Genomic DNA, 72,089 nt, shown 5'->3' with positions numbered 1-72,089 from the left:
TTTGTTATTTTATTTTATTTTATTTTATTTTTTTGATCGGGGGCTTCACCCTGAATTTTCAATAAAATGAGTTTCATTGTTTGCACATCATGGCGTGAATGGCACAACACTTGAGCTTGAAAATATTTTATTTTGGAGTTGAATCTGAGAATGATTGAATCTTAATGAATTATGAATTGGACATCAACCCCTCAACTGACCAGAAATCAAAAAATGATGACTCAATTAAAAATCAAATCAAAACAATCCAAATACACCTATTTACACTCACTGGAATGAAAGACACTTAAAACACTATTCGAAAGGACAAATCATTGAGGCATATGCAACTTCTGTAGTTTTTCTTATTCTGGGTGCATAAATCGGCCAGCCGGTAGATTCATTGGCCAGCCAACTGATTAATTATCTAACTAGCTGAAAAATTGACGGTCTGACTTATTTATGAATTGCCCAGTTGAATGAACTGATGAACTAGCTGAAAAATTGGCCGGCTGGTAAACAAGTGGACGAAAATAAAAAATGACTCAAACAAAGCAAAAGCAACACAAAAAAAAGTATTGACGCTTGTCAGAATGAAAGATACAAAACTTCAATGTGGGCGCAATCAGAAACACGACGGGCACGACGATCATGGGCGTGGTTTAGAACATCGCGAGCATGACGAATGCAGGCATGGTTTAGAATATCACGGGTGCGATATAGTGCCGGAGACAACTATTATGTTCCTTTTGGTGAGTGAGTTGACAATGGTGACTTCAAAAATATGGAAAAAAACACAGAAAACCTACCTCGACTATGCCCCCAGTTTGTTGTTTTGATTGTTGTTGTTGTTGTTGTTTTTTTTTTTTTTTTGGAGGGGGGTTTCTGCTAAAATCATTTTGACCAACATTAGAGTTAGATTACCATGCTTGTTCCACTTTTTATTTTGAAATCATGTAAGTCAAGTTTTGAGCATTGAAAGTTTTTCTTTTTTAGGTCCAAGAAATGGTCCGATTTTGGAAAAAATGAAATAATTTTCAAGGAAATTAGTATACTTCACTAAAAGTCCTCAAAAACTATTTTCACAAATAGCCACTACCCGACCAACATGGTATCAACCCTTGAGATGAACAAACTCAAATTAGATAACCCGAATAGGATCTGTCTTGCAACTGGATTTTTTATGAAGAAGAAATAGGACAACCGAATTGAACAGAGATCACCCAATTGAACATGGGCAAGACAACCAAATCCAGTAAACATATACCAATCAAACATGGACGGGATGAGTGAATTGAAAATGGTTGGGGTCGAACTTCAAGATGAAGCTGCCTATGTATCCCAAAGATAGGAATCATGCCTTACGTAGTTCCAGGGGGTAAGGCTCACTCAGGTATTAATACTCTCCTTTTGTGCTATAACTTTTGCCGGCCCCTTCCGGGTTTTCGACGTTGCGAGTTTTTTTTTTTCAATTTTTAATTTTTCTTTTCTTTTCATGTTTTATTTTTTTCATTTTCTACTTTTTTGTTTTTATGCTCTAACTTTTACCTAGGTTGCCCTTCTGGATTTTCAGCCCTGCAAGCCTCTCAAGAATAGTATTTTTGTAGCTTGTCCATGTTGATTGATTGTGAGAATTCTAAGCCATCCAAATCCATGAGAATGGCTATTATTTTTGACCAAAGAGAGTTGACGATGTAGGGACCCGTCTAATTGGGTCTAAATTTGCCCTTAGGGTTATGGATAGGAGTTCGATTGTCTTTCAGCAATAAATCTTTTTCTCTCAAATTCTGGGATTTGATTTTCTTGCTGGTTTCCATTGGCTTGTGAAACTATCCAGTTTGACTCTTTGATCACATTTGAATTTTTTGCCCCTAGTTCAAGGGTTGCTTCTAATCTGGCTGTTTCCAATCCGGCTATGTAAGCTTTACACTTTGGTTGATCATTGAACATTCTAACTCAAGGTTTAAAAGTTGGAGAGGGTGGGTCTCAAAGTTGAGAGTGATCCTATGTTGTACAATCTCAAGATCAATTCTGGACATGTCTTTGTAGGACCACACAAAAATATTTTTTTTAACTCTTTTAATAAAGAGAGTAGTTGCTTGTGCTCTTCTGAAGACAATGTAGAACTAATCTAGACTGAGCCAAGATCGTTCTCAATACCCACATTAACTGAAATGATCTTATCTATTAAGGGATAAGCACACCTCCCTTCCTATCAATTTATCAAATTCTTTTCAAATCCCAAGGAATTCCTTTATCTTCGTTTTTATTAAAGTTTTGGAAAACGTTTTGAAACTTTTGGTCAATACAATGATTTAAAGGCACAAAGAAGTAGGTGAAAATTACTACATTTTCATTAAGAACTTCTAGCTCAATGGCTGAAAAAAACTCTAAAAGAAGAATGAAAAGACAGACACAGAAAGGACAGTGATGTCTGGGTTTGCACCACCAAAAATCACTAGATTTAGACTCACGAGACTGACTCGAGCCTAATCCCAACTCCACAAATTTGGTGGAATCAAACTTAGACTCAATACTTAATTTAGAACTCAGAATAAAACCATTCTCAATTTGTTAGTTAAAGTGCTAGCCATCCATCGCATTCAGAATAAAGCTTGTGCAATCAACAGGTGGTCACTCCCCAATCACAGAAATGGTTAGATATCCCACAAATTTTATTTATTTACACTGGTAGACTTTGTGGGATATCAGACTTTTTTGAAGCTATGGTACTATAATAACTTAGCAAAAACAAAACAGAACTTCCAATCAAAATTTCGACAGCACTTCGACTCAATGCGCATAACTGATCAATGTATGCCCCACCGAAAAAACTAAACCCCACAAACTGACATGCATGATCTATTCATCTAAATTTAAGAACCCCTATATAGATTTCCATTCATTGCACATAGCAGGAAAGAGAACAAACACCCCTATAGAGGGTAGGGTTATCTTGTCCTAGCTTTGAAATGATCTAGAGTTTCACTATTCAAACAAATGGTATCATACATTCTAGTACCGGGTAGCATCCTGCCCTGGTTTTGGAAGTTGCTAGAGCTTGCTATATGCACTAGGTTAGTCTGGTCGAAAGGGATACCTTAGCAGGATACCGATATACCTATCCAATCCGGTGGATCAAGTTATACGTGGTGATCCTTATTCCAAGGCTTATGTTTCCACCATATTAGAGCCCACATCCGTTTATCCGCCTAAACCTGAATAGTCGTCCAAGATAACAGGTGATGAACATGGGATTTAAGTGCACGATGCATACAATGCAATGAACATATAATTGAAAATAAAAACAATATCTTGGAGTTTGAGTCAAGGTTTCTTATAATATCTCCAGCAGAGTCGCCAGTAACTGTAACACGCCCGGGAGGGTACTCATGCACGTTAACAGATCGGACCCTCAGTCTCTTGGATCTAGTCTTACAAGTGCAATGTGAAACATAGATGAGAGTCCAAATTTGGTACCTTTTAGAAAATCCATTTTATTGCAAAAATATTTGCCAAAAATGGACTGCGTAATTAGATCTCAGAGTCGCCACCTAACAATTATTTTGAGCAAATTAGGAAACTTGTGACTCATGCCAAGGCCACTATTTGTCGTAACAAAGGATACTTGGCTTAGAACCTTAGGTATAAGGGGGGAAGGTCATTAATTGAGCACCCCACTCACCCGATCAAAAGATCGACGTTCACTAAACATGATATGATTTTTATTAGCTTTATGTGTTCATATTCTAATTATTTAGTAAATCCTAAAATTACTATGTGAAACAAAACAACTATAGACTTTGTAATTTGCAGCAATTTGATTTCATTGTTTTGAAAGTGATTTTAAATAATGTAATCATGAAAATCAATTTTATTCCAAATTAAATAACCCAACCTTCATCCACTGGTATGCAAAGAGTTATATCAAATAAGCGCATAACCACGTGGTAGGATGTAAACATAGTAGAAAAACACATATAGACGAGATGCTAAAGCACAAAAACTTACATATTTACCGACGGCCGCAAAAACGTACAAAACAAAGTTAGTAAAAATATGCATGCTTCTATATACAAGATCTTAATACAATTCACTCATGAAATGCAACTACAGATCCGACTTCTAGTATATGACATGTGAATCAACTCAAAACATGAGGTAGCGCACAAAATCACATAATTAATTATTAAACCCATAGACGCAAATTAGTCGGATCTTAAGGTATACGAGAAATATGCAAGTGGCTCAACTAACCACTTCCAGTTAGCCCATAACGGGGTTTATAATATGAAATCAAAGCAAGAAAAGTAATACAAAAAAAAAAATTAAAGAAAATGCAAGAAAACTAAAACTGTGCACAATTTACCTTCCAAAAAAAGGATTTGATTTCTAAATTTCCTCTTGATTACCCTCAAGCTTATGGAAGTGTGTTCTCAATTCTCAATTTGAAATCTCGAAATTCTAGTTAGAATAGTGTTTTTGGGTGGGGTATAATAGTGTTTGTGAGGGGAGTTGTTCCAACTCTCTGTTTTTCTCTCATATTCAAGAACACTTACTCTCTTTTGGATTGTGGCTCATGAATTAGGCTATACCGAAATTTATGAGATGGTTTTGGTGTATTGAAAGATGAAATTTCGGTGTATATTTGAAAGATTGAAAGTTTTGGTTCAAAGCTTTCTTTTCTCTCTAACTCTTTCTTTTTCCTTTCAATTCAATTCTCTTATTCTTCTTTATACAATCTGAACCTCTCTATCTCTATAAGTAATCAGAGAGGATAGCTAAGTCAAAGAGGTGGGAAACAAGGTTGATGGGTGGTTGAACGGAATTCAACCTCATGGAAGAGGACAAACCTCCTTTTAACAATGGAGGCCAAAGAGAGATAATGGAGGGTAAGAGAGGGTGTATCTCGTGTAGGTATGTACCAAAAAATATCTGAAATGGAATGACCTACATGCTTTGATCAAGAATTTTGCCGAAACTACCTTGCTTCTGGGCAAAGTAGTTGGCTAACCACTTTCTTGGCTGGCCAGCTAAAACATGAACTACCGGCCACAAAACTTGCATGCCGACTACTTTTCCTGCCAGCCGGCCAGCCATTTTTCAGCCAGCCAGCCTGATTGTTTTGCACGAAACAGGATTTTTCGACCGAATTCTCGTCCTTTCCTCATATTTCTACACTATTCTTTGCTTAATTTCCTCAAAAAAAGTTTCAATTTGAAATTTCAAAATGAGCCTCGGAACACTACAGAAATATTCAGAACAAAGTAAGGAAAGAATGTTTCAAAAGAGAGATTTAAACGGGATTTAAGCATTTGGCCAAAACAAGCTTAGGTTTGGAAGTGAAGCACAAATTCCATCTTTCTTTCTGAGAATTATGCGAGAAACACATTCTTATTTTCATTATTGGGCAATCAAAAGGAAGCACCCAAGTCTTAGGGCCGGTCAAAATGGGGTGTCTACAACTGCCCACTAAGTTTAATGATACATTGCAAGGGGGTGATGAGGTAAATCGCGCAATAGCGAGTGCGATTTACAATGACGTCCCTAAAAGGGAAATAGTAGGGCAACTAAGCAAAGAGATTGGCAAACAAACAATAGCACCTTGGTCAGACAACATGGTGGAAGAAATAATTGAAATACCAAATCACAAGACATCTTTAGACCCATCTATCTGCTGAAAGTTATTCGAGGGAGAGATGTGGAAGCTTTTTGTGGATGGAGCTTCTAATAGGCATGAAGCTGGACTACGAATTGTGCTTATCTTGCTAGATGGCCTAACTATTGAACATGCGATCAAACTTGGGTTCCCAACGTCCAATAATGAAGCAGAGTATGAAGTGCTCTTAGTGATCTGAAATCTACGTTTCGAATAAAGGTTACCGAGCTAATGGTTTACAACGACTCCTAATTGATGGTTAACCAAATATCTGGCGAGTTTAAAGCGAAAGACAAAAAGATGGCCAAGTATTAGGAGCTAGTTAGAACTAAGAGTTTGAAGTTCTTAGGATAAAATAAATCGGCCAAGATGAAAATAGCAAGGTGGATGAGTTCGCTGATTTTGCATCAATGTCAGACACTTCCATCATTGCTAATTCACTCTCTTCCAAGCCCAATCATTGAAGAACCTAAAGCAGCGGAGGTACTGTGCGTTGAGCTAGGACCCTTTTGAATGGACTCCATCATCACCTTCTTGAAACACAGGATTTTTCCAGATGAAAAGAATGAAGCGAACAAAACTCAAGCAAAGTCACAACGGTTTTAGCTTTTCCCATCCCTGGCATTGTATAAAAAGTGTTTCACAGGGTCATACTTGAAGTGTGTCCACGCTAGCAAGGTTGAGATCTTTCTATTTGAAATTCATGAAGGAATATGTGAAAGTCATCAAGGAGGGAGGTCACTAGCTTACCGAGCTATTATGCAAGGATATTGGTGGCCATACATGTAGGTAGACGTAGAGAAGTATGTCAAGAAATGCGAAAAGTGCTAGAAATTCACACATCAAATCCACCAACTAGCTAGAGAACTTTTACCTTCGATTAGTCCTTAGCCTTTCGCGATGTGGGGTTTAGACATAGTGGGACCACTCCCAACCATGCTGGGAAACAAAAAGTTCTTCTTTGCAGTGACAGATTACTTCACTAAGTGAGTTGAAGTAGAAGCACTGGCATCCATCAAAGAGAAAGATGTGAAGAAATTTTTCTGAAAAAACATCATTACTAGGTTTAGAATTCCTAATGCTTTGATATCAGACAATGGCACTCAGTTTGATGGGAGGATCTTCAGGGGTTTTTGTGAAGAGCACAAGATAGAGTTCTACAACTCTACACTGGGCTAATGGTCAGACTGAAGCTTCGAACAAGGTTATCTTGGACGGCTTGAAGAAACGGTTGGACAAATCAAAGGGAAAGTAGGTTAAGGAACTACCCCACGTTTTATGAGCTTAACAAACAATCCCAAGACGATCAACTGGGGAAACGCCATTTGCCCTGGCTTATGGCATGGAAGCGGTTACCCTTTTACAAGTTGGCCTTCCTACTATTAGAAGTGAGAACTTTGATCCAGATCTAAATAGAGAAGCAATAACCTTGGAACTCGATCTTGTAGATAAAAGAAGAGAGAGAGCTCTGATCCACATAACGTTATATCAGCAAGAGTTATCTAGGAAGTATAACAAAATCATGCACCCAAGACAGCTTAAGATAGAAGATTGGGTTTTATGCAAGGCCATGGGCAACACCGTCGTGTGTAACGATGGCAAGTTGGGACCTAATTGGGAAGGACCTTACAAAATTGTGGGGTTGGCAGGAAAGAGGCGTACAACTTAGAAGACGTGGATAACTAAACTGTGCCAAGACCGTTTCAATCTAAAGTTGTTTTATTTTTTGCTTTTTAACACTTGTAATTTTCTTCTTTTAGTTCAACATTAATAAAAAGAAGTAGACCATTTCCTTTACAAACATTGCTTTGTTGTAGTTTTATTATGAGATTATAATAGACTTCCCTAAGTAGGCTAACTGAGCAACGTTAGAACGGCCCAGGGGCAACTACTTCGGTCTGAACTTGGGAAAATCTTTGCCCAGCTAGTTAGCCCAGCAAGTAGATTGGCAAGATTATCCAATTTTGGAAAAATCTTTGTCCGGCTGGGTAGCCCAATAAAGTAGGTTGGGTGGATTGTCCAACTTTGGAAAAATATTTGCCCGACTAGTTAGCTTGCAAAATAGGTTCAAAGGATTGTCAAACATTGGGAAAATCTTTGCCCAACTAGTGAGCTCGGCAAAGTAGGTTGGCAGGTTTGTCCAACTTAGAAAAATCCTTACCCAGCTGGTCAACTCGACAAAATAGGTTGGCAAGATTGTCTAATTTTGGAAAATCTTTGCTCGGTTGGTTGGCTCCTCAAAGTCTGTTGGCAGGGTTGTCTAACTTTGAAAAATCTTTATCTGGCTAGTTAGCTCAACAAAGTAGATTGGAAGGATCCAACTTTTGGAAATCTACCACCGAGTTGGTTAGCTTAGCTAAGTAGGCATTTAGGTCTAAATGGAACATAACGATAAACACGGCAAGCAAAAAGTCATAAAAATGCTCATTATGTTAGGAAACCATTACAAAAGAAGGTAACTAGCCTGGTTACATTGCAAAAACAAAGAACAAACGAAAACAAAAAAGAAATAAAAGAAAAAATAATTGTGCGATTAGATGTTCAGGGTTTCTTGTCCGGCTAAGGCATCTGCGCTTCCAAAGTTCTCTCGGTACCAACATTATCCCTAATTGGCAAATTGGTGTTGGCCTCATCAGCAGCAGATTGAGTTTGACCAACTTTTAGGAGCCAAGCAGTCGCATTACCACCTTGCTCCACCGGGCTATCTCATTCTTCCTTCTCAAGCATTTTTTGTTCCATGACATTGACATACACCGTTATGTAGTCTGGAATAAAGTGAGGAGGGGGGTTCATGAAGACCTCAAAGTTCGCAGCTTAACCTAGCTTCTCGGCCATTGCTTTCTAGCCACACTTAAAGAAGATGTCTTTGGCGGCCTCACACTAGCAAGCGTAGGCCTTTTTACTATTCGAGTAGCCACGATCCTCAGCTCCCTCAATCTGTTTTTCAAACACCGTAACTTGAGCCTCATAAGTGTCTTTGAGCTTCTTCAGTTAGTGCAAGTATAAATTTTTCTTGTCCGCTAAGGCTTTTTGCTTGCTTTCATCAGTTGTGCGAATTTTCTTGGCCAGTTGGTCTCGCTCGATGCTGAGGTCAGCTAGATACGTCTTTAGATTTTCAGCTCGGTCTTTTTTCCATTGATGTCAGCGATGGCGCCTTCAAGTTCTTCCTAAAGTCCAGTACGCATTGGCATGCAATGTGACTTTTTTACACGGCCTACAAAACATGATGGATGTTAGAAAACTGTGCAAACAATTGAATACGAAAAGAAAGAGGGACTAAGGACTTATCATGACCATGGACTTGGTGGCCGACTTGATGGCTTTCAAGTCAGTTAGTTGCTCGTGCCTTTCCATGACAACAAGCAAGCACAACCCCTTAGCCAAATTGAAGGCCAGTTGGTTGTCCTTATCAACGTAAATGGAGTTAGCCGCAGTCACAGCTCGGCCCTTGTAGATTAGCGTTGGTGCCCACACCAAAAGGGTAAGGGGGTAAGCCTGCTCGGTTTCATCTCTCTTGAGCTACACATCAAAGTTAAATTGCTCGGTGCCCTGTAGCTCTGTGTCTTCTTCATTCAGTAGATGTTGCTTAGTGGATATGGTTCAACCCCTCTTGCTAGGCTAAGATGATGCAGCATTGGCCATTGGGAGGGCAACGAAAATCGCCCTCCTTTCCTTAGTTAGTTGCTATTCAACCTATACGTTCATAGGCGGAGAAAAAGTTTGTCTAGTAGTAAGAGACCTAAGTGCTCTCCTCTTGGCCATTTCTTCTTCTTTGGTTAGGGGGATTAGGTTGATTTAAGGCAAAGAAGGATCAGGTTCTTGCGATGGCTCTAGAAGGAAATCTGTGACCTTACTTTTTCGTTTACCGATGTATCGTTAGGTTGGTTCGAAGTTTAGCAAGTCAGTCCAATCTCTGTTTTTATATCTCAACATAGTGCCGAGAACATCTTGGTTTGGATAGGCATAAGTTTCCTTTAGCAAGTTTAAATTTACTAAAAAAGAAGCAAGTGTTAGCTTGGTGAAAGATGAACAAGTGCTTAGCAAAAGAAAAGAACACCGTGCTACTCTTACTAACTGATCACTTTTTGTGGTTTATGTACCAGTCCGGTATTAGGGCCTCAACGTTATAGTTGCCAAAGATCCATAAGAAGACTTCATCATACATGTTTTTGTCAGGTGTCCTCTTGACGATCTTTTCACTGCCTTTTTTTTATTTTTAAACAATAACACCAGTCATCGTCTATTTGGCCAAGGGAATATTGATGAAATATCTTGGCTAAGCCTAAGTTGAGTTTTAGTCGGCAGTTCATCTCAGTTAGAACATTTATAATCTGATAATTGTTTATGGAGAGTTTAGTTAGGCAAAGTCTGGTTCTCCTAAGGAATTCGCACATTAGAGGTTGGACTGGGAAACACAGTTCTCCCTCGACTATAAATATTGTGGTGAAGGGGCAAAACCCTATTCGGTCCTAAGGCAGTATATCCTTTTTGGCCAGTTCAAAGTGTACGTCATTTGGGATATTGTAGTCTTTGCAGAATTTGACGATGGCACCAGGAGAGCTCACCATGAAGCGATACTTGCCCGTGAGATTTAGTTTTAAGTTAATAAATTATAAGGGTTTGTTTGGCTTCTCAGCTCGACCTCAATTTGGAGTATGCTTGCTCAGCCGGTAGGCGTCACCAGGGGACAATTTTGAAGGTGTGTTTAACTAGTCCTAGTATAAGTCTACACGGTCAAAAATGAATTGTTTTATGCTTAAGTGTTGATTGAGCTAAAACAATAGTGTAATTTGACTCAGTAAGTATAGAGTGTACTGAAGCCCTAAGTGGGTTGCTCGGTTAAAATGAGCGCACAAGTATTATTTTTCACTCAGTCATTAAGTTAGGTGTATCGAGCTGTGATAGGTCAGTCTTATAAGCAAGCAAGGTTTTAGCTCAGTTGAAGTTTTGAGCAAGGATTTAGCTTGGTTCAAGGTTTGACCAAGCACTACAACAAAAATGGGTTTTTACAGCTTCACATCAATGACATACAGTAAATGCAAGCTGTCACGACCCATACCCATCCTTATAGGTTTAGCGCCGTAACCAACCAGTAATCGTGGGATTACCGAAGGCCTCTGAATAGATTAAGCAAAAGTAAAGGGGTTAGCTGAAGCAATTACAAACATACAGTGTCCATAGAGCTGTGCAGACATATATGAAACAGAAAATTTAAAACTTTATACACATATAAGTGACGTCATATTTACGTTAGTCTTACGTCACCAAATCCCACATATACATAACATACAAAAACTTGTTCAGGCAAAACATAAGAAATACAAAAGTCTCCAACATTTATCACAAACACTTGACCATTTCAAAATGGGAACCTTCTCAGGAAGCACAGTGGTTGGTTGACAGAACAGATCTAACGCAATCATCTCAAGGCCTGGTCATGTGCCTGATCACCTACATAATAATAATAATACAATGAGTTGGTGCCTGGTGAATAATAACATAGTAAATGGTTTAGTGAATGATGTCCAAGACAAATTCAGAAGTTAGAAACAGAATCTTATACATATTCAGATTCAGAGTTCACAGATAATCATACGTGGTATATCCATTAGCGCTAATAGACAGATAACTCATGATTACATGAGACGGTCATAAAGACCCATATACAAAGCAGATATAGGTAGATAATGGTTATGCTTTACCAGTTCCATAATGGAACCTGTGGTACCAGGTAACAGACAGATATCACATGATGCTAAGAATGCTATGATACATTTCAGAAAACTGGACAATCATTCATTTATACAGAATAACATTTTAGAAAACTAGTCACATCATTTAAGTTAGAAAATACTTATAATCAAACATAGCTTTGCAGAGTTATTACTCACATATAGCTTCAGTAGCAAAACAAACAGAGCAGATAGATCAAACGAATTACGGAGCGTGACCTACACAAACACATAATGGATAGACATTGAAACACAGGCTCAGAAAATACATAACTTATTTCTTTTCTATCTTGGTGTGTTTCTAATCCTTACCCTCATTATTATGTCTTAATTAGGGCTTAGGAATGCCTAAGAGGCAAAGGGGATGCGAAAAGATAATTTAAAACACTCAGTAAAATTTGCTGAAAACAGGGCCTTCGTTCGAGGGCAACTTTGGTCACTCGACTGATCTATAAAACTCTGCAAAACTTCTAGGAGCTCTTATTTTACGCTCGAGTGCAACTTTCTATGCTCGAGCAGAGGATCAAAAATAAGGGTGGTCACTCGAGTTCAGATTCTATCGCTCGAGCCAAGACCTATGTCTACAAAAGTACTGGGAGTTCGAATTTTATGCTCGAGCCAACTCTTGGTTGCTCGAGCCAAGGTGCAAAACAAAGAGTGGTCGCTCGAGTGCAGCTTTGGTCGCTCGAGCGAATATGTAGAATCTAGAATTTCCATATTTGCTCTCCAAGGTCGAAACTCAAATTCAAAGCTATAAAACACTCCCTTTTGGGCCAAAACTTGAGAAAACATGTCTAAACTGATATAACACCATGAATTAAAAATCATTTCGCAAAATCAAAGCCCAAAATCAAGTGAATTGTTCAAAAACAAAATTTAGAACTTTGTTTAAATTACATGTATGAATTGACATGAACTCAAACCTTCCAAAATATGATCACGTGAGATGTTTAGCACAAAACCAAGTTGAATTCTTAAAACATAGCAGAAATAAGAACTTGCATGTGAGAATCCTCGAAGCGAAGCTCAAATTGTGATGAAAATGGACTTGAAATGGACATGCATGCATGATATGACTCAAATTCTTCAATTCTAGCTTGATTCTTATACTTGATCACAAAGTCTCGTTAGATTCTCTTCATTAATGACTTAGATACAAAGATTAGGAGTCAAATACTCACCTAAGGTCTCTAATTGAGTTTTAACCAACCAATTCTTAAGCTCCTACGAGCTAAACCTTCAATTCTCTACAATTCCAAGCTTGAGTTCATCCTTCCTAAGCTTATCTCTCTCTCTCTCTCTCTCTCTCTCTCTCTCTCTCTCTCTCATGTTTATGAGTTCAAGAAGAGGATGAAATGCTAGTGTCTAACATATTCTAATGTCACTTGTGCCTTATATAGGCTTAATTAGGTTGCCTTAATTAATTTGGAGTTAAGGGTAGTTAATTAGGATTATTTTATTCTAATTAATGGGGTCCGAATCGAATTTCAATTAAACCTAGCATAAAACTCTAAAAATTCTAAATGACACATAAACAAAGTCAATTTCATGTTTGGACGCCAATAAGGCTTTCAATTTGCATACCAAAATAGAAATTCAGATAGATCTTCCTACGACAAACATATATAAACGCAAATAACATATATAACACACAATTAACACATGATTTCATCTTAATTACTTATTAAGCATCCTTAATTATGGATCATAAGCTAATTATAGGTCGGGGTTATTACAGTCTTCGCCCCTAAAGAGTTTGGTCCTCCAAACTCGAATTACCTTCATTTTGGAAGAATATCGGGTCCAGTGGGAACAAATCAGAGTATCTCTTCATCATATCCTCTTTGGTTTCCCAAGTTGCGTATATCCCTCTATGATTTTGCCAATCTGCTTTCACCAATGGAATTTCTTTGGTCCTCAGTCATTTGATTGGGCGATTCACAATTTGAATTGGCCCCTCTTCATACGTATAATCATCCTTCAGAAGTACATGTGTGGCTCAATAACATGATATAGATCTTGTAAATATTCCTGAAGCATCAAAACATGAAAAACATTATGAATGTTCTCCATAACCGGAGGTAAAGACACTTGGTTTCTCACAAGATTAATTTTCTCAATGATTTCATACGGCCCAATGTATCATGGTGCCAACTTTCCTTTAACCCTAAATCGAGGTTGCCTTTTCATTGGAGTCACTTTGATAAACACATGGTCACCGACTTCATATTCTCTATCCTTCTTTCGAACATCTGCATAACTCTTTTTCCGACTTTGAGTGGTTTCCAACCGTTATTGAATTAACTTGACTTTGTCGATTGTCTCTTGTACAAGTTACAGTCCCAAAAAAAGTCTATTGCCTACTTCGGCCTAACAAATTGGAGATCAGCACTTCCTACCGTACAGAGCTTCATAAGGAGCCATTCCAATACTTGAATGATAAATGTTCTTGTACACAAACTCAGCCAAAGGCGGGTTAGTTTCCCAATTTCTTGGGAAATCCAGCACACACATTCGTAACATGCCTTCCAACGTCTGAATAGTTCATTCTGATTGACCATCTGCATGTGGATGATATGCACTACTAACTCTTAGTTCAGTTCCCAAAGCTTGTTGTAGACTTTGCCAGAATCTTGAAGTAAACTTGGGATCTCTGTCAGACACGATAGATGCTGGGACTCCGTGTAGTCTCACAATCTTATTCACCTAAATGTTAGCCTACTACAACAAAAAGAATTTTTTTGCGACTTTTTTAGCAACCAAATTGAAATTGTATATTTTTGGTGACAATATACTTGTTGGTTGCTAAAAAATAAACTATTGGCGACCAATTGATATTGGTCGCCAAAAACGTTTGGGGCCAACTTAAATTTTTGCGCGGGAGTGCTAAAAATGTTTTCGCGACCAAATTAATATATAGAGACAAAAATTTTGGTCTCCAATTGTAACTTTTTGGCGACAGAATTAAAATAGTCACGGAAAGGTGAACGATATTTGTGGCAACCTAATGATTTTCGTCACCAAAAAATTAGGGGTTTAAACGACGTCTTTGTTTATTTGTTTGTTTGTTTGTTTGTTTTTTTTTTATCTTCAGTAGTTGACTGACCCTTTTAGGTGAATAAACAAGGATTGACCTAATATTCATCTCATTCTCTCACTCCACAACCTCAAGCGGCACAGCAGAAGACACATAGATGTATATCTTCTCTTCTTCTTTTTCATCTCTCTCTCATTCTCCTTGTCCCTCTCACTTTTACTCTCTCACATTGCCTCATCTTCCTCTTTTTCTTCTTTGTCTTCAATTTGATTCTCTTATTAGGCATGGCATAACACAACACAACACTAATATTGGGACTGATTTTGGGATTGATTTTTGGGACTGATTTTGGGATTGATTTTTGGGACTGATATTTTGATTTTGGGATGGATTTTGGGACTATTCTTGGGACTGATATTCTGATTTTGGGACTGATTTTGGGACTCATATTTTGATTTTGGTACTGATTTTGGGACTAATATGTGGTGAAGAGCTTCTCCAATAATAATTGTAATCACTTCATTGTTTGTAGCTGCTGTTGTTTTAATTAGTTCAAGAATTAATAAATATACATATGTAACATGTTTTGAGAAGTGTTCGGTTTTCTATACTAACCAAGTTGAAGCCTAGAGCTAAACATCCAGAGTACATTTTTTTTCTTCTATCTTTTAATTGGTTACACTTATTGATTGCATGAAATTTTATCACTTCCAGAAGAAAATAATTTGGTGTGGCAGTTCTACAAATTTAGATGAAGAAAAAAAAATGTGGCTGTGGTTCTGGTATGTGTTGTAGTTCTACATTTAGAAGAAGAAAAAATGTGGCTGCAGTTCTACACTTATTGAATTATTTTTTTCCTGCGCTGTGCTGCTGTTGTTTTGGGCTATTTTGGTGCTGTTTTTGGGCTGTTTTTGGTCTGTTTTTGCTACTGTTTCAAGGCTATTTTGCACTATGTTTTGGGACTATTTTGTGCTTGATTCTTCACCTGTTTAAGCACCATTTGCACTCCAAAAATATGGTTAAACACAAGGAGAATTTAAGGATTATAATGATTTATTTAAATATTAAGTTTTCAATTCTAATCCATATTTCAAAATAAATCAAAACATAATAAAAAACAATTATCAAAATCAATATGGCTAACAAACCTAACCCGGTGCATATAGGTCATCACTTTTAAGATTCTATAAAACAATATTTATTCTATTTTTGTTACTATTGTGATTGTGGCTTCTTTTGTGTTTGGATTAACTCCAGGGAATTGATACTTGCTTTTAGATGCTATTGAAAAGGAAACAAAATTGATCTATTACCTGAGGATAGTAGAATGAGTTATCAGTTATAACATTTTTTTTTCTTTTTTAAATGTTGCTGATCTAAAGTCTCCTACCCCTCTTGTACATGATTCTACACGTGAGAAATTCAACTCTTTGATTTCAAACTACTTGAGCAACACAAAAGTATACAGGTATCTGTTTAAGCAATTTGAAATGTCGCATTGAACTATTAGTATCTTTCCATGTGAACTCATTTGTTGGCTTTGGATTTCTAGGTGGTAAGGCTACTTGATTGATTTTGCTTGAAATGACTGAGAATCTTATTATCTTGTCTTCATAGTCGTCATTATAACCTCCTAGTTTGATGTGCGACCATGAACTTAAAAGAGTCAAATTTAGTGTATAAGTCTTGCTTATGAGAGAATGCCAATCTTGTAATTCTATTCTTTGTGATGCGACGATGGCATCGTGACAACACCCTTCATCTCTCTCTCTCTCTCTCTCTCTCTCTCTCTCTCTCTCTCTCAATTTTGCTTACATGAGTTTGCTTGGATTAAGTTATGTCAAACTATTGGATCGTGAATGATTTGATGTGTGGAGCTTTATTCATAATTCCATTTCACATCAGTTACTTTGTTGATAACTCCCATTTTTCTTAATAACTTGAGTTTACTTTGAGATATTTTGGGAGCTAATATTGTTTGAATACAATTCCATAGAACTTTTATATACAAACACAGTTTGTTATTTTTGCTTGTAGGTTTTGATTTGTATGATGCTATGCCATGCCATTGCTTTAATTGATACTTACTTTTTTGCTTCAATCGAAGTTTCCAATCTATGTTGTGTATCTGTCCTTTTGATAGTGAATTGTACATTTTTCAAAGCTATGATTTATTCTTTTTTGGCAAGAATACAATTATTGTCCAGATTATAAGTACAAGCATTTATTTAGATATGTACATCACATTTTGGTTTGATATATAGTAATATTATCGAATCATTTGTTTTTCACAATACCATGGCGAGTAAGTATGACAACAAGGTAGAAAAAAGAAAAGAAAAGAAAAAGACAAGACATGAGTATCCTTATATGTTATTTGATTTTCATTTCATGCCCATAACTCTCTATTAATTTCATGTATTGTGCTCTTTTAATTTAAACTTTGTAAATGTTATAGGTTATTGGCTAATGCAAAGAGATTAAAAAGCTGTAATCATTCGTTGGGGGCAATTACTATATCGAGTAAGTTTTGACTATTTGTTAGGGCATTTTTAATTTACTTAGAGAATTTTGGCACTTTTTTTTTATTAAATTTGTGGCTGTTAGAGGATTCACATTCATGATATGACAAACACTTAGATGACCCAAAGAACTATTTGACATATAAATAAGGTAAGACCAAATGCGCTAATTAGGGGTGACTGATGTGTTTGGTTTCAAAAATCTTAATTTCATATCTAACTCAACAAATAAATAAGTCAAATAGCTAAAATAGATGAATATGTTTTACAAGAATAACTAAACTAATATGTAACAATTTCAACACCATAATTTATATAGCAATTCTAATTTATATATCCATTTCATCACTTACTATATGATTCTTTTTCACCCTTTACTGTACATTGCATATTCTACTTAAATGTTAATTCTTGTTTATCACTTACTATTGTTAATACAACTTTGTTAATAATGTAAATTATTTTATGGTGTAATGCATGCAACAACTTTTATAATCCATGATTTAGAACTATCAAAGTAGGATACCTAGAAATCACTATTAGATAAAACTTTGGAGCAAAATATATGGAATCATAATCCTGTAAATCCCTAATTAATATTGCCATATCACATGGGTCATCATAGCAACTAAATAATTAAGTTAGTCTTACAAATAAATTACATATGCCTAATTAAGTTAAAGGTATATTTTAGTATATTTTGCATTGTGCATTCATAAATGGGATAGGACTACTTTAATGTACATAATAACAAAAGAATTTCACATAACTTTGGCTTTGTAGGTAGCCAAATATGGACAAGAGTTGGATGTTACTTAAGAATAGGATGAGTTCCCAATATCGAGATGGGTGAAGGCTTTTGTTCAATTTGCAATGACAAATGTAGGGCCAAATGATGAGATTCGTTGCCCATGTATGGACTGTTTGAATTGTGAACGACACACTAGTAAAATTATGCAGTATCATTTGGTCGTCAAAGGAATGTCCCATTCTTATAAGACTTGGGTGCATCACAGGAAATCTGTTCCCATGAATCAATCTCATGCATTGAATGATGACAACCACAATGACTTTGGAAGTGTTGGGGATAGAATGGAAGAGGAGACAGACGAAGACCAAGATGAAATCCTAAATTTGTTAGAATATGTTTATATGGGGACTATCATGAATGATGATGAAAATGAGGGGGATGAGAAGAATGATGACGATGATGATGTGGCTCATAATGTCGAAAAAGAGGATGTGCCCAACTTTAACAAATTGTTGAATGATGCTCAAAGAGAGTTATACCTTGGGTGTCATAAGTTTTCTCTTTTATCATTTGTTGTTAAGATACTTCATGTGAAGGTGTTGAACAAGTGGAGCAATAAGTCATTCAACATGCTGTGGGGGATATTAAAGGACCTTCTATCGGTGAGTGATCAAGTGATTCCATGAACCTTTTATGAAGCCAAAAAATTCTTACGTGACTTAGGCATAGGATATGTGTTGATTCATGCATGTATGTATGATCGTGCACTTTTCTAGAAGAAGAATACAAATTTAGAGAATTGTCCAATTTTTCAAGAGTCCAGATACAAGTTAAATGATGGAAAAGGTAAGAAAATCCCTCATAAGATCTTAAGATACTTCCCATTGATACCGAGGTTGCAGAGATTATATATGTCAAGAAAAATAGCTATAGATATGAGATGGCACAAAGAGAAACGAGTAGATGATGGGATATTGAGACACCAGGCTGATAGTGAGGCATGCAAGGATTTTGATAGGCAACATCCTTTGTTTTCCCAAGAGACTTGAAATGTAAGGTTAGGGTTGACCGCTGATGGTTTCAATCCTATCGGAAACATGAGCAACTCGTACAGTATGTGGCCTGTGATTGTTATGCCTTATAACTTGCATCCTTGGAAATGTATGAAACAATCATTAGTATATTTTCATTGGTTATCCCTAGACCATAAGCACCGGGGAGAGATATCGATGTTTACATGTGACCATTAATTGATGAGTTGAAGGAGTTGTGGGAAGATGGTGTGCTTACTTATGATGCCTCAACTGAATTAACTTTTCGAATGCATGCGACTGTTATGTGGACAATTAATGACATTCCTGCATATGGCAACTTGTCAGGATAAAGGACGAAAGGTTATTTCTCATGTCCCATATGTAACAAGAATTCATCCTCACAGTGGTTGAGAGATAAGATAGGGTACACAGGAGCTCGTCATTACCTGCCTGATGATTACCCTTGGCAGAGGAGTCGACTTTATAACGGTAAGACTGAGTTTGTGTCAAGACCTTTGGAGTTATCAGGGAAGCAAATCTTAGAACAATTGGACTCAGGGACATTCAAACCATTTGGAAAGCATCCAACCAATAAGAAAAGAAAAAGGGAAAATCCAGTGTTGAGCTGGACAAAAAAAAAAAAAGCAGCATCTTTCTTGTGTTACCATATTGGAAAACACTTAAACTACGACACAACCTCGATGTTATGCACATATAGAAGAATACATGTGATAGTTTTCTTAGAACATTACTGAGTATAGATGGAAAGAACAAAGACGTAGAAAAAGCACGGCTGGATTTGGAAGATATGAAAATAAGGAAGGAGTTGCACCTAAAAAGGCGTGCCGATGGGTCATTTGAAAAGCCCCCAGCATTATACACTTTGTCCTCAGATGAAAGGCATGGTTTCTGTAAGTTCTTGAAGTTAATTAAGTATCTTGATAGTTATGCAGCAAACATCTCAAGGTGTGTGACCATAAAGGGTGATAAGTTAACAGGCCTAAAAAGTCATGATTGTCATGCCCTTCTGCAGTAACTTCTTCCCATTGGAATGTGTGGATATCTTCACAATGATATTTGTGTCGCATTATTTGAGTTGGGAAATTTCTTCCAAGAGCTTTGCTTGAAGACATTGAAGGTGAAGGAATCGGAAAAATTAGAAGATCGCATAGTACACATACTATGCAAGTTGGAGAAAAATTTTCCACCAGCGTTTTTTTTGATGTGATGATCCATTTGGCGATTCATTTGCCACACGAAGCCATTCTTGGTGGGCCTATGCAATAACGATGGATGTATCCTATTGAAAGGTACTTACTAATTTCTTAATATACTAAAATACTTAAATTTTAGCACAACCTGCATATATATTTATAAAAATGTGATTGTGCATGTAATAAGATTGTTTTATTCTTTGTTTCATAGGCTACTTGGAACTTTAAAAGGATATGTTACAAATCGTCCAAAAGGTTCGATCGCAGAAGCTTATGTTGTCAAGGAGTGTCTCACATTTTTCTCAATGTATCTGGGTCGGATTAAAACTATATTTAATCGAAAGGAATGAAATGTTGATGTTGGTGTGCATGAGTTGGGGTTAGAGGTCTTCAAGAAAAATGTTTATCCTTTTGGGCTAGTTACAAGGGCTTCTAACGTGTCTTAAAAAGAATGTGAAATGACTCATTGGTTTATCTTGAACAATAGCCTCGAGTTGGACCATTATTTAGAGTACGTTCTTATTTTTATTTTTTTTATTTTTTTTTTGTTGTAGAATTATGTTTTTTAATATAATCCATTGCTTATCAATCATATGTTTGTAAGTAGGCAACACAATAATCTTTTAGAAAATCAAGGTGCATATGACATCACAAAGAGACAAAAAAAGGAATTCCCCAAGTGGTTCAAACAACATGTAAGATATAATCCTAAACTTTATTGAGCTACACTTATATGAATACTAACATAATGATTGAAATTGATGGCATTATGTCGATGAACCAATTACAAGGTCAAGGATTACCATAAACAACTAATGATTTATGGTCATTAGCAAATGGTCCTATTGTGATAGTTAATATGTATTCAGCTTGCATTTCCAATGGTGTGCGATTTCATAGTAAGGATCGTGACAAGAGTCATAAATGCCAAAATAGTGGGTTAGTTGTAGAAGGGGAGCATGAGGGACAAATAATTCACTTTTATGGGTACTTGAATAGAGTGTGGGAGATGCATTATATACTTGGACATCGAGTTGGAATGGTTCAACACTGGTAGCAATAGAACATTATGTACCAATAGACATTTCACAAGTATTCATGTTAGAAGTCGATGGTATAAAGATGATCCATTTGTCTTACCAAGTCATGTGAAACAAGTTTTTATATTGGTGATACAAAGTTATGTGGACATTGGAAAGTCGTAGAAAGACTACAACATCGAGGAATATGGGATATATCAGAACAAGATGGCATTGAACCTGATGATGTATTCCAACAGAATAAAACAACTGATGTTGTCAGAGTTAGCGTTGAAGGCCTCGTCGCAATCTCACTTCATAGGAATGACATTGATCCTCAAATTATCCCAAGTGAGGTGGTTTTACAATCAGTTAGTCGAACACACAACGATGGTGTTGATGATGAAGAGGATGAAGATGATTACTACGAGCATTGACTATTTGAGAAGATGACCTATATAATCATCTTGATTCTAATATAGATTTTGACATAGAACTCAAATTATTGTATCATTTTTATGTTTTTATGACATTGTTGTTTAAGTGCCTGTGAGAACCCGAATATAAAAATTAAGTAAATAATTAAATAATAATAATATTACAATCTCGAATATTTTGGTGGTGAATCCTAAAGTGCAAATTAAATATTTGGAGGGTCTTTCAATTAATTTTAAAACCTAAAATAAATTTATGGTGAAAGTATTTAATTTGGAGGCAAGATTTATTATAAAAAAATATATAGAGAGAGAGACAGGAGGGTGTGACTTGAACTCTAGACCACAAGGTTAATATATAAGACTCTTACCATTTGAGTTGCATATAACTTATATATATGTTTTGTATATTTATCTATTTATTTGACCTATGTGTGCCCACCACTAGCATAAAATAAAATAAACACAAACCCTACTCTATTATTTGTTCACCATATAGGGCAACAACACAGCAGCCACGGGAGAGGGTTTGAGAGAAGGAAAAAAAGAAGAAGATGTTGCAATCAAAGAACTTTTGGGTGTGTTGTGTTGTGTGTGATCATCAAAGGTTAGCCCTCCTAGGTTTTCTTCTTTTCTTTCTTTGTTCTTCATCCTTATTCTATCATTATTTTATTCATTCATGGAGAGTTTGTAGGTTTATGTATTTTGTATATATATGTATACACTGTTAAGAAGTCTGAGGAGCTAAATTTATGTGTAAAGAATGGGTGTAATTCTTAGTTCAAAAATTCTGCACAGAATTGCAAACTTTAAAAACCAAGAAACCATATCAAACGGATGAATTTTAATCTGAAACGTTTACAGTAGATCAATTACATATTGAACTGCATATCTGAATTTTTTCATAATTTTTGGGAGTCAAAATCCATATAAATTGAGGTATTCAAATCTGTCCAGGAAACCAATCCAAAACAGTAAATTCAGGAGTGTTGTTCTCTTTGGGTATAAATCCAAAAATTATCAAATTAGTGTTGTTAGAACCGGTTATGAGTCTAGTTTCATACGTTTTTGGCCTTGCATTGATTGCTCATGTACATTAAGAGAACCGTCAATTTCTTTAAAGTGCTGCAGAAAACAACCTGTTTGGATATAATAAATTGTACATAATTATTTTGATAAGCAAATCAAGTGAAACCAATTGGGTTTGAAACTTAGAATATATTAGATCATATGTGGAGGTTATTGGAATATTTCGAATAGCGTGGAGTGGGTTTTGTAATTTTCGAAGTTAGCGAATAGGTTGGGAAGGCTTGTTTGAAATTCTGTTTTATCTTAAAGTCACAATTAATTAAGTTTTGACTGGAACCCATGTCTTGGGTGATTTTAAACCTTGAAGAACATGAACTTAGGTAATATTTAAGAGTAACGGTGAGTTGGGTTGAGCCGTGTTACTGCGCTTTAGTTGAGGTTACTTAGTTCCTATTTTTTTAGTATTTTTAAATAAGTTGTGACGTGTAGTTTTTATACTTGGTTCAGGGCACTAGTTGGACTTTTACTCTCTATTTGAGGATTATATTATTTCGTTCTCAGTTGAGTAGTTTCATGCTATGTATTTTTATAAATGTTCCCCTACCCTGAACTATTGGAAAATTAAATTGTTGTTTCAAGACTAAACTGTTTTGATAAATTATTATATTATCAATTGAATCAAATTATTTCTGAAACATGTGTGAACCTGGCATATTGTAAACTATTTGTTTTGGTCTCATGTTTATAATGATGAACTACCATGTTTTGCGAAACTGATGTGTATTGATTATTGGGACCATGTGTGTATTTAGTCCAGGGAAATTATTCCACTATGTGTGGTGACTCTGGCCACCAGGGAACAGATTCGGGTTGGGCCGTGATGACTCTAGTGCTCAACGATTGTAAGGAAAAGACCTTTAAAAACAACTAGGCGACCTTCAATCGGATCGTCTTTGAGAAAAGGCCCAGGTGCCACCCTGAGGATGACTCTTAGTTCGGTATTGGATCCAACGGGGCTTATAGCCTTGAGAACTGTGTGGCATATTATTTGTTTTTCTTGGTACCCAGAAAATTATTGGTGTTCATGTTATAATCTGTTTTAAGTGAAAAATGTCGTTTATCATGTTCTTGCGAGACATGAGTATTTTAAGTGTTGAATTGTGGAACCTTCTTTTTTAAACAGATTGTATTTACCAAACTGTATGCCAATCTAGTTTCTGTGATATATATCTTATTTTGGAATTGAACCCTGTTTTCAAAACTGTATTTACTATCCATGTTGCTACTCACCGAGCTATCAGCTGACTTAGTTGTTTACCATTTCCAGGTGTTAGAAGGACTTAGAGTCGACTCATGGCGTAGCGGGGACTCAATTGCATGGACCTCTAGGGCATTTATTTAATTTGTTTTAGGTTTCTTTGTCGAGTTTTGTGCATACATTGTGGTTGGGTTTTATTTAGAATTATTTTATTTTGTGGGCGGTTTGTGTTCCATTTAGTATATATATATTTTTAGGAAGTTGGTTATGACTTGTTTTTCGCTTGTGGTATGTCACTGGATTGAGTGTTGATTTATTTATTTTTGGGCTATCATCAGATTATTCTTTATGGTTTTGGATTCATGTTTAGGCTTACGTGTGCCTTGGGCTAAGTCCCTATGGGCCACGGCCGGTCAGGCCTGGATTTGGGGTGTGACAATTGTGGTATCAGAGCTATAGATTTATCAAGTTACATACCTTGCATCTTATCATTTAGACGAGATCTGAGTCCCTATAGTCCTTAGTAGTGTTTGGTTAAGTTAGTTTTGTTGAAGCTTGTGTTGAATCGTTCTTGATTTCATTTTGAAGGTTAAGAGTTGGCACCTTGATATTTACACAGATTGTCTATTCTTTGTGAGCCTTTGATGTTTGTATTATCATGTCTACTCTATTAGGAGAAACAGTTGTATTGGGAGATATCTGTAGATCTTATGTGGTAAACTTGGATGGTTGGATTTTTCTAGTGGATTTGATTTCTTTAGAGATGAAGGATTTTGACGTGATTTTGAGTATGGATTTGTTGACGAAGCATCACGCCTCTGTTGATTGGTTTAGAAAGAGATTAGTTTTTGCTATGCCAAGGCAACTTAAGTTTTTCTTTCAGGGGGATAGGAAACGATCTTCTATATGTTTTACTTCTTCCCTTTAGGCTAATCGAATGTGAAGTAAAGGGTGACATGATTATTTAGCTTGTATGGTGAGTATCGAATAACCAGAGTAGAAGTTAGAGGAGTTGCCTATAGTAAGTGATGTGTTTATGTTTTTCTAAAGGATCTACCTAGACTTCCTCTAGATCATGAGGTAGAATTTTCCATTAACTTGGTCCCTGACACAACACTTATTTCTAAAGTGCCCTATATAATGGCACCATTGGAGTTGAGGGAGTTACAAACTCAGTTATATGAGTTGTTGGACAAAGGTTTTATTAGGCCTAGTGTTTCACCTTGGGGAGCACCTGTGTTGTTTGTGAAGAAGAATGATAGGTCTATGAGGTTGTGTATTGATTATAGGGAACTGAACAAAGTCATAGTGAAGAATAGGTATCCTTTGCCACATATTGATGACCTATTTGACCAATTGCAGGGAGCTTAGGTATTCTCTAAGATGGACTTGAGGTCAGGCTATCACTAGTTGAAGGTAAGGAATAAGGATGTTCCTAAGACAACTTTTAGAATCCGTTATGGGCATTATGAGTTCTTGGTGATGCCTTTTGGTCTCACAAATGCACCAGCCACATTCATGGATTTAATGAACAGAGTATTTAAACCCCAACTCGATAAAATTTGTGGTAGTGTTTATTGATGACATCCTAATTTATTCGAGGAGTAAAGAGGAGCATGAGCAGTATTTGAGGGTAGTATTTTAGATCCTTAGGTAGAAGAGACTGTATGCAAAATTTAAGAAGTGTGAATTCTGGTTGAGTAGTGTGTCCTTTTTGGGTCATGCGGTGAGTAAAGATAGGGTACCTGTGGATAACACGAAAGTGGCAGCAATTGTTGATTGGCCACGACCTACTTCTTTGATAGAGGTACATAGCTTTCTAGGGCTTGCTAGATATTATAGACAGTTTGTGGAAGGATTCTCCCGTATTGCTTTGCCACTTACCAATCTCACCAGGAAAGGGGTAAAGTTTGAGTGAAATGATGATTGTGAGCGTAGCTTCCAAGAGTTTAAACAGAGATTAACATCAATTCCAATCCTTGCCTTATCGACAGATGGAGGTGGTTTTGTGATTTATAGTGATGTTTCACGATAGGGTTTAGGATGTGCGCTTATGCAGCATGGACAGGTGATTGATGATAGTTGAAAGTAGATGAGAGAAATTATCCTACGCATGACTTGGAGTTAGCAGCAATGATTTTTGCTCTTAAGATTTTGCGACATTATTTGTATGGAGAGTCATGTGAGATTTATACCAATCATAAGAGTTTGAAGTATATTTCCACACAGAAGGAACTAAATTTGAGGCAAAGAAGATGGCTTGAGTTACTAAAAGATTATGATGTGAATATTTTATATCATCCGGCGAAGGCAAATGTGGTTACAGATGCCTTGAGTAGGAAGGTCGCAGTTGGAGATATACCAGCTTTGTCTATTGAGAGTTGTTTGGTGGAAGACATGAGACGTTTGAGGCTTGAGGTTGTTACACTTGGTAATAGGGCTTATTGTAGTCAATTAACAGTTCAGCCGACCTTGAGAGAACGGATTCATTTAGCACAGGAGATTGACCCCCAGTGTGAGCGTATTAAAGGAGAGATAGCAGAGGGTAAGCATGTAGACTTTGTGGTTAGTGATGATGGGTTGCTTAGATTCCGTAGCCGAATTTGTGTTCCTGCTAGTGGTGATTTGAGGAAGGAGATTATGACGGAGGCACATAGTTCTAGTTACAGCATTCATCCTGGAAGCACTAAGATGTATCGGGATCTTCATGAACATTTTTGGTGGAATGGTATGAAGGGAGATATTGCAGAATTTATGGCTCAGTGTTTGGTGTGTCAACAGGTTAAAGTAGAACATTAGAAACTTGCGGGAAAACTATAACCCTTGCCTATACCGGAGTGGAAGTGGGATCATGTTATCATGGACTTCATGTGCGGATTACCTCGTACTAGTAGTAATCACAATGCAGTTTGGGTAGTTGTTGATAGATTAACTAAGTCAGTACATTTTATTACAGTGTGGATGACCTATTCTCTAGCTCGATTTGCACAGTTGTATGTGAAGGAGATTGTTAGATTGCATGGTGCACCAGTGTCAATAGTGTCAGATCGGGACCCTCGTTTTGTGTCTAAGTTTTGGGGTGCGTTACAATCAGCTATGGGTACTCGGTTAAATTTTAGTTCAGCTTATCACCCTCAGACAGATTGGCAATCAGCGAGGACTATTCAAACCCTTGAGGATATGTTGAGGGCTTGTGCTTTGGAGTGGAGAGGTAGTTGGGATGATTATTTGTCGCTCATGGAGTTTGCCTAGAATAATAGTTATCATTCTAGTTTGGGAGTAGCTCCTTATGAGGCTTTGTATGGGAGGAAGTGTAGGTCACTTTTATGTTGGTATGAGGTTGGTGAGAGGCAAATGTTGGGACCTAATTTGGTGGAGGATACTACACAGAAAATTATCACCATCAGGGAGAGATTATTGACTGCTCCGAGTAAACAAAAAAGTTATGATGGTCGTCGTAGGAGAGACTTAGAGTTTCATGTGGGGGATATGGTATTCTTGAAAGCATCACCATGGAAAGGAGTGATCAGGTTTGGAAAAAAAAAAGGAAAGTTGAGTTCTAGATACATTGGATCATTTGAGGTATTAGAGAAGGTTAGTGAGGTTGTGTACCGTGTTGTTTTATCCCTTAGGTTGGCAGGAGTGCATAATGTGCTTCACGTGTCTATGCTGAGGAAATCTGTGCACAGTCCGTCGCATGTGATAGATTATGAGCCGTTTTAGATTGGAGAGGATTTTTCGTATGAGGAGATGCCTGTTCAGATTTTGTATTCGGAAGAGAAAATGTTGCGTACAAAGACCATTAAATTGGTTAAGGTACTGTGGCGTAATCATCTAGTTCAAGAGGCGACTTGGGAACGCGAGGACAAGATGCGCGAGAAGTACCCACATCTATTCTCATGATTTACTCAGGTTAGTTTCGAGGACGAAACTTTTCTTTTAGGAGGGGAGAATGTGAGAACCCGAATATAAAAATTAAGTAAATAATTAAATAATAATAATATTACAATCTTGAATATTTTGGTGGTGAATCCTAAAGTGCAAATTAAATATTTGGAGGGTCTTTCAATTAATTTTAAAACCTAAAATAAATTTATGGTGAAAGTATTTAATTTGGAGGCAAGATTTATTATAAAAATATATATATATAGAGAGAGAGAGAGGAGTGTGTGACTTGAACTCTAGACCACAAGGTTAATATATAAGACTCTTACCATTTGAATTGCATTTAACTTACATATATGTTTTGTATATTTATCTATTTATTTGACCTATGTGTGCCCACCACTAGCATAAAATAAAATAAACACAAACCCTACTCTATTATTTGTTCACCACATAGGGCAACAACACAGCAGCCACGGGAGAGGGTTTGAGAGAAGGAAAAAAAGAAGAAGATGTTGCAATCAAAGAACTTTTGGGTGTGTTGTGTTGTGTGTGATCATCAAAGGTTAGCCCTCCTAGGTTTTCTTCTCTTCTTTCTTTGTTCTTCATCCTTATTCTATAATTATTTTATTCATTCATGGAGAGGCTGTAGGTTTATGTATTTTGTATATATATGTATACACTGTTAAGAAATCTGAGGAGCTAAATTTATGTGTAAAGAATGGGTGTAATTCTTAGTTCAAAAATTCTGCACAGAATCGCAAAATTTAAAAATCAAGAAACCATATCAAACGGATGAATTTTAATCTGAAATGTTTACGTAGATCAATTACATATTGAATTGCATATCTGAATTTTTTCATAATTTTTGGGAGTCAAAATCCATATAAATTGAGGTATTCAAATCTGTCCAGGAAACCAATCCAAAACAGTAAATTCGGGAGTGTTGTTCTCTTTGGGTATAAATCCAAAAATTATCAAATTAGTGTCGTTAGAACTGGTAATGAGTCTAGTTTCGTACGTTTTTGGCCTTGCATTGATTGCTCGTGTACATTAAGAGAACCGTCAATTTCTTTAAAGTGTTGCAGAAAACAACCTGTTTGGAAATAATAAATTGCAGATAATTATTTTGATAAACAAATCAAGTGAAACCAATTGGGTTTGAAACTTAGGATATATTAGATCATATCTGGAGGTTATTGGCATTTTTCGAATAGCATGGAGTGGGTTTTGTAATTTTCAAAGTTAGCGAATAGGTTGGGAAGACTTGTTTGAAATTCTGTTTTATCTTAAAGTCACAATTAATTAAGTTTTGACTGGAACCCATGTCTTGGGTGATTTTAAACCTTGAAGAACATGAACTTAGGTAATATTTAAGAGTAACAGTGAGTTGGGTTGAGCCGTGTTACTGCGCTTTAGTTGAGGTTACTTAGTTCCTATTTTTTTAATATTTTTAAATTAGTTGTGACGTGTAGTTTTTATATTTGGTTCAGGGCACTAGTTGGACTTTTACTCTCTATTCGAGGATTATATTATTTCGTTCTCAGGTGAGTAGTTTCATGCTACGTATTTTTATAAATGTTCCCCTACCTTGAACTGTTGGAAAATTAAATTGATGTTTCAAGACTAAACTATTTTGATAAATTATTATATTATCAATTGAATCAAATTATTTCTGAAACATGTGTGAACCTGGCATATTGTAAACTATTTGTTTTGGTCTCATGTTTATAATGATGAACTACCATGTTTTGCGAAATTGATGTGTATTGATTATTGGGACCATGTGTGTATTTAGTCCAGGGAAATTATTCCACTATGTGTGGTGACTCTGGCTACTAGGGAACAGATTCGGGTTGGGCCATGATGACTCTAGTGCTCAACGATTGTAAGGAAAAGACCTTTAAAAACAACTAGGTGACCTTCAATCGGATCGTCTTTGAGAAAAGGCCCAGGTGCCACCCTGAGGATGACTTTTAGTTCGGTATTGGATCCAACGGGGCTTATAGCCTTGAGAACTGTGTGGCATATTATTTGTTTTTCTTGGTACCCAGAAAATTGTTGGTGTTCATGTTATAATCTGTTTTAAGTGGAAAATGTCGTTTTATCATGTTCTTGCGAGACATGAGTATTTTAAGTGTTGAATTGTGGAACCTTCTTTTTGAAACGGATTGTATTTACCAAACTGTATGCCAATCTAGTTTCTGTGAGATATATATCTTATTTTGGAATTGAACCCTGTTTTCAGAACTGTATTTACTATCCATGTTGCTACTCACCGAACCATCAGCTGACTTAGTTGTTTACCATTTCCAGGTGTTAGAAGGACTTAGAGTCGACTCATGGCGTAGCGGGGACTCAATTGCATGGACCTCTAGGGCATTTATTTAATTTGTTTTAGGTTTCTTTGTCGAGTTTTGTGCATACATTGTGGTTGGGTTTTATTTAGAATTATTTTATTTTGTGGGTGGTTTGTGTTCCATTTAGTATATATATATTTTTAGGAAGTTGGTTATGACTTGTTTTTTGCTTGTTGTATGTCACTGGATTGAGTGTTGATTTATTTATTTATGGGCTATCATCATATTTATTCTTTATGGTTTTGGATTCATGTTTAGGCTTACGTGTGCCTTGGGCTAAGTCCCTGTGGGCCACGGCCGGTCATGCCCGGATTTGGGGTGTGACAGTGCCTTTCAGTTTGAGTACAATGACTATTCAAAAAGATTTTTTTGTATATGTGTGTTTGTGTGTGTGTGTCTCTCTCTATCCTTCTCTTTCTCTCATTTTTTTTTTCTTATATCTTGTTATTGTTTAGTTATCACTTATGTTCTGATATTAATTCTATTATATATCCATTGATATTAATGCAATTGCTTATTTTACATATGCGTCACATGTGTAATTGTTGAGTTGTTGTGCTAGATGGCAGGCCTTGGTAAAGTTCAAAGTGCAGCATCATTCAAAGTTCTTCTACCTACCCAACAAGTTGCAGCAAGAGTTGCTGCCCCTACTCAGCATGCACCACCTAATTTAACCCCATCTACTCAGAGTGTACCATCTACAAATGAAACTACTACCCAGGATGTACCATCTACACCTAGTTTGCGTACTCGTTCTAGACAAGTAAGGGGTCAGACTCGAGAAAAGAGCATAGCACGTCTCATAGCTAACAATGGTGGTAAAAAACTTCCTGTTTGGATCCCTGTAGATGCAAAGGTGCTAGTAAGGCCTTGTGCCACTCCATTCGCAAATGAACACGGGTTACAGATAAGGATGGCTGCACTAATCATTGGCATAAAAAAGTGGAACAAGATTGATGAGATTCATAAAGCCCTAATCATTCAAGCAGTTCGGGTACATGTATTTGTTATTTTTTAAAATAATTAGATTATCAACATTACTTGCATTTTGATATTAATAAAAGTATTCATTATATTTGCAGGATAAATGTGAGATTGTTGATTATGATGATGATGAAGAGGTTCCGAAATAAGTCAATAAAAAGTGTAAAACTGTTTACAAAAGTTGGCATAGCAAGATGAAGACTTATTACTCAAAGTTGGTAGACGCTGGTGTTGACCCTTGCAGTAAACCATACAAAGGGGTCGATTATGAGGCATGGGTATACATGATCAATCATGTATGGCTTGATGGCAATCATCAGGTAAAATTTCCTAATTTAAAGAATCATGTAATTTCAATTTAATTTTACTAATCAATTAATTTTGTAGAACTTGGCTGAAAAAGCAAGGGATAGTCGATCAAGGTTACCATATAATCATACAATGGGCTCCAAGTTATTTCAAACTGCAATGTATAAACAGGTGATGCATTTATTATATTTAAGAGTGTGATTAAGTTAAAATTAATTATGTATGCTTACTTTTAAATGGAAATAGGGTACCGAGAAGACTGACATTGTAGACTTCTACAAAGATTCCCATCGGAGCAAGAGAAAATCGGATTGGGTAGCCCCAATATTTGGTCAATTACATGTAAGTATGCCAATTAATAGAGTTACATATTTATGTAAATGGTTGTATTTGTTGAAGTTGTTTACAAAGTGATAGGAAGCTTTGAAAATGCGAAGTGAAGAGTCTTCAGAGCCTGAGGCAGTACCTTTAACTTAGGAGTAGCTGTCAATTGAGGTTCTTGAAAAGAAATTAGGATACTTAAAAGGCTTTGGAGTTGGTCCAAAACTATCATCATCCAGATCTTCTGTTAGTGCATAAAACACATATTAAGGTGGTTTCGAGCCTACAAAAACAACTAGAGTCACTGAAGAATTTGTTCGAGGTCCAGCAAGAACAAATTGCAGCCCAGAACCTGGTAGCACAAGAGCAAGCTAAAACGATTGAAATGCAAAACAAAAGATTAGAAGAGATTGAGAGGTTTATGAGGATGCGTAAGGATCGACCAGGCATGCAGGTTGATGAAGATAATTATCCATCAAAGGAATATTATTGACAAGCACTTTTGTAAGTATTTTTTCATAATTTAATTTTCAAATCACGATAAGCATTTAACTTAATATGTCTGGTTGTGTTGAACAAAAGTGCCAAAATTGTAAAACACAAGACTTAAAATTAGAAGGAAAATTGTAAAACATAAGACCTAAAAGGCCCATTCGGGGGGTGAAATTGTGAAATGACCACCGAAACTGTCGAAACTTGGCACGGGCAGCTTGCTCAAGCCTAAATAGACTTGTAGGAACAAACGGGACCTCGATTGGATTTTCGGTTAGAAAATTAGACAGAAATTGTAAAACACAAGACTTCAAAGGCATGTTCTGGGGATGAAATTACGAAATGTCCACCGAAATTACCGAAACTTGCCACCGATAGCTTGCTCAAGCCTAAATAGACTTGTAGGAACAAACGGAACCTCGATTGGATTTCAGGTTAGAAAATTAGAAGGACAATTATAAAACACAAGACTTAAAAGGCTTGTTTGGGGAGGGCAAAATTGCGAAATGACCACCGAAATTGCTGAAACTTGGCACGAGTGGCTTGCTTAAGCCTAAATAGACTTGTAGGAACAAACGAGACCCCAATTGGATTTCTAGTTAGAAAATTAAAAGGAAAATTGTAAAACATAAGACTTAAAAGGCCTGTTCAGGGGGTGAAATTCCGAAATGTCCACCGAAACTGCCAAAACTTGGCACAGACAACTTGCTCAAGCCTAAATAGACTTATAGGAACAAATAGAACCTCGATTGGATTTCCGGTTAGAAAATTAGAAGAAAAATTGTAAAACATAAGACTTAAAAGGCCTGTTCGGGGGGCGAAATTACAAAATGGCTACCGAAACTTGGCATGGACAGCTTGCTCAAACCTAAATAGACTTGTAGGAATAGATGGGACCTCGATTGGATTTCCAATTAGAAAATTAGAAGGAAAATTGTAAAACACAAGACTTAAAAGGCCCGTTCGGGGCCGAAATTGCGAAATGACCACCGAAACTGCCGAAACTTAGCACGGGCAGCTTGCTCAAGCCTAAATAGACTTGTAGGAACAAACGAGACCTTGATTGGATTTTCGGTTAGAAAATTGGAAGGAAAATTGTAAAATACAAGACTTTAAAGGCCCGTTTTGGGGGCAAAATTGTGAAATGACCACCGAGACTTAGCACGGGTAGCTTTCTCAAGAGTAAATAAACTTGTATGAGCAAACGACACCTCGATTGGACTTCCCATTCCAAAATTAAAATCAAAATTGTGAAATTCATATCGAGTTTTATTTTATTTATTATTTTTTTTTGTCAATCTAATATTGTTTTTTTTTTTCTTCATGTGACAGATTGGCAATGTTGGAAAATAGTTCGGGCTGTATCAAAAGATTTGATTTTGTATTTTTGGAAATATTTTGACATAGGATTTTGGTAAATGACTCATGGGTTAGATGTTTAGCTTCAAAATATATGGTTTTATGTTTTTACAAATATTTTGACATAGGATTTTGGTAAATGACTTGTGGCTTAGATGTTTGCTATCAAAATATTTGGTTGTGTTTTTGAAAATATTTTGACATAGGATTTGGTAATGAATTTGTGGGTTTGATGTTAATAGTGTGTAAGTACTTTGGTATGAATGTTTCAGATTGGTACAGAATTGTAATTATGTTTATTGGGATGTTTAATAGCTATTAATTTTGAATTATTATGAATGTCTTGCATAGGTGTATTACTATTTACATTGCATTTGTGTATATATTGTGTATAGAAAAACAGGTATTTTGGATTATTTTGAAAAGGAAAATTATTAAAATCCAAATTTGTGCAGCGAATTTTTAGTGATAGGTGATATTTTGGTCGCTGTTAATATATTTGGCAACAACATATTGTTTTGTAGCTAAAAGTTAGTGGCTATTCCAAGAACTTTTAGCAACCAAAACTTAGTCGTTGCTAAAAAGTTGATTTTTAACGACCAAATTAATTTTGTCACTAAATAGTACTCTTGGCGATGAATTTATTTGTCGCTAAAACTGCATAGCCTATCCAAATCTTAACCTTTTAGCAACAAATTAGATTTTTACAGCGACAAAATATATGATTTTTGGTGACCAATTTTGCTTGTCGCTAAATGTCTACATACGGTGACAATTTATTATTTGGTCGCCAATACTTTTAGTGATAGGCCTTTGGTAACCAATTGGGTACTTGTTACCGATTCTTTTGGTGACAAAATTTGTACTTTTGGCAACCCATTTTTTGGTCACCAAATATGCTTTTTGTTGTAGTGGCTAATTTATCCACATTATAAAAAGTTTGACGGGTAAGAAATGTGCGGACTTAGTTAAATGATCAACAATTACATAGATAGAGTCCATACCTCGAGAGGAGCATGGTAGTCCAACAATAAAGCCCATCATGATATGCTCCCATTTCCATTCTGGTATTAGAAGTGGCTGAAGTAATCCGGCGGGTCGTTGATGTTCGGCTTTCACTTGTTGGCAATGTAAACACTTAGCTACAAAATCAACAATACATTTCTTCATTCCAAGCCACCAAAAATTCCATTCCAAATCTTTGTATATTTTTGTGTTTCCCGAATGTATAGAAAATTTAGAATTGTGTGCATTAGTCATGACACGTTTCCTCAACTCTGAACAATCTGGCACACAAAATCTACTATGAAACTTCAACATATTATTTTCATATACAAATCTGGGCCTTGGTTTTGAATCAATTTCGTCAACAATCTTCTTTAGAAACTCATCTTGTAGTTGTTTTTCTTTAACTTCTTCAAGTATAGCTGGTTGTACTGAAATGACAGCTAGAATTCCACCATGTTCACACAAAACAATCTCAATTTCATTTCTTTCTAGCTCATATAACAATTCTTTTTCACTAGTAAGCAAACATGCCAAATTCCTAATGGATTTTCTGCTCAATGCATCTGTAATTGTATTCGCCTTTCCCGGATGATACGGAATTTGTAAATCATAATCTTTAATCAACTCAAGACAATTTCTTTGTATCATGTTCAGTTCTTTCTGAGTGAAGAAGTATTTTAGGCTTTTGTGATCTATGTACACCTCATAAGTTGTTCCATACAGGTAATGGGGCCAAATTTTTAGAGCAAAAGCCACAGCTGTAAGTTTAAGGTCATGGGTCGGATACTTCTTTTCATGTGGTCGGAGTTGTCGTGAAGCATATGCAACTACCTTCCCATTTTGCATTAACACACACCCTAGGCCTTTGTATGAAGTGTCACTATAAATCTAAAACCCATCTGTACCATTAGGTAGAGTCAGAATTGGTGCAATCACTAATCTAGTTTTTAACTCTTGAAAGGCGGACTCTCTTTGATCATTCCAATCAAACGGTACATTTTTCTGTGTCAACTATGTCAATTACATGGCAAGTTTAGAGAAGTCTTTTACAAACCTCATGTAACAACTAGCAAACCCCAGAAAACTTCTAACCTCAAATACATTTGTCGGACTTGGCCAATTCACAATGGCATCAATTTTCTGTAGATTAACTGATATACCATCCTTGTTGATTACGTGCCCCAAAAAGGTCACACTGTCAAGTCAGAATTCACATTTGGAGAATTTTTCATATAGATTCTTCTCCCTCAAGGTCTGTAGTACAATTTTGAAGTGATTTTCATGATCTTCCCTATTTTTAGAATAAATCAAAATGTCATCAATAAGCACAACAACAAATTGATTCAGATATGATTTGAAAATCCTATTCCATGAAGGTGGCAGGTGCATTGGTTACCTCAAACAGCATTACTAAAAATTCATAGTGCACATATCTTGTTCAAAAAGCTGTTTTCTCAATGTCTTCTGTCTTAACTTTTAATTGGTGGTAACCAGATCTAAGGTCTATTTTTTAACGCACTTGGGCTCCTTGAAGTTGGTCAAATAGATCATCTATTCGAGGCAGTAGATATTTGTTCTTGATAGTTACTTTGTTGAATTCTTGGTATTCAATACATAACCTCAAAGACCCATCTTTCTTCTTAACAAAACAGAACTGGAGCATCCCAAGGTGAAGTACTCGGACAGATAAATTTTTTGTCTAACAGTTCTTATAGTTGGGTTTTCAATTCTTTCAATTCAGAAGTTCACATCCTGTAGGGGGTTTTGGAGATAAGTTGTATTCCAAGTAATACCTTAATGGTAAATTCAATTTCTCTATCAATCAGATCACTAGGTAGTTCATTTGGAAATTCATCGAGAAATTCATTGACTACAGGGATGTTCTCTACATTAGTGCTATCTGTGGGCATGGTCAATACACAACATAAATAACCTCGACACCCCTTCCTCAATAGTTTCTTGGCTTTCATTGTAGAGATCAAATATGGGGGAGGAACTACCCCTTTCCCAATAAACACAAACTCAGGCAACCCAAGCAGCCGGAACACAACGGATTTATTTACACAATCTATAGTGGCATGGTACTTAGTCAACCAATCTATTCCCAATATACAATTAAAATGAGAAATGTCAAAGGGCAACAAATCAACACATAATAACACATCCCCAATCATGACGTCACACGCAGGATACACATAAGCACATACCATAGAATCTCCATAAGGTGCAGATACAGATAATAAATGATTTATAGATTTTATGAGTCTAGTCAACTTCCGTGAATAAGCATGCGACAAAAAAGAATGCATAAAACTAGAATCTATTAACACATACACATTCTGAGCACAATTAGGAAGTATACCTAACACCACAGACTCATTGTTTTGGATGTCCCCAGGCATAAGTGCAAACTCTCTCCCTCGCCTCAAAGTTTCATTATCGGTGTTGGTTATGGTATTTGTTCTTGATGCAGAAGTGAACCCGGATGAACTTGCTGTAGGACGATTGGCATTTTCAGATCCGAGCAGACAATCTTTTACTATATAGCCAATGTTGTTGCACCAAAAATAATCACCAGATGCACGATAACAGACACCCTTATGTTTTTCTTCCACGTTCAGGACAAACAGGTGTGGATCTACTACTTTAACTTGAGCTGCTAGTAAACCCCGTGTTTTGCTTCTTGTTCATTGCAAATGAACGGCCCTTTTTGAAATTAAACACAAATCATTTACTTTCTCATTCAGTTGTCCGAGCCTTGGCCGGTTTCATAGTAGTTAGGTTGGCTTCGGTCATTAGGGCTCTATCAAGTACATCCACATATTTGGCAAATTTCAAAACTCCAATTCGATCAAACACATTTGAATTCAACCCTCCTTTAAATTTCTGAGCTTTCTTAGAATCCGTGTCTACCATGTAGGGAGCAAATCAGGCGAACTGAGTGAATTTAGCCTCATTCTCGGTTACAGACATGTTGCCTTGCTTCAACTATTCAAATTCAGAAACTTTGCGATCTCTGAAGCACTGAGGGAAGTATTTTTCATAGAAGATTTCCCTAAATTGATTCCATGTCATGGTCCCATTGTCATTTCTGATCAACATCTACCAACGTCAAGCTTCCTCTTTTAAAGTATAGGTGGCCAGTAGAACTTTCTGAGTTTCTGAACACGGAACACTTCAAATAGTTTCTCCATTTCTAGCATCCATGTCTTGGCTTTTAATGGTTCAATACCACCCAGAAAGGTTGGCAACTTCATCTTAGTAAATTTCTGAGTCAATGAGATAATGTTTGTGTTTATCGGTTCTACTTGAATCGAAAGGGGCAAAGGGGGCAGAGGTTGTTGTTTTCGCTGCTGTATCATTGATTCTGTTAAGGCTTCAAGCATTCCTTCCATTCGGTTCATTCGGGCCTCAGAAGATTCAGTTTTACCATCACTTCTTGTATTTTCCATTTTCTATAAGTAAACAGAGCACTAATAAACACAGGAATAATCTTTACAGTTCCTCAATGGTCATACTCAGTTCAGATATATTCATGTCATTTCAATTTAGTTAAGATATGTTCAGATACTTTACACACACACACACTTACTCATGCAAATGTAATGTCCCTAATTATTTTCTAAGACATCCTATAGCTCATATGGACTCGTGTGTGCGGTAGAATACGTGCACTGATACCACTCTGTCACGACCCAAACCCTCCCCTATAGGTTTAGTGTCGTAACCAGCTAGTAATCATGGGATTATAGAAGGCCTTTGAACATATTAAGCAAAAGTAAAGGGGCTAGCGGAAGCAATTACGACCATATAGTGTCTATAGAGCTGTGCAGACATACATGGGACAAAAAATTTAAAACTTTATATACATATAAGTGACGTCATATTTACGTTAGTCTTATGTCACCAAAGCCCACATATACAGAGCAAACAAAAACTTGGTCAGGCAAACCAAAAGAAATATAAAAGTCTCCAACATTTATCACAAACACTTGACCACTTCAAAATGGGAACCTCCTCGGGAGGCACGGTGGCTGGTTGGCAAAACGGATCTCAGGCAATCATCTCAGGGCCTGGTCACACACCTAATCACCAACATACCGTAGACACCCCATTTTTGACCGACCTTAAGACTCAGACGTCATCGATTGAGCGCTCGATGATTACGCATGTTTGTGCTCATTTTGAGTTTCCGGAGCCTTCGGCCGAGCGCCTTGTCTCGGGACCTCTTAACTTTCTCCTCTTGGCCTGGTTTTTGGACCTTGCCTTACTGCCTTTTCCTAGATGGAAACAGAGGCCTCTAGGCCACCTTTTGTAGCCGTAGACTACCTTTCCCTCTCGTAGGCCACCTTTTGTACCCGTAGACTAGTTTTTGGGGCTTCCAGCTGAGTGTCTTGCAGACTCTTGTTTTGCTTCCTTTTTGGTTTGTTTTTGAACCAAACCTTGTTATCCTTTGCTTGGAGGGTGGAACAGGGGTGTAGACCAGTTTCTCCCCCTGTAGACAACTTTTCTTCCTTGCCAGCCAATTTTTGTGGTCGGCCAGCTAGGGTGGGTGGTCTGTGGACCACCTAAGGTGGTCGGCAGCCTGCCACCACCTTCCCCTCTCCCCCTTGCCGACCAGTTTCTTTCTTTGTAGACCACTTTTTCTAGTCGGTCGACTAGTGGAAATGATAGGCCGACCACTTTAATTGGTCGGCGGCCATCCTGCATTTTCTGTAAATATTTTCCTTGCCAGCTGTGCCAACTGTTGGGCACGGAAGGCATCCTCTATACACGTGTATGGAGGGATTTCTTCAAGTCTCTAGCATGTTCAACAAGCTTGAGGCTTGGATTTCTATAAGAGGGAGGCTCTCTCTCCCTATTTCAGGTTCAGAAAAATTGGCTGAGGGCTGTACATATCCTTCTATCTCTATATTGCTCTATCTCTCTATATATTTGTTCCATTTTGTGCTCAAAAGTGCCATTTCTTCACACTTTTGCACACAAACACCTAGTGAAACACCCTCACTCTTGGGCTGAGGTTCTTGGAGGTTTGTTTGAAGCTCAAAAGCTTGGTTTTTGCCTCTGAAGTTGCTACTTTGAAGTGGTTCTTCAAGGGTGAGTCTTCATCCTCTTTAAAGCTTTGTTTATACTACTTATTTGGCCCTATTTGCATGATGTTTTAGGCCTAACTTTAAACTGTAAAAAGCTTCATTTTCAAGTGCTTAAAGTGTTTGTTTAGGCCTCTTTGGTGTTGGGGGTGGTTTACCCCATTTTGTGTCTTATTTTGCTTTGTTTTGAGCCATCTCTTTAAGCCTTTGAGATCACCTTCTCTTGGCCTTTTAACCACTGAATTCTAGAGGAATTTCAGTGCTAGAAAGTGTGTTTTGAGGCCACAAATCGGTGGGGGTTGTCCCCCCTCCTCTTCTCTTGTGTGCTTGTGTTGATGGCTCACCAAGTTAGCATGTTTTTCTACCTTCTTGGGCCTCTATCTTAGCATGTTTTGGGCCTTGTTTGACCATGATATAGCTCTGTTTTGGGTCGGTTTGATTGTCTCTTGCATGCTTCATATCCTTGTAGCGCAATCCTCCCTATAGCCTTAACATGCATCATGCTTTGGACCATCATTTTAGCATGTTTTTGGATCCACTCCAATAAGCTTTTACTCATTTTTTCCATGCTTAAGCTCTGTTTTAAGTGTTCTTGATCATTTGAACCTTGCTTTGTATAGCCATAGTTCAATCTTGCTCACTAGTTTTGAGTTTCAAAGTATCTAGCATGCTTTACTTGAGTTGTCTGCATGCTTTGGCCTCATTTCTTACATGATTTCAATGTGTGTAGCATAGTCATACTCCCTCATGTTTCACACATTCAATGCTTTTGGAGGGTTATGCTTTATGCCTCAATCATGAGCCAATTGGCATGCATGCTTGCCTAAGCTTTTTGGGCTACCATCTCAGTGTGTTTTTGGTATTATTTTACCATGTTACAACTCTAATTTTTGTTGGTAAAGTCACCTCATGCTTGGTTTTGGTAGGTGCAGTGTAATCATGCTCATTGGCCTTGCATGCGTCATGCTTTATGCCTCCCATTCTAGCATATGTTGGCTATGTTCAACCATGTTTCTAGCATTGTTTTGACCAGCCTTGAAACTGTTTTGAGTCATCTTGGCACTTTGGGGCTTGCTTGATATGGCTATGGTGCAAGTGCCTTTACTAGCCTTAAGCTTTGAGCCTCCTAGCTTGCTTCATTTGTGATATATGCATGATATGGCATCATTTCTCACATGATTTCAGAGCATATAGTCTTCCTAAAATTTCATGTTTATTACTCTTTAATTGTGTTTAAGAGTTATGCCTTATGCCTTATTTATGGGCCAATGCATGAACATGCATTTTCTTGCTTTCAATGCTATCATTTCAGAGTGTTTTGGCCACTATTTTGGCATGCATAAGGTCTATTTAGGGCTGGTCTAATCCATTGAGCATTGTATTGCATAGTCCTAGTGTTGTATACCTCACTAGCTTTCATGCTTTAGGACTCTAGTATGCCATACTTGTGTTGCTTACATAATATGTCATCCCTTAGCACATGATTTCAGTGCTTGTACCTATGCTATGCTCTCATATATGTTTCTCTTTCAATGTGTTTGAAAAGTGAGCTTTGTGCCTTGCTTGAGAGCAAACGAATGAGCATGTGTTCTTTGCCTTTTTATGCCTAAGTTTTGGTGTTTTGGTCATTGTTTGGGCGTGCATGAGGTCTGTTTTGGGGTTGGTTTAAGTCCATTGAGCATTGTATTGCATGCCTCTTGTATGATACTCTTTACTTGCTTTGATGTTTTAGCCTCCAAACATACCATGCATGCATTGCTTATATGATGGAACCTTGTGCATGCCACATTAGCATTGATGGATTTCATGTTGTTTGCATGTTGTTGCATTGCATTGTGTTTGGAATGTTGTTACATTGCATTGTGTGTGGATTGGATGTTGATCTAAACACGAGATATGATGGGCGTTTTATACTTGAAGTGATGAAACGCGCCTCATTTCTCGGTCGCCGACCCTCTTGATCAAGAATGATAGAGGTGGAGGCCCTTATGTGTTATTTGTGCATTCATTGACATTAACTCGTGTAAACTTGGCTTCTCGGCCATCGTGCATTGTGATGCTCGGTTGGTGGCCCGAGAGTCAAGTACTGCACTCCCTTGAGCTTGAGAAATGATAGGGAGGGTAGTTGTGCACACATATCTTGCAAATACACTGCCATGCCCCTTGTTGTCCTCTACTGCAGCAAAACTGGAGTTTGGCAGATTTTCTGGTCGGCAGGCTAGCAAAGGTGGTCGGCCGACCACTTTTTTTTGGTCTACCGACCACTTTTTTTTGGTCTATAACCAGTTTTTCTGGTCTACAGGTGGTCTACACCACCCTTTTCTGGTCAGCATCCCACCAGGAGGTCCCCATGTTGGAGCAGAAGCAATTTGTAAGTTTGTGCAATGTTCTAAGATCAAATCAAATGCAAACAGAGGCAATTCTGGGCATCGCAATGGATTTCTGAGCGAGGCGATCGAGCATGCATCCTTCACTGTTCAAGGCAGAGCTGTGGCAGCCTAGTTCACATACCTCACATGCTTAGTTAGTTACCATGATTAGTTAATTTGATTAATTAGTTAAAGTATTATAATAATTAGTTGTAGCTAGTTATTCAATTTGTGTTGTGTAATAATTAGTCTAATTAGATTATTAGATTAGTTAAGTAGCTTAGCTTAGCGTAGCTAGCTTGTATTATTTGTTCGGACCCTCTGTCGAGAGGGCACAAATGCTGTAATAAGCGTGCGTGTGTGTGTGAATGTCTTCCAACCCCACGTCTTTCTCCCTTTTACTTATCAGCTTTTGATGGTTAGTTTAGGGCATATTTCAATTAGCATACTTATGCTTGCATGCGTGCATCATTCATTTGTCTTACATGCACTGGGCTCAGCGCATCATTCAAACTGCATTGTATTTCAATACCTACTTGAATACGTGTTTCAAAGTATGTTATCAAGTGTTGCATTCATATGCCATTCTAGATAGCCGAGCCTATTTTAGGTGCATTTTTGCATGTGTTGCATGAGGCATCTTAACATAGCTAGGATCACGCATGATTTTTAACTAGCTTCTATTTTGGCTCGGAGTACACTATGAGTGTTTATGCCTTAGCATCCTTGTATGCGTGTAAGTGACAGCCATGATAGCATGCTTGCCATGAGGCTATTTGCTTAAATGATTAACTGCATGAATGCCTGTGGATGAAGGTTTGATTGCCTGAATTGGAACAACTCGACGATTGTGAGTTTTAAGCCCACTTGAAGTGGCAAAATCATGTTTTTTCTAAAGCCCACTTGATGGTAGCAAATCCACGCCTTAGCCTACTTGCGAGTAGTACATTCAAACCACTTTCAAAAACAAACATGAGTTGTTTTGTTCCAATCCGCGTGATTGAGTCTATACTTGTATGCTGTGCGCATCACATAATAAAGTTAGCTAATAACCGGAATAAGAACGCATGTGTTTTCAAAAACAACATATCATGTTAGTAGAGGCCAATCTTTGATCGGGGGAGCAGGGGTGCTCATTTTAGGACCTTCCCCTCTCGTACCCAAGTTCCCAAGCCGAGGCAACTTTGGTGAAAACGGACACGTGGCCATAGGCACGAGTCAGGGTTTCCTAAGTTTCCCAAAATAAAATATTTAGGTGGCGACTCTGAAATCTGGCAAAGTAGTCCATGTTTGGCGCTTTTTGACTCAAAATTGAATTTTCAAAACGATTTGCCAGATTTGGACTCTTTGGTGATTTATCAGTCTTACATTGCACTTTGTGAGATTAGATTCAGAACCATGACAACAGTCCGAACTGTAGTAGCTAGAACTACAATTCACGCCCTCGCGCGCGGAGCGGAGTTCGGGCGGTCTACAGTTTCTGGCGACTTTGTTGGGGATTTAGAGAACTTGACTCGAACATCATGATATGTTGTTTTGTTTACACTTATGGGTTTCTTTGCATTGCATTTGCATTGGTGCGCTTAAGTCACAGTGTTTGCCATCTTCTATTCCTGAACAGTTTGTCGGAGGCTTGCTTGGAAAAGCGCGCCATAAGGCTGACCGGTTACGGGCTCTGCCACGTTGGGAACACAAACCTCGATTGTTACCGAGGCACCCTTTTCGATCATTCGACCTAGTACAAATTGGAAGCCATAGTGACCATTCCAAACTAGGACAGGTTGCTTACCCGAATGTAGGCTATTTGAAACCGATGTGTGCATAGTGAAACCCTAGCTCCTGACAAAATAGGACATGGAAACCCTATCCCACCATAGGGGTGTTTTGGCTCTTACTTGCTTGGTATGTGCTGTCAGAGTGCGTCTCTACAGGTTGTATGTATCAGTCGCAAGTCTGAGTATCGGCCTGAGGGTATCAGTTTACAGGCAAAATTTTGGGCAGAATTCTGTAGAGGGCATAGTCATTCAGCTTTGCTCATATTGGTTCTGGTGAAATCAGGCTGAGGTGCTGTCTGCTTTCTCTTTTGCTAGGAAGTCCTGGAACCATAGCTTCAGAAGGCTCTGATATCCCCCAGGTTCATTGGACTTGTGTTGATAGACTTTGTCAAGTCAGAGATTCAGTTCAAAGGCAATCAGTGTTCCTTCGCCAGAGGCAGGGTAAAAAGGCGAGTCAGGCACAGATCACCAGTTCAACAGTCTCCAGATCAGCGGTCATTATCCACCTCACCTGTGCGCAGTTGGGCTGAGATATCTGCTTCCACCTCAGAGAGGGAATACACGCATGTTCAGTCAGATCCGCAGTTTTTAGTTAATATGGAGGACATGATGCGTCAGCTCCAAGAAACCATGCAGGCTATGCAGTGGGATGCTGCCCGCTAGGTAGAGGTTATTACACGTCAGGCAGAAGTGGTAGCTTAACAGGCAGAGTTGACTGCTAGGCTTCAGCAGCAGCATCCACCACAATAAGCCGAAGCATCTGCTTCGCATCCGCCCCCACCCCTACCTAGGGTTTTGACACTTGGGGAGATTGCAAACGTCTAGGAAAATACGGACGTCCCAACGGGGCCAGTTCCACCCCCAATTCTATCCTAGTTGTCCAAAACACCGACTAATCCAATGGACACACTGTTTGAATTTGAGATGGATCCAACAGCGCTAAAAGTGAGCAAGCTAGAAAAGCTGTTCAAAAGAGCTTAAGGCATTAATTCCATTCCGGATATAGAGGATGGATACACCGATTCAGCGGTGATGTTGCCGGACTGATTCAAGATGCCGTATATAGACCGTTTTGACGGTTCTGGAGATCCTATGGTACATCTGCCATTGTTCTCAGTTATCCTACGGCCAATGGGCCTCTCTAGATTGCAAAATCTTTCCTTCTTCGGTCGGACCCTGTCGAGTGTTGTGGCTATCTGGTATGTGAAGTTGGAAGATTTTGTAAGATGAGTTGAGAGGAGATAGCTGAGGCCTTCGTTGCCCAGTATTCATACAACACGTAAATCGATGTCACGACTCGTGATCAGGAAAGAGCCGAAAGAGGGCTTCTCTGAAATTGTAACCCGTTGAAGGGCCAAAGCTTCTACAATGACCACCAGGACTGTCATGCCCCAAACCCGCCCCTAGAAGTTTGGGCATGACCACTTCAAAAACGGACACTTAACCTGTTATATATAACATATGGGGCCTGAGTGGAAGCATAAATTTTATATAATAACATGCAAGGAAAGAGCTACATCCATTGAGCGACCACTATCATGCCAGGATCACAGATAGACAGATAATAATAGTTACATACACATATACAACCCCGCCCGTGTTTGGGCGTATAATAAAAAAAAAACATTAGAAGTTACAACATATTATAGACAATTAGAATCTAAGCCAAAACTTCACCAAACGGGTAGGCTTCACCCAAATGCTTGGACACACAGAGGCTAACAAGGAAGACGAGCATTAAAAGTTGAGGCTGACCTCCAAATGCAGGACCTACGGAATCAGACAAAATACATAGTGAGATAACCTCAGTGAATAATAGTACGTGAATAACTCAATGTTCAACTTGAATTATAATGCAAATAAGAGTTTATATAATATAAAATACAAGTAGTTAATCCGATTCCGTACTAATGTCAGAACGGTCTTGTTGGTTCACAAATTCACAGACTGGCCCTTGGCCTGGTGGGTTCACATATTCACAATTAGCCTTTGGCTTTATAGATTCATAATTGAGATTCATAATTTCACAACTTGGCCCTTGGCCCTTTGAATTCATAGTTTCACACATTGGCCCTCGGCCTCATAGATTCATATTTTCACAAGTTGATCCTCGGCCTCATAAGTTCACAAATTCACAAGTTGGCCCTCGGCCTCATAAGTTCACAAATTCACACGTTGGCCCTCGGCCTCATAAGTTCATAGATTCACAAGGCGGCCTTTTGCCTCATAAGTTCATAGATTCACAAGTCGGCCCTTGGCCTCACAAGTTCATAGATTCACAAGTCAGCCTTTTGCCTCATAAGTTCATAGATTCACAAGTCGGCCCTTGGCCTCATAAGTTCATAAATTCACAAGTCGGCCCTTGGCCTCATAAGTTCATAGATTCACAAGTCGGCCTTTTGCCTCATAAGTTCATAGATTCACAAGTCGGCCCTTGGCCTCATAAGTTCATAGATTCACAAGTCGGCCCTTGGCCTCATAAGTTCATAGATTCACAAGTCGGCCTTATAAATCATACAGAAGCACATAGTTCCTTCTAATCATTCACATGAGGTAACATAGTTATGTTACGTTCAACAGAGTGCTAATAGCAACTATTACCAGATTGAACTTCATAATGCAGTCACATCCCATTTGTTTGTCATGAATTATTACCTCTAGTTCACAGATAACAGAATGTTATTACATATTAAACGAGTTCAGAGATACGCAGATACCATAATCTCGTAATACACTTAAATTCCCCTTGTTCGTTATAAATCCATACAACTGACTTACAGATAACAGTGTGTTAGTATCCATTATCAATAATAAACAGAACGTAGTACCCAATAATGCTCTTAGATTTTCCCATGGTTTCCCATAAGGTGACATAATTGTCCCACAATAATAGAACAACACTATTAACAATAAACAGAAGGTAAATGCTCCATTACATTAATAAGAGTGGAGCCATTCACATCATAACGTGGGTCGCATAATCATGTTATTGACATTCAATTCTTTCTCCGGATTGAGTCATTCAGAGGTTCATCTGATATTTAACATAATTTCATAATGGTTATTAACGTACGAAACAACCCGTAGTCTTATCCAATTATTCGTTTTGATGATCCACTCTAGGTGGATATCTGTATCATGTCAGTATGTGCCAAATCCTTCAATGTTTACATAAGTTCACACTAATTCTCGTTCCACATACATGTTAACTTAATTGACCACGGAGAACAAGATGTTAATAAGAATCATTGTTAACGGTAAATAATGTGCATCAGAGTACTATTACTCACAGTGCTATAACGGAGTGCTCGTCCTTCTCAGGTTATGCCCTACACGTGTACACAACTTATACAGTAAGGCATCAAACACAAATTCCAGAAATACCAGAGGGTTAAGCACGTAAAACAGAGCAAACAATATTTTGCAGCATGAAATTTCAAACCTACTTCTCCAACTCAATATATATATAAGATTACTAGTCTTACAAAACACATTATGGAATTTACACCCATTCATCTTCTAGTCAAAGAAAGAAAGGATTTTTATGAACATTTCCATGTTCCCCAAAACTCCTTAAATTTCTAGTGTTTTCACCAAAAACCAAACATTTCCCCATCTCCATAAGAAATCCTATTAAATCATTCTCTTGATTTAATAACTAAGCAAGCCTACAAATATTTAGTAAAATGATTTGGGATTAAACCCATTCTTGAAAACTTCACATTTTAGGTCACAAAAATTAATATCAACATAGTTAATATCATCCCACCTAATCATCACAATTCAACATATCTCAAAAGGAATTCTTAAATTCCATTTCAACATTCCATAATCGAATTTATATCATCCACATTATCAATAAATCTTTTCCCCCAATTTCCCTTTTATTAAAACATAATTTTCAAACAAAACCAAATTCCAATTAAACTTGAACACATCTAATTCAACTTACCACTTTCATGATTCAACTATCAATTTGGGCCAAATCATGGATTATCATCAAAAACCAACCTAGGGTTTTTAAGAAATCTACAAATTTCAAATACAATTTTAAATCTTCTTAACCCATTACTTTTTATTCCAAATCTTCTCATTTATTGGGCACCCTAGGTCCATAACCCATAAACCATACTCTAAACCCCATAATAGAACCCCAACATACCCCAACATACCTCAAAAATTTCGGAATTCCATTCGGTAGAAAGTGGTGATCTCCTCTTATTCTCCATCCTTGATGCAAGATTCATGGTTAATTTGTTGAGAAAAGTGGAGGAAATCAAGGTTTTGGGAGCTAGGGTTTCGGACATGGAAGAGGGAAGAAGAAGAGAGGAAAAGAAAATCTAAGAAATGACTCAAAAAACACGTTTTTGAGCTGCTGCCCCGCACATCGCCGCACGTGCGCCGCATTTCCCGCACGTGCGGTTCTGCTTCCAGCACAGATATGAAAACTTCAAACAGGCGTAACTCTCTCATCCGGACTCCGTTTTAGGTCATTCTTGTGCCCAAATTGAAGCCCCGGAAATAAGCTTTCCAATGGTTCTAACCTCACATCCAAATTCCAAGTGTGGAACAAGAAAAGGGCAAAAGAGTGACGGTTGGTCGTAAACGAATTATTCAAATGAAAGTTTTTGATCCAATCTTACTTTACCATCATATTACCACCACAATCAATAGCCCAAAATAAAATAGGGAGGTTCCAAATACACTAATAAAAATGCCACGGATATAAATCACTTTTCACAGAAAGCAAGTAAATGCACAGAATAATAGATCGGAAATATACTAGAACAGATATGAGGGTCGGGTTATTACAAGGACGGTCGAGAAAGATTAGATAAGAATGGTTGTACGCAACCTGCAGCCTAACCTGATGCAAAAAATGATCGTCTTACCCCTCCCCATCTTTGTGGATTTACACGAGATTGGGGTACAGATTGAAGACGCAATGCAACAAGGTCTGATTGGTCACGAAAGGGAGCCACCCAAGAAGGGTTATACACGCAGTTCAAATGCGACTACTAGTGGTGATGTAGCTGCAAGATCTTCTGAAGTTGGAATGGTCACCACCACCACACCAAAAACAACCACCCCATTCACCAGTACGTCCGAAACCAGCTCACAAACAGCCAAATATCCACCCCGAGGCAAGAGGGATTTTACCCCACTTTATATGCCTTTGTCAAAAGTTCTAGGGGCCCTACTCAGTAAAGGACATCTGAAACTATTAGAACAATGGCCTCTACCCGATCCTCTCCCTCCAAAGCATGACTCAGCTAAGTACTGCGCCTTCCATCAACAAACTGGTCATGACACTGACAGTTGCTTTCGTCATTGCCATGATATACAAGATCTGATTGACAACAAGGTCATCGCCGCACCAGTCTTGCAAAGTCTATCGGCATAGGATTAGTGAACTTAGGGGATAATGTGATATGATTGGGGGATGAACCACTTACGGATGGTGCTCAGTTTACTCCATATGTGGTGAGATGGCACGCAATATTTTGAGCAATGGGCAAATTGCTTTTTATTGTGCTTTCTGACTTGGGTATTGGGTCAGTTTTGTCGTGTTGTTTTGAGCCAGTCTTTTTGTACTGAGTTAGTTGAGTCTGTCTTGTCGTATCGAGTCAGTCTTGTTGTGTCGGAGTCAGGTGCTTTCGAGCGTGTTACCTCGGGCATCACTTGCTTATTTTGTGTTTATCTCTTACGCTCTTTTGCGTCTGTTTCTACCATGGGGCCAGTTGCACCAGAAGATTTGAATGAAACAACAGTGATTTTGACACTTTTGAGTCTGTTCGTACCTCGGAGCCAGTTGTGCCAGCAAGATCTGAATGAAATGGCAGTACTTTTCACCTACTTTTCTGTGCCTTGAAATCATTGCATTGACCTAATTTTTTCAAACCTTTTCGAATACTGTGATGAAAACAAAGAGGGAGGAATTCCTCGGGATTTGCAAAAATTTGATCAACTGAGAGAAAGAGAGGCGTGCTAAACCCTTAATGAATAAGATCATGCTTGTTAATGTAAGTACTGAGAAGGATCCTGGCTTGATCCAGATTGGTTCTACACTGTCTTCAGCGCGAGCGACTAGTCGCTTTCTTAAAAGATTTCAAACAATGTTTTGCGTGATCCTGTGAAGACCTGTGTGGAATCGCTCTTGAGATTGTGCAGCATAGGATCGCTCTTAGCCTCAAGACTCGACCCCCTTTGCTTTCAAACCTTGAACTTGGATTCAGAATGTTCAATGGTTAACCATAATGTGAGGCTTGTATGGCCAGATTTGAAGCAGCCCTCGAACTAGGGGCAAGAAAAGTCAAATCAACAAGATTAGATGTTATCAAAGAAAGCTTGTAAAGTTAGATCAGAAGCAGCCCTTGAACTAGGGGGCAAAAATGTCAAATCTGCTCAAATATTCAAAGATGGATCATTCTGCAAACCATTGAAGACTGGCAAAGAAGCCAAATTCCAGTAGCTGGAAGAAGAAAAGTATTGCTGAAGTACAACCACGTTCCTATCTACAACACTAGGGGCAACTTCAGCCCCTATTGGATGGACTTCTACATCATCAGCAAATAGTAGCCATTCTCCTGGATTCAGATGGCTTCGAGATCTCAAACCGATCAACATGGACAAAGCTACACTTTCACCCTTGAGAGGCTCGCTGGGCCGAAAACCCAGAAGGGCGACCCAGGCAAAAGTTAGAGCAAGAAAAAGAAAAAATGCAAAGAATGAAAAAAGAAAAGAAGAAAAATGAAGAAAATGAAAAGAAAAAAAAAAGAAAAGAAGAAAAGATTAAAAAAAAAAAAAGAATGAAAAGAAAAGAAAAACAAAGCTCGCAAGGTTGAAAACCGAGAAAGGGCGGCCTTGGCAAAAGTTAGAGCGTAAAAGGAGAGGTTAATACCCGAGTGTACCTTAACCTAGAATTATGTCAGGCTTGATTCCCATCTTTGGGATACGTAGGCAACTTCATTCTGAAGTCCAGCCGTAAACACTTCAAATTCAACTGTCCTGTCCATGAGATTGAACGGGTCATCTTTGTCGCTTCTTTATCCAAGAGTTAAGTTGTGATCTTCATTATGAGAGCGGGTTACAGTATGTTGCGGCATTGTTCAGACAATGGGCAACTTTCTGTTGCCGTGAGTTGCCATTCAAACATAGGGCAACTTTTCGTTGCTAGATTTGGTGTCGTGTAGTGTCATTCAGACAAGGGGCAATTTTCCATTGTTTTGGATCTGAGGTTGTGCATCTATAGGGTAAATTCTACGTTGGTCGAGCAGTGGCCATTTGTAAAAACAAGTTTTGAGATTTTTTTAATGAAGTTGACTAATTCTCTCGAAAATTATTCCATCTTTCCAAAACTGGACCATTTCTTGAACCTAAAAAAGGAAAATTTTCAGTGCTCATAACCTGACTTGCATGATTTCAAATTAGAAAATCGAACAAGCATGTTAATCTAACTCTCATGTTGGTCAAAATTATTTTAGCAGAAGCCAAAAAATAAAAAAATGGTCAAAATGATGAACTAGGGGCACAGTTGAGTCAGGTTTACTGTGTTTTTCCCGTTGTCAGCATGCCTTCCAAAAAGGGCACCATATTCGCCAAGAAGGGCACAACTGAAGCTAATAACAGAGGCCAAAACTCATCCTCCAAGCAGCGAGGTATTAAGCCAAGTGCGAAGCACGAATTGGAATGGACCAAGATATTCCACTCCCTCATCTAGACAAGTCTGATCACATTCAAGCTAAGCCAAGGCATCATCAACCGATGTCAGTTGCAGATCTGCTGCGCATCCAGTCGCATCGCAACCCCTCTGTGGGAGAAGTTCATTGTTGTGAGCGAAAGAAGGAGAATCTAGTAGAATACCAGGGGCAAGAGCCCACAACTTCCTATTTATCCATCAACCACCCAGGGGACGGATAAAAAAATCAGAGAGATTGAAGAATAGAGAGATGTGTGCTGAGAGAAAAAGTGAGAAAAAGGCTCTTTTAGAAAAATAGAGATTGAGTGCCAGAGTGATGTGAGAATCACAAATGAGAAATGGTGGGAAACAATACCCAAAGAAACAGGCTCCCTGTGCACATTTGAGTCTTGTGTTTTGTTGTGTTTTGTCTGTCTCGATTCTTGTTTCGAGTCGTTTCGAGTGTCAATAGATGCGTTTAGGTTGTTTTACCTTTGTTTTCCGTTGTTGAGTCATTTTTGCTGTGGTCAATCGTAGGCTCAATACCCGGTTAAGAACTCATTCCTCAATTTCAATTTCAAAAATAAAATTGTTTTGTGTTCAGAGTGTTGTGCCATTCTCTACATGTATGCAAAACAGGATTTGTTCTTTCATAAAACTGCAGGGTTCAACCCAGGTCATGTGAGAACAGTAAAACCAGGACCTATCTGAAGCTATATACATTCCAGACTGCAAAGCAAAAGAAAAGAGGAAAAATCGGAGCATCTGAGTTTGTTTCAGATTCCGGGATTGCATTCCGGATGTACCTCTTCAGGCCTTGTCAATGCTCTGAAGTATGAGTGTGCCTCTACCTGAAGCTCAAGATCAAGTTTGCTCCAAGCCAGAATGGCGATCAGAAGTGCTCTCTCTAAGTGCCATCCCCTGCCAGAGGCATTTTGGTTGTGTTTGCAATGAGTTCCTAGGAGACCAATTGCGACGGTGGAAACTAGAGTTCGAATGGCGATGCCTAGAACGCAAAGGTTCAGGATTTCCGAGACTAAAGTCTAGTTTAAATACCCAGGGGTGTATCTCCGGATTGAAATCTATATGGAAGCCCCATAGGTTGAGATAGCGTGTATGCACCTCAATTGTAGATACTGAACCAACCTAGTCTGTCAGCACGTTGGAGAATAGGGAAAGTTGTGAATATGGTCAGAAAGAAAAGTGGCATCCAAAGTGTTCTACGTGAAGAATCCTTGTCGGCATTTCAGAACCTTTATATTGTGAGTTGAAGGAAAGAGTTCGAAGAACGCAAGGTAAGAGTTCGAAGAACATAAGGGGAGATCCCCGTCAGAGTAGAGCAGTTCATCGCCACTCACCCCATGAGATGCTTTCTAAAGCGCTGCTATGTTTGTTTGTTGAATTCCTCAGACATCATGCATTGTATTGCATTGTACCTATCAAGTATCCTTCTCATACATGCACAATATTGTATGTACAGTTCATTTGAAACTGGCGCAACCAGACGATATTATATGTACGGTTCATTCGGAGAAGTTCCGTTTAAGATTGATTACACTTAGTGTATCTATCACACTTTGTTCACTTAGTGTGTTTATCACACTTTGTTCATTTAGTGTATCTACCACACTTTGTTTACTTAGTGTATCTATCACACTTCGTTCACCTTTTGTGTATCTATCACACATGCTCACTTTGTGTATCTATCACACTTTGCTCACTTTGTGTATCTATCGCACATGCTTGCTCACTTTGTGTAACTATCACACTTTGTTCACTTAGTGTATTTATCACACTTCATTCACTTTGTGTATCTATCGCACATGCTTGCTCACTTAGTGTATCTATCACACATTGTTCACTTAGTGTATCTATCACACTTCGTTCACTTTGTGTATCTATCGCACATGCTTGCTCACTTAGTGTATTTATCACACTTCGTTCACCTTTTGTGTATCTATCACACATGCTCACTTTGTGTATCTATCGCACTTTGCTCACTTTGTGTATCTATCACACATGTTCACTTTGTGTATCTATCACACATGCTTGCTCACTTTGTGTATCTATCACACTTTGTTCACTTAGTGTATCTATCACACTTCGTTCACTTTGTGTATCTATCGCACATGCTTGCTCACTTAGTGTATCTATCACACTTTGTTCACTTAGTGTATCTATCACACTTCGTTCACCTTTTGTGCATCTATCACACATGCTCATTTAGTGTATCTATCACACTTCGTTCACCTTTTGTGTATCTATCACACATGTTCACTTAGTGTATCTGTCACACTTCGTTCACCTTTTGTGCATCTATCACACATGTTCACTTAGTGTATCTATCACATGTTCGCTTTGTATATCTATTGCACTTTGCTCACTTAGTGTATCTATCACACGTTCGCTTTGTGTATCTATCACACATGTTCGCTAAGATTGCATAATTTTCTTACGCCTTTTTGCATGAAATGTAGTTCGGTCTATAATTCCCACGCGTGGCGTGTTTACTTATTTGCTTGTGTACGAGTTTGTGGCAGCATTTCTTTGCACAATATTTGCATCCACATGTTTCATTATAGCCCTCTTTGCATAATCATAAATTATGTTATGGATTGTGCATGTCATTTGCATCTTGCCCCTGCCTACAGGCGCATCTCTTTGTTATCTTGCCTGTTTGTCTAAGTCTTCAGCCTTGTCAAAAAATAGGTTGTCTCTGGGCTTTGACATTCACTCCCGTCATTTCATAACTTTCGAGTTTTGTCAAAGAGGGGCAACTGTAGACACCCCATTTTTTACTGACCTTAAGACTCAGACGTCATCGATTGAGCGCTCGATGATTGCACATGTTTGTGGTCGTTTTGAGTTTCCGGAGCCTTCGGCCGAGCGCCTTGTCTCGAGACCTCTTAACTTCCTCCTCTTGGCCTGGTTTTTGGACCATGCCTTGCTGCCTTTGCCTAGACGGAAAAAGCGGCCTGTAGGCCACCTTTTGTAGCAGTAGACTATCTTTTCCTCTCGTAGGCCACCTTTTGTACCCGTAGACTAGTTTTCGGGGCTTCCGGCTGATTGCCTCGCCTTAGGGACTCTTGTTTTGCTTCGTTTTTGGTTTGTTTTTTAACCAAACCTTGTTATCCTTTGCCTAGAGGGTGGAACAGGGGTGTAGACCAGTTGCTCCCCCTGTAGACCACTTTTCTTCCTAGCCAGCCACTTTTTGTGGTCGGCCAGCTAGGGTGGGTGGTCTGTGGACCACCTAAGGTGGTCGGCAGCCTGCCACCACCTTCCCCTCTAGCAAGCTTTGGACCATGCATCATGCTTTGGACCATCATTTTAGCATGTTTTGGGTTCCACTCCAGCAATCTTTTACTCATGTTTGTCCATGCTTAAGCTCTATTTTAAGTGTTCTTGATCATTCGGACCTTGCTTTGTATAGCCATAGTTCAATCTTGCTCACTAGTTTTGAGTTTCAAAGTATCTAGCATGCTTTACTTGAGTTGTTTGCATGCTTTGGCCTCATTTCTAACATGATTTCAGTGTGTGTAGCATAGTCATACTCCCTCATGTTTCACACATTCAATGCTTTTGGAGGGTTATGCTTTATGCCTCAATCATGAGCCAATTGGCATGCATGCTTGCCTAAGCTTTTTGGGCTACCATCTCAGTGTGTTTTTGGTATTGTTTTACCATGTTACAACTCTAATTTTTGTTGGTAAAGTCACCTCATGCTTGGGTTTGGTAGGTGCAGTGTAATCATGCTCATTGGCCTTGCATGCGTCATGCTTTATGCCTCCCATTCTAGCATATGTTGGCTATGTTCAAGCATGTTTCTAGCATTGTTTTGACCAGCCTTGGGACTGTTTTGAGTCATCTTGGCCCTTTGGGGTTTGCTTGATATGGCTATGGTGCAAGTGCCTTTGCTAGCCTTAAGCTTTGAGCCTCCTAGCATGCTCCATTTGTGATATATGCATGATATGGCATCATTTCTCACATGGTTTAAGAGCATATAGTCTTCTTAAACTCTCATGTTTATTACTCTTTAATTGTGTTTAAGAGTTATGCCTTATGCCTTATTTATGGGCCAATGCATGAACATGCATTTTCTTGCTTTCAATGCTATCATTTCAGAGTGTTTTGGCCACTATTTTGGCATGCATAAGGTCTATTTGGGGCTGGTCTAATCCATTGAGCATTGTATTGCATAGTCCTAGTGTTGTGTACCTTACTAGCTTTCATGCTTTAGGACTCTAGTATGCCATACTTGTGCTGCTTGCATGATATGTCATCCCTTAGCACATGATTTCAGTGCTTGTACCTATGCTATGCTCTCATACATGTTTCTCTTTCAATGTGTTTGAAAAGTGAGCTTTGTGCCTTGCTTGAGAGCAAACGAATGAGCATGTGTTCTTTGCCTTTTTATGCCTAAGTATTGGTGTTTTGGTCATTGTTTGGGCGTGCATGAGGTCTGTTTTGGGGTTGGTTTAAGTCCATTGAGCATTGTATTGCATGCCTCTTGTATGATGCTCTTTACTTGCTTTGATGCTTTAGCCTCTAAACATACCATGCATGCATTGCTTATATGATGGAACCTTGTGCATGCCACATTAGCGTTAATGGATTGCATGTTGTTGCATTGCATGTTGTTTGCATGATATTGCATTGCATGTTGTTTGCATGTTGTTGCATTGCATTGTGTTTGGAATGTTGTTGCATTGCATTGTGTTTGGATCGGATGTTGATCCAAACATGAGAAACGAGAGGCATTTTATACTTAAAGTGATGAAACGCGCCTCATTTCTCGGTCGCTGACCCTCTTGATCAAGCATGATAGCGGTGGAGGCCCTTATGTGTTATTTGTGCATTCATTGACATTAACTCGTACAAACTTGGCTTCTCGGCCATTGTGCATTGTGATGCTCGGTTGGTGGCCCGAGATGGCCCGAGAGTTGAGTACCGCACTCCCTTGAGCTTGAGAAATGATAGGGAGGGTGGTTGTGCACACATATCTTGTAAATACACTGCCATGCCCCTTGTTGTCCTCTGTTGCAGCAAAACTGGAGTTTGGCAAATTTTCTAGTCGGCAGACCAGTAAAAGTAGTCGACCGACCACTTTTTCTGGTCTACAACCAATTTTTCTAGTCTACAGGTGGTCTACACCACCCTTTTCTGGTCAGCAGCCCACCAGAAGGTCCCCATGTTGGAGCAGAAGCAATTTGGAAGTTTGTGCAGTGTTCTAAGATCAAATCAAATGCAAACAGAGGCAATTCTGGGCATAACAATGGATTTCTGAGCGAGGCAATCGAGCATGCATCCTTCACGGTTCAAGGCATAGCTGTGGCAGCCTAGTTCACATACCTCACATGCTTAGTTAGTTACCATGATTAGTTAATTTGATTAATTAGTTAAAGTATTTTAATAATTAGTTGTAGCTAGTTATTCAATTTGTGTTGTGTAATAATTAGTCTAATTGGATTATTAGATTAGTTAAGTAGCTTAGCTTAGCGTAGCTAGCTTGTATTATTTGTTCGGACCCTCCGTCGAGAGGGCACAAATGCTGTAATAAGCGTGCGTGTGTGTGTGAATGTCTTCCAACCCCACGTCTTTCTCCCTTTTACTTATCTGCTTTTGATGGTTAGTTTAGGGCATATTTCAATTAGCATACTTATGCTTGCATGCGTGCATCATTTATTTTTCTTGCATGCACTCGGCTCGGCGCATCATTCAAACTGCATTGTATTTCAATGCCTACTTGAATATGTGTTTCAAAGCATGTTATCAAGTGTTGCATTCATATGCCATTCTAGATAGCCGAGCCTATTTTAGTTGCATTTTTGCATGTGTTGCGTTAGGCATCTTAATATAGCTAGGATCATGCATGATTTCTAACTAGCTTCTGTTTTGGCTCAGAGTACACTGTGAGTGTTTATGCCTTAGCATCCTTGCATGTGTGTAAGTGACTGCCATGATAGCATGCTTGCCATGAGGCTATTTGCTTAAATGATTAACTGCATGAATGCCTATGGGATGAAGGTTTGATTGCCTTAATTGGAACAACTCGATGATTGTGAGTTTTAAGCCCACTTGAAGTGGCAAAATCATGTTTTTTCTAAAGCCCACTTGATGGTGACAAATCCGCGCCTTAGCCTACTTGCGAGTAGCACTTTCAAACCACTTTCAAAAACAAACATGAGTTGTTTTGTTCCAATCCGCGTGATTGAGTCTATACTTGTATGTTGTGCGCATCACATAGTAAGGTTTGCTAATAACTGGAATAAGAACGCATGTGTTTTCAAAAACAACATATCATGTTAGTAAAGGCCGATCTTTGATCGGCCGAGCGGGGGTGCTCATTTCAGGACCTTCCTCTCTCGTTCCCAAGTTCTCGAGTCGAGGTAACTTTGGTGAAGACGGACACATGGCCTTAGGCACGAGTCAGGGTTTCCTAAATTTCTCAAAATAAAATATTTAGGTAGCGACTCTGAAATCTTCCAAAGCAGTCCATGTTTGGCGTTTTTTGACTCAAAATTGATTTTTCAAAATGATTTGCCGGATTTGGACTCTTTGATGATTTATTAGTCTTACATTGCACTTTGTGAGATTAGATTCAAAACCATGACAGGAGTCCGAACTGTAGTAGCTAGAACTACAATTCGCGCCCTCGCGCGCAGAGCGGAGTTCGGGCGGTCTACACATACATAATAATAATGCAATGAGTTGGAGCCCAATGAATAATAACAGAGAAAAGGGTTTAATGAATGATGTCCAAGATAGATTTAGAAGTTAGAAACAGAATCTTATAAATATTCAAATTCAAAGTTCACAGATAATCATACGCGGTGCATCCATTAGTGCTAAAGAACAGATAACTTATGATGCGTGAGACGGTCATAAAGACCCAGATACAGAGCAGATACAGACAGATAATGGTTATGCTTAACCAGTTCCATGATGGAACCTTTAGTACCAGGTAATAGATAGATATCACATGATACTAAGGATGCCATGATACATTTCAAAAAACTGGACAATCATTCATCGATACAGAAAGTAACATTTCAGAAAAATGATCACGTCATTTTAGTCAGAAAATATTTATAATCAAACATAGCTTTGTAGAGTTATTACTCACAGCAAGCTCTAGTGGCAGAACAAACAGAGCAAATAGATCAAACGGATTACGGAGCGTGACCTACACAAACACATAATGGATACACATTGAAACACACGCTCATAAAATACATAACTTAATTCTTTTCTATCTTGGTATGTTTCTAATCCTTACCCTCATTATTATGTCTTAATTTGGGCTTAGGAATACCTAAGAGGCAAGGAGGATGCAAAAAGGTAATTTGAAACACTTAGTCAAATTTGCTGAAAACAGGGCCTTCGTTCGAGCACAACTTTGGTCGCTCGAGCAGTATGTAAAACTCAGCAAAACTTCTGGGAACTCTCATTTTACGCTTGAGCGGAGGATCAAAAATAAGGGTGGTCGCTCAAGCTCAGATTCTATCGTTCGAGCCAAGACCTATGTCTGCAAAAGTATTAGGAGCCCAAATTTTACACTCGAGCCAACTCTTGGTTGCTCGAGCCAAGGTGCAAAACAAAGAGTGGTCGCTCAAGCGCAAGTTTGGTCGCTCGAGCGGAGATGTAGAACTTCTAATTTCTAGATTGCTCACCAAGGTTGAAGCTCAAATTCAAAGCTGCAAAACTTTCCCTTTTGGGCCAAAACTTGAGAAAACATGTCTAAACTGATATAACACCATGAATTAAAAGTCATTTTGCAAAATCAAAGCCTAAAATCAAGTGAATTGTTCAAAAGCAAAACTTAGAACTTTGTTTAAATTACATGCATGAATTGATCAAACCTTCCAAAATATGATCAAGTGAGATGTTTAGCACAAAACCAAGTTGAATTCTTAAAACATAGCCAAAATAAGAACTTGCATGCGAGAATCCTCGAAGTCAAGCTCAAATTGTGATGAAATGGACATGCATGCATGATATGACTCAAATTCTTCAATTCTAGATCAATTCTTATACTTGATCACAAAGTCTCCTTAGATTGTCTTCATTAATGACTTAGATACAAAAGATTAGGAGTCAAATACTCACCTAAGGTCCCCAATTGAGTTCTAATCAACCAATTCTTGAGTTCCTACAAGCCAAACCTTCAATTCTCTACTCTCTCTCTCTCTCTCTCTCTCTCTCTCTCTCTCATGTTTATGAGTTCAAAAAGAGGATGAAATGCTAGTGTGTAACATATTCTAAAGTCACTTGTGCCTTATGCAGGCTTAATTAGGTTACCGTAATTAATTTAAGTTAAGGGTAGTTAATTAGGATCATTTTATTCTAATTAATGGAGTCCGAATCGAATTTCAATTAAACCTACCATAAAACTCTAAAAATTCTAAATGACACATAAACGAAATCAATTTCGTGTTTGGACGCCAATAAGACCTTCAATTTGCATACCGAAATAGAAATTCAAACAGATCTTCTTGCGATAGAAAGATATCAATGCAAATAACACATATAACACATAATTAACACATGATTTCATCTTAATTGTTCATTAAGCATCCTTAATTACGGATCATAAGCTAATTATAGGTCGGGGTTGTTACACAAGCCGTGGTTTCTCACTTTTACGACTTGTTTTTTTTGCATATTGTAAATAATTTCCCAATCACGATGTGTCTAATGTGTAGGTTGTGAATGCTAACAACAATGATTTTTTTACAGCTTGTGATGTTAGTTGTATATAATAAAACTTTCTATGACATGCATATGGCATGCCATTAATATATCAAATGTACACAACACGCATACCCCAGTTATTAAAGATATTGAATATTTCACGACGCACAAAAAGTCAGTTGTTAAAAAATTCACTTTTCACGACACATAAAAAGCCAACCGTTTAAAATATTGCACTTTTCATGACACCTAATGGAGCCGTTAAATATATTTTACTTTACATGGCAAGCAATTGTTGCCATAAAAAGTGTGACCGGAAAAACAAGTCACCAAAATGAAAATTAATTAGTGCCTAATGAGAAAATAAGAAATTTTCAAACACCTCAAAAAATTAAAATATTAGAATACGAAAACCCTCTCTCTCTTTCTCTTAATCGCCAATCTTTGCACCAGTTTCTAGGGTTCCATTCTCCACACTCATACTTGTACACAGAAAAATGGAGCATTAATTTTCACAGATTAAACACGGCCTTTAATCGATCTCAGCCTCTACTTGGAATCTAGAGAGAGAAAGTATGGTGGAGGATGGATCACAAAGAGAGAGAGAGAGAGAGAGAGAGAGAGAGAGAACGAGAGGCTATTGACATTGGATTCGGTTAAGTCTCGATTGGTATTTCAAGATGATGACAAGTCAGAGATCGAGGACAAGGAGGGCAACGAAGATTTGCCATCGTGAATAGGCATCAATTCAGACAACAATGATAATTTTGAGCAAAGACTCATTCGGTCAAGCCCTCGGATCGATTCCTTCGATGTTGAAGCACTTGAGGTCTCCGGAGCACAACGAAACGACTTTAAGGTAAATTTCTGGAGCTAATTTGGTTTTAATATGGATTGTGTTAGCTATATATTTGATTTATAGTTTTTAGATCAGAGTTGTTGTAAGATTATGGGTTTTGATAATTGCACTATGCTATGCAATATAGGTGTTTGTTTTTACTGTAGGATTGCTTGGAGAGCCTAAGAAACAAATGAAAATGCATCAAGTTTTAGATCTATGATGAGATGGTAACTTAAAAGAAAACCTAATTATGTAATTTTGATTCTTATCTATCCACTGTTTTAAATATTTATTTATAATTTTAACCTTGATATCTTTTTAGTGTGATATTTAGTAATTATTTTTTGAGTTGCATACTTCCTAATAAGTTAATAATGGTGTATAGTTGTGAGAATATATTCTATTCTATTAATATGATTACCAAATTATAATATTTCAGTCCTGCTGTTTCAAAAGTGTTTGCATTTCGATTCTTGTGAATTACTCCTGAAGCACTTTAACATTGGATTGGTTTATTATGATTGAAATGAGAACAATGGTTCGATCTGTTCGACAATTTCAATTAGCTTTTCAACGTTGAGGATATACTATCTTAAATGGGTTATGATGAAAACAAAATTATTTGGCTAGTACTTGCTCTGTCTACATATTCTTCTACAATGTTAAAATTTGTAGATATTCATATCCATATATGATCTGAAGAGCTTTGTTTGTTGATCCTACTAAAGTAGCTAATGGAGGTTGTCTTTTTGTCCTTTTAAATTTTTTAAAATAATCTTTAGCATGATGTTCATATTTTGATTTGGCTTGAATTTTATTTGATTGTAGAAGTAAGTAAAGCAGGGCCTCTAGTTGAGTATGAGCATAGAATTCCCGCGGGTGATCTTGTGGATGAGGATAGTTGTCAAGTATTGCAATCAATTCACTCTTCATGTTTGATTATAAGTTTCAAAGGAAAAGCTAGTAGTTTGTATGTCTCTTTCGAATTTTCTCCAACCTAGAAGGTTAAGTTTCTCACATTCGATCAGAATTTTAGGTGAAGTAGTTGTGTATCAATTAGTTGTCATGAGCATACCACTACCTTTTGGTGTACCATTTTGGATTTATCACTTATAAACATTAATTTATCAATTGTTGTGGATTTATATATAGGAGTCTTTTATACAATTAAAGAAGAAAAAAAAACAATATTTAAACATTTTATCAATTTATTTAATATATTCTTTAAGAAAATTAAAGAAAAATTAATGTTAAATATTTTCTTCTAGAAAGTATGCTAAAATGCCAATATGATTTCCATGTTAATGAAAGGCTCTAGATCATTGTTTCTTCTTGTTTGTGAAGTGTAATTTTAAATTTTTGAATGAGGCAAGTTGAAGTGAATGTAAGTAGATGCATGTGGCTGTTATTACCAAAAATATAATTAGAAAAAAAAATGGAGAGTTACTTTAGACTAATTTCTGATTCTTAGAATAATTACAATTAAACCAAAAAGAGAACCAAAAAACAAAAAACAAAAAAAAAAAGGAGAAAATTATTAATTAAAATTTTTAAATGTTCATTTTAAGATCAACAGAATGTCTTAGAAAATATGAAATTAATTATGAGAATAGGCCTTGAAGCATTTAAACATTTAAAATATCTCCCTATCCAAAGAGAAAAAGACCAATGTTGTTTTCACCTATTTTACTATCATAAAACTCTAGTACTAAGTGATATGTTTATTTACATTGTGATTTATTTGATTACTAACAGGTGATACAATCTGCACGTGGGTAGTGATTTTTACTATAATTGTTATAAATTGTGTGATTTAAAAGGGTACTCCCAAGTCTTGATATTTGAGGGAGTGGAAAAGTAGAATATGATGTTATTTGAAATTTAATTTTCCTTTAATACTCCATGGACATTGATGAATAATATTTGCATTTCCTTAATTGAAATGAAATCCTATTGTCATTGGCAACTTAAAGATATTTCATAATTGTTATATGTGGGGAATCAACAAAAAATAGATCTTCTACAACACAATTTGGATTCAAATTTAGTGTTACAACTTTAAACAGGGGGTAATAAATAAGACTAAAATGGTGAGCAGTTTCTTTTCCTTCCATCTTGTTGATAGAAACACAACCTTAAAGTATAGAAAACACAAGTCTAATAATGAGGTGCAGCTAGGGCTGCAAACGAGACGAGCCGAGCCGTGCCGAGCATTAGTATGTCTAGGATTGTTTATTAAGATTTTAACAAACTTGAGCTTGAGCTCAATAAAAATTTAACGAACTGAGCTCAAGCTGAGTTGGCTTAGGCTTGACTCGAGCTCGAGCCTATTCACGAGCCTTAACGAGTCAAAATATTTATTAAATACTGTAAAAATATGTATAAAAAAAATAAGATAAATATGTTATTTATATATTTAAAAAATATAGATGTAAATAATAGTTAACTATAGATAATACATGTATATAACACACAATTAACACACATATTTTTACATTATTTAATATATAAATAATAAATATTAAACGAGCAAACTAACGAACCGAGCTTTAGAATGTTTGGACATGTTTATTAAAAATTTAATGAGCTCGAACTCGAGCTTCAACGCAAAAAATATATATATATATATATATATATTAATTAACCGAGTTCAATCGAGCTCTTACCGAGGTGAACTCGAGCCTGTTCATGAACGACTCTGTTCATTTGTAGTCCTAGGTGCAACTTTGCACTTAAGTTGTGTCATATTAGAGTTATCACCAAATACTGATCATGAACAAAGCTGAGAAAACTTCTTCCACCAATAAACTTTTAAACAAAGGTGAAAAACATAACACGTATCATTGAACTAGCATATCATATGTTTTGATTTACTATGTTATCAACCACCTTAATGTTATCTATTACTTTGGGGTTTTTTTTTTTTTCACTTGCAGGTGTATACAATAATTGTGGTGGTATGTGGGTGGATGAGGAGTAAGGCTAGTAGTTTTATCATGTGCTATCATTTGAGTTAAGATACTTAAGAGTGCATTTGATGCATGTGAATCTCATATAAATTTGACCTCAAAGTGAGCTTTACCACCATATAAATTTGTCATGCACTGCCCTCAAAGTGAGTTTCAGCACCATATAAATCTGTCCTCAACTTGATTTGAATTTCAAACGTTTGGCTGTTCAATTTTTGACTTCACATCGATTATGTTTCTGACATAATTCATACAGAGGGGATCCCATGCTGGAAGATGACATACCTGACTTGATTCCAGTGCTTAGACCATATTAGCGCCAATAGTATTTGTTAGTAATGGGCGCCCATGTGGCATGACCATTTGAACATAATTTGGATCTTATCCAAATAGGTTTTGAATTAAATTCAAACCTATTTAGGATAACCACTCAGGATATAGATATTATCAGTTTTAACTGATATGGATAAATAATAATAATATAACATATATCTGATATATGGTTATGGGTAACCAAGATAGAAACAACGTAGGTTTTGTTTTTACCCATATACTGACTCTCTCCCAAGAAACAATGATCAAGTCATTTGCACTGTGGTTTGTGTGGGTGATATTCACCATTGTAATATCACCCCACTGCTGGGATTGATTGATTAGATTCTGGAAGCACGTGATTTATCCACGAGATTTTAGATCAAATGAGGTATGATCTAAACATTTTATTCCGCTGCATGTTTTTGTGTTTTGATTTACATTGGTATCAGAGCCTTTGATGGATATTTTCGTGTTTCCATTAATCATGTGTATATTTTTATATGTGTATGTTTATATTATATACATGAATGTCTGTAAAGAAAAAAAATTTACTTTGATTTGATTAAGAGCATAAATATTTTTTTTATGTTCATGAATGTCTTTTTTAAGACCATAAACAGTTTTATTTTGAAAAAAGGAGTCCGGCAGTACAAAAATCGGACCAGAAAACACCCGGGAAGGCGACGCGTGTGATACACGCGCTATATGATGCCTCCCAGCGGCGCCACGCGCCACCACGCGCAGCCACGCGCCACCACGCGCCGGATGCCCTGCTGACGCGCCTGCACGCGCCATCACGCGCGCGTCGGCGGCGCTGTCCACGCACGCGCGCCGTCCGCGCCTCGCACTCGCGCCGCGTGCTGGAGCCGAGCACCGAGCCGCGGGCTGAGCCGCGCCGAGCCGCTCGTTGAGCCGACTCGCGCCGAGTTGCGCTGAGCGGCGCCGAGCCGAGCCGAGCCGTTTTCCCGCCTGGCTTGGCTCTAAGGCTCTGTTTGTTTGTTTTTAATTCTGAATTGCGTTAATTGGCCATAATTTATTCGTTATAGCTTTATTTTAAGTATGGTTGGTATCGTTACACTCAGAATTAAATTTTATATCTTCTGTAAAATTTTGAAAATTTTACGAAAATAAAAAATATTTTTTCTGTGTTAATAATTCATTTTTTATGCTTTAAAATGATTCTGGTATTGCATAATTAATTTTCTGGGGTTGAAATTTTTATTGTGGACTTCTGAAATGTTTTACTATCTACTGGTAATATTGTTTCAGTTTATCAGTTTCTGGATTTTTTATTTCTAATTTTATGTGTGTTTATTAGTTATTTAAAATTCCAGAAAATTTCAGAAAAATTCCAGAAAATTTCAAAATGATGTACACTTTAATTATGGCATAATCTGAATATTGAATACAGCATATTTTTTTTGGATTTGTAATATGTTGTAATTAGAAGAGCATGATTATTTATTTATTTATTAGAATTCCATTATTAAATTAATATAGCATGAGTTATTTGTAGATTTGCATTAAAATGTTATTGTATGGAATTTATCATGCTTTGTATATGCCATAGTCAGTGGGAGGTTATTCGGTTGAGAGAAATCTTTGTAGATTAACTCTCGAAAACCAATATTTTGCGCATAAATTAAACTAAATTTTGGATAATTGTCACTTGTGGCGCAAGAGATGATTACGAGCATAGCGGATTTTCGATCTTGCGACTTGTGTAATATTGTCACTATTTAATTTAGATTTTTGCGGCAAAATTATATTATGCTAATCAAATTAATCCCAATGCGAATTTCTCTCTAAATTGATTTAGCTTATGGAAGTTAATTTGGTTGACCTAGACTTAGTAGAGATGTTCAAATGTGAACAAACTAATCCCATTCTTTAGATGAGCAAAAGTCTTGGAGACTTTAGGTCAAACCTTAATTGAGCCAAAGTAAGGAAACATGACTCAAAGTCGCCGTGTTTTTGTTGCCTTGTTTGGCACAATAAAAACTAATGTGTGCGTTATAGTTAGCGGCACGCTACATAGTTTTGGTTGGCGAGTTTTGGAGTTATGAAATTAGTAAGCCCTCAATAGATCTGTATATGATCTTGACTAATGAGCTGCGCGGATTGACTTTGTAATTTGACTTGTAAATAATGTTACATCATTGGATGAAGTAACATTCAAGAGTCACGTCATCCAAGAAATGCGAGCTTAAATAAATTAGTCATTAAGTGTAAGACGAGTAGCCAGTACGAGCAGTGTTTTGCTCTCTACCCAATTATTGGGAGTGGATTGAGCGAAATTTCATGCACTATAATAGTGTGCGTTGAAATATCACGTGAAGTTAAAAGATTAGCGCTTAGAAGCTGCAAAATCTATTAACACTGAGTGAAAAGATTAGCGCTTAGTGGCTGCAAAATCTATTAGCATTGCCAACTTGTCTAAGTGTGGACACTTACTGTTTCCACACTTGAGTGTGAAACATGGATGAGGTGCTTCTTTGTGTGATTCCTTTACTAGGCTAACGTTTTGAATAACATTTACCACTAAGCGCAAACGTTGCAGCATAGTAATGAAAAGGTTAAGGCTGACAAGGTTATTATGACTCTAAGAATTTAACGCATCGCTTGTAAGAGCATTGTGTTGAATTAGACTCTTTAGCCTAATTCGCGCTTAAGTTACTTCAGGAGCTATCATAGTTGATAGCTTATTCTCTCCTTCTTGTGGATAGTAGAATTAATTGCAAGTAACTATGAAGCGAGAAATAGAGATGGCAACAGGAGTATCGTCATCTTTCAACTAGATGTATTAAAGTGTATGGAGAATAAAATTGACTTGAAGGTGCAGGGGATTAGCACTTACTAGTTAAATTTGCAACTTAGGCGCAGTTGATATCTCCATGACATCCTTTTTATGATCTAGTGAATATGACTTAGTCGTGAGTCATTACCTAGTTGGGCCTAAACCTTTAAAACTTGTCTTCGAGAACTCACACATTAAGATGATTGGAATTAGTTTATGACATTGGTCATGAACCAGTGGCTTATTATACTTAATCACATTAATGAGATGATGACACGATGGTTTGAGTAGGCCTTCTCGGGCCCACTCGCTTATGGCATCCTGCTCTCATGTGAATGTGTAACTTTGTTCGCAATGGGTGCGCACAAGTAAGTAGGAAAGCCGCAGAAGGTCATTTGTTTTGGCGCATTTAGTCCACTATGATATTTTGTGACTAGATATGTGTGAGGGTATGATAGCTAAGCCTCAATCTCGACACATTTATAGATTACGATACGCATCTGAGTCAAGACTATTTGATCTCCCATAAGTCAAAAGTTTTGAGATGATTTTTGACATTGCACATATGAGGTCGAGATCAATTAGATAAGAGTTTTTTGTGCTTTTAGTTTTGACCAAGGTGGCGAGTATCTATTTGAGTTATTTTTCAGAAAAACTCTGTGAAGAGAGATGGATGCTTAGAAAATTGATTATTCCTAGTACTCAACAACACACTGGTGTAGTAGAGATAAGGAATTAAATATTGTTAATGTTAGGTGGATAATGGCGCAAAAAGTTTCCCAATTGGGAATTGCACTAGTTTGTTGCCTATATCCCTAACTAAGTGCCCTCCATATCAGATTTTACACTCTATTTTGAGTAATGGGTTAGCAGAGAGCCATCTATGGGCGATCTGTAACCATTAAGCAGCTTATCTTTATTCTACTTCTCATAAGATTGCGAAGTTAAGACCTAGGGTTCTATAGCGCATTATTGTATGCTGTCTTGTAAACACAAAGGGTCGTGTGGCGCATTATTGTATGCGGTCATGCAAACCCTCCGGGTCATGTGCATATAGGTAAGCAGCTTTGTGGTAGTGTAACTAAGTCACATAAAGTTTTATTAGTAAAGGTGACGTGAATAGAGTTTTCGGAACTCTATAAGATGGAGAATTCCAAGCATAGCGCTCTATGTAGCCTAGTTGAGAATGGAAAGAAATTTCCAATATCCTAGGGACAGTGGGAGCGATGTGCCTACTAATGGATTACTCCATTAGAGAAGAATACTCTACATTCTTAGTTGCGTGGTAGCAAATGTGAAAATTTTCCACGTCATCACTGGGTGATTGAGAGGGAAACATTCATGATTGCTCCGCAAGATGATAAAGAGCCTAGGATAATGCCTAAGGCTCTAGTCCCCTATTTTTTGAAAGTGGATCAATGTTGCGCAGTTTAAGACAAAGTCTTTGAGGATTAACCATTTTTTATAATTTGGTTGACTTTCCATTGTGACGCAAAACTGTTATAAAGTTATGCGTAATTTGGATAGTCATTGTTGAGGCATAAGGCTCGCTAGATACCGAAAAGTCGCACCATTGAGGAAAGTGTAGACCATGAGAAGACTTCCTCCTGGGGAGTGAGGTTATTTTGACTTAGGCTATAATTGACATAAGTTCGGAACATTGATTTGTGGACATTGTGACCCGATTTCTCATTAGAGAATTGGATAAGTAGATCCGTAGGGATTTACCTTCTGCTTTTATGGTGACAAGTTAGGAGCGCAAAAAGGTTGCTAGTTCCAATAAATCTTTTACAGCCTAAAGCAGTTATCCAAACAGTGGTTCTTAGATTTCGTCAAGCCATGATAGGGCAACGATGATCGATGAAGACCACTGAGGCATGATCAATGGTCCAAAAGACGTTTTTCCTTACTTAGTCATCATGAGCCAGGAATTTATAAGGTTGACGCCACCTAGGGTGGGCAGTCCTCTATTTTAGATATGATGGACATGGGTGATGTAATTTATATGCTCGGATGTACGATCCTTAGGGATTGTTTTAGGAAAATTCTCGGTTTGTCTTCGATGACTTACATAGAGAATATCCTAGAATGATTCTAGATGCAAAATTGCAAATCCATTGACTTACCTATCGGTAAAAGCCAGAGCCTTAGCTATTGAGTGAATCCTCGGATTGTCTTTGGGAGGACCTATATTCCTTGATTTTCTTTGTTGTGGGAGCCTAAAGTACGCTATGTGGGCGTATTCGGCATGATAAGTGTTATCTTTGGTAAATGGTCAACTGAGTTGTTTAGACATTGACCTTGCTCATTAGACTGCGGATAAAATGCTTTATTAGAAGCATATTAATTTGCTCCTTGTAAAATTCAATGCGCTAGTTGGGCGCATCTGCGCTAGTTGGGCGCATTAAGAATGAACGCAAATTGGTCCCCAAAAATATCTTTAGAGAGGTTATTGTGCAAGAGGTAGTGATCTTAAATCATTTCATGTGAGGCGCACATGGTGGATTCCGTTGTATATACTTATCGCAAGAGGTGCTGATAAGGCTTATGTTTGGAATCTATAATTGCGCAAGCTGTGGTCAATTTTTTTTTAAATCGATCACTTATTTTGAGATGATGGGATGTTGACACTATTATGGTTTGTGTCATAATGATTAGCAAATGATGATGTCAGCAGGCAAGATTGGCTCACTCACACGAGCAATCGCCCTTGGCGCTTGGGAGCGAGCAAGGATGAGACTGGTGGTTTATTTTTATTCGGAGCCAAGAGAGGCTTAAATCATCCACTATGTATGTCGCCTTGGTTATAACCAAGATGAGGTCGTGTTAAGGACCAAACATGGATGTTAGTACCGACTTTCCATGTTGTGCCTGTTATGATTAGCCAGATTCGAGATCTCATTTGGCGCCTAGAAGGCGAGCAAATAGAGAATTCGGGTTAGGCGCTAGAAAGCGACTAGACTAATATCTGTACGGTATATCAAGTATGACGTCACTCTCTATGGAAGAGTTACTCCACCGTAACATGTATTCATACTATATGTGCTTAGCGACCGAGTAATGAGGTGAGAGAATGGATCCCTGCTTCCTCACCGTGTGAGTCTTACGAGTCATTATTGATATGACTTTCATTTATGTACCCTTTTGTGACTTTTGACTATGTCATAAGGTAAGGGCTTGATGTTCTGTTACTTTGGTATGTTGCCTGCGGTCATGCATGATTCGGCCTTAAGGGACATCACTGGGAAAGCGGTCAATCCTAAACTAAATGGCATGAGTGCAAAGGGAAGATCATCTAGTATTACACCACTGTTGTATATTCACTGCCGGCAACTCACATCGCTCTGTATGAGAGGCGAATTGAGTGTGAATATATTGCAAGAATTGAGAGGGTCAAACATGCTCTTTTTTGAGGGATTAGAGATGTTTTTTGGACCGGTGTAATTAGATGGGTCTGGGGTATATGAGACACTATTTCTGTTCTTTTTGGGTTGATGTCTCTATGCTGGCTCATTTTGAGTTTCTAGTATAGAGCTCCCACATGCAGGTGTTCTCAGCAGTCGCACGGTGCAGTGGCTAGTATGAGATTGTTTATTTTTGGGAGATTGAGACAGAGATGTGGCAGTGTCATGCCAACTCATGTGCGAGTGGGAGATGTTAGTAATGGGCGCCCATGTGGCATGACCATTTGAACATAATTTGGATCTTATCCAAATAGGTTTTGAATTAAATTCAAACCTATTTAGGATAACCACTCAGGATATAGATATTATCAGTTTTAACTGATATGGATAAATAATAATAATATAACATATATCTGATATATGGTTATGGGTAACCAAGATAGAAACAACGTAGGTTTTGTTTTTACCCATATACTGACTCTCTCCCAAGAAACAACGATCAAGTCATTTGCATTGTGGTTTGTGTGGGTGATATTCACCATTGTAATATCACCCCACTGCTGGGATTGATTGATTAGATTCTGGAAGCACGTGATTTATCCACGAGATTTTAGATCAAATGAGGTATGATCTAAACATTTTATTCCGCTGCATGTTTTTGTGTTTTGATTTACAGTATTTGCATTTCCTTAATTGAAATGAAATCCTATTGTCGTTGGCAACTTAAAGATATTTCATGATTGTTACATGTGAGGAATCAACAAAAAATAGATCTTCTACAACACAATTTGGATTTAAATTTAGTGTTAAAACTTTAACCAAGAGGTAGTAAATAAGACTAAAATGGTGAGTAGTTAGTTTTCTTTTTATCTTGTTGATAGAAACATAACCTTAAAGTATAGAAAACACAAGTCTAATAATGAGGTGCAGCTAGGGCTGCAAACGAGACAAGTAGAGCCTAGCCGAACTTTAGTACGTTTGGGCTTGTTTATTAATATTTTAACAAACTCGAGCTTGAGCTTGAGCTTGAGCTCAATAAAAATTTAACGAATCGAACTCAAGCCGAGTTAAAAAAATATAATGTAAAAATATGTATAAAAAATTATTGGTTAACTATGTATAAAAAATAAGACACATATAAATTATTGGTTAATTATTGGTTAACTTAGGCTTGACTTGAGCTCGAGCTTATTCACGAATCTTAACGAGTTAAAAAAATTATTAAATAATGTAAAAATATGTATAAAAAATAAGATAAATATGTTATTTATATATTTAAAAAATATAAATGTAAATATTGGTTAACTATAAATAGTACATTTATGTAACACACAATTAACACACATATTTTTACATTATTTGATATATAAATAATAAATATTAAATGAGCCAGCTAACGAGCCAAGCTTTAGAATGTTTGGGCTTGTTTATTAAAAATTTAACGAGCTCGAGCTTGAACGTAAAAAAAAATTAAATTAAAAAAATAAAAAATAATATTGAACCGAGTTCAAACGAGCTCTTAGCGAGGCAAGCTCGAGTCTATTCATGAACTGCTCTATTCATTTGCAACCCTAGGTGCAGCTTTGCACTTAAGTTGTGTCATATTAGAGCTATCACCAAATATTGATCATGAACAAAGCTGAGAAAACTTCTTCGACCTCTAAACTTTTAAACAAAGGTGAAAAACAGAACATTTATGATTGAACTAGCATATCATATGTTTTGATTTACTGTGTTATCAAGCACCTTAATTTTATCTGTTACTTCGAGGTTG

At 37.6% G+C, this 72,089-nt stretch overlaps 2 long non-coding RNA genes across 2 annotated transcripts; one reads left to right on the top strand and one right to left on the bottom strand.

The window, feature by feature from the left end:
• Positions 1–21,876: 21,876 nt before the first annotated feature.
• Positions 21,877–23,936, top strand: LOC145792230 (uncharacterized). The gene is made up of 2 exons (XR_014331620.1): positions 21,877–21,988; positions 23,738–23,936. It is a non-coding gene; the product is annotated as an uncharacterized LOC145792230 (long non-coding RNA).
• Positions 23,937–45,016: 21,080 nt separating this feature from the next.
• On the bottom strand, positions 45,017–47,926 carry LOC145792229 (uncharacterized). The gene is made up of 3 exons (XR_014331619.1): positions 47,793–47,926; positions 46,911–46,949; positions 45,017–45,390 (listed from the first exon to the last, which is right to left on the bottom strand). It is a non-coding gene; the product is annotated as an uncharacterized LOC145792229 (long non-coding RNA).
• Between the last annotated feature and the right edge of the window lie 24,163 nt (positions 47,927–72,089).

The sequence above is a fragment of the Camellia sinensis genome, chromosome 6 (assembly GCF_055761805.1).
Source record: "Camellia sinensis isolate YWXY chromosome 6, ASM5576180v1, whole genome shotgun sequence".
Taxonomy (NCBI): Eukaryota; Viridiplantae; Streptophyta; class Magnoliopsida; order Ericales; family Theaceae; genus Camellia; species Camellia sinensis.
The sequence above is the reverse complement of the archived record's forward strand: the minus strand, read 5'-3'. Positions and strand labels throughout refer to the sequence as shown.